Genomic DNA, 71,118 nt, shown 5'->3' with positions numbered 1-71,118 from the left:
GGGCAGTTTATACATAGTCTTTCCATTCATTTGGGGATTCGTACAGATGTTTTTGCATAGACTTTCGTAGTTAAAACTGGTCTTTTTTTGTGTTACTAGCTTGATTTTTATGATGTTATTGTTGAGTCGGATGCATTACTTTTGGTTAATTGGTACAAAAATAAGAAAATACGCCCTTGCAGGTATGTGAATATTTGGGAGGATAAACTTGACTTTAACAAATTTATAAGTTTTGATGTACAACATATATACAAAGAAGATTATAATGATGTGGCATATGGATTAGCTAATGTTGTAGTTTCATGTATTACTCTGTCTTTTTTCCTCTATATGTATTGATAAAATCGGGGTATACTTCCTCTTCCTAAAATAAAAGTACTTAATATAATTTTATTATAAAAACCAAAAATAATAAATATAAAATTAATTGAGTTTATAAGAGCATGCATATACTAGCTAAGTCAAGCCTTTTATATAAATTGTATCGTATAATAATCTATAATAATTTTATATTTACGAAAACTCATATAATAAACGAATCGAATTGAAACGGAATTTTGATAGAATCAAGCAATCTCGTGACCACGACAAACCCCTTTATTATCCTAATTGCCATAATTTCAGGATGAAGCAATACACGCATCCATGCCATTGCTTGCAATAACATATAATTTAGAGTGATGCTACAGGTAGTCACTCTTTTATGTGCTACACATTACAAGCCGACGCGGTTAGCGTTTTATTTTACTTTTACCTCCGAGGTTTGAAACCCAATACTCGGTGAAAAATCATTCTAGAGGCTATATTTGAATGAGTAATGCTATACACATAATATATTGTATAATATATTACACAATAATATTATAAAATGAAGATATTTTTGTAAAATTATGTTTATTTTATAAGATATTTTATAAAAATACTTCTCATTTAAAACATAGTTGTATAAAGTATTGTAAAAAATATTGTGTATAAATCATTTACCTATTTTGGATATTGAGATGAGCTGTATTGAGTAGTGAATAATAATATTTTGTAGATCTTATTGAGATGAGTTTAACTTTTTTAAATTAGGATGAGTTTAACTTTTTAAGATGAAATGTATAAAATAGATTGAGATGAGTTTAACTTTTTTTGAAAAGTTCAAAAAATAATAAGATCTCATCAATAATTGATTTGAGATGAATTGAGATGGGTTGAGTTTGATTAAACAACCAAACACAATCTTACATTTTCATATATCCATTTTTGTTCAATTCCCTCTCAAAAGATTTTCCAAATCCACATCTTTTCAGCTATTTGTTTCTGTTCCCTTAGCATTTGGTTAGGTTAGAAGCTGGCTACACAGTAAGCTCCAAATTAAACATTTATTTTTCCGTTTTCCCCTATTTTGCTTTGAAATCACCATCATTCTGCCTTGAGTCCTTCCCGAGTTTCCATCATTTTCAAGCTAGAGATTAGAGGTGTTCATCCGGGTTCCAACCCGGGTATACTCGGACCGAAAATCGAGTTTCAAACCTGGGCCGAAACCCGGACCGGATTGGTCCGGATCAGACTCGGGCCGGAACCCAGGTGAATCCGAATTTTTCAAAACCCGAATTCCGGATAACCCTGAATTTTTTTTTTTCAAAAGCTTTTTTATTATTAATTAGACTTCAAAAAACCAATATCTCTTTCAGTCTTACTTCTTAATACAAGATAAGCTTATAAATAATTAATTAACTTTTTAACTAAATGCATGTATAAATAAATAAAAAAAGCAATATTCATCATGTAAAATACATGCAACATACAAGATGCAATCAATTACATATTACATTGTTTGAACTAATTTGCTAAAATATTACAAAATATATACATTACTTTAATCAACTTTAATACACAACAAATTGTTTGCAAAAAAATCAGAAATTTTTCCAGCAATTAGCTCTTCTTCCAACAATCACAGCATAATGGTTTTGACAAGCTCTCTTGACTGAATCAGAAACTAGTATTTGATGTTGTTGCACGCCATATGGGAAATGAGCATTTGTTACAACCTGTACAAACTAGAAGCAATATAATAGGTGAACATAAATCTGACAAAAATAACTAAAGATGGTATAGTTTCCCATATCAATAATTTTTCATCAATAGTAAGATATTCTAAATCGCTGATGTTCCCTGAGCATAATGGACCAAAAACGTGTACTTTTACAAAAACATGAATTAGTAGACGAATGAGAACATACCCAAAAAGAAACTTAAATGGAATATAATTAAACAGAAAATAAAAACTTTTTGAGTTCAAAAACAGGGAGTGGGGATGCTTAAAATGTCAAAAAGAGAGACCTAGAATAGAAATTCTAAGGGAGGGAACATGAAGACGAGGACTACTACCTCTTCGTAACTCCTGTGCATAAGGAGCAGCGATCTTTACAAAGGAAAATTTTGGATCAAAGATGTATCCTATACCTGTAAGCAAAGACTTCTATAGTCGGGAAAGAGCAGAGACCTCAAGTTAGTTGTGAGATTTCTTTGCTTGAAAGAAGCATTATAAAGCATTATAAATTAGCCACAATTCTACCGAGGAAAAAACATATTTTTCTTTTGAAAGGCCCAGTTTCAGTGCCAGGAGAGAGGGGAAAACCAGAGCAAAAGCTGAATATGGTCAGTAAACAACGAAGAAACAGACCTAGTTTTGATTGAAGTGGAAAGCTCCAAATCCAGCTCAGGAAGTCCTAATTTTGTACTTCAAACTGTATTTAAGCTCAACTTCAGCGAATTTAATAACGTTTTTCCCCCGGAAACAAACAAGAACCAAAAGCTACACATAAGGACTACATATTAAAGAAACCGAACCGAATTAACTATTTGCACAAGGACAAAAAATATAAAATATGCATAACAAATATTTATAAGAAAGAAAAAGAATCCAAAAAAATATGGTTTAGTATTTGAACGCCACAGTCAACCGTTAACGTCCCTCAGGTTACGCATGAGTCCATGACAGCCTTGGATGACATCATTAATCGATGGAATGGGAACTTTTTTTTTTCCTAATCAAAGATCTATTTTGAAATAAATAGTAGGATATAAGTGGATCAATGTATAATAAGAAATCCCACTTAAACCACTATAATATTTAGAAAAAAGTTTTCATTTTTTTAAGAAAAAAGATGATACACCAATTTCTTGATAACTCTCACTTATGACGAAAAAATACCTTATATAAGAGTGAATTTGGTGGTTACATTCATAATTCTAAAACCAAACTCCTAAAAATTATGCGAAAACGATTAAAAACAATAAAATATTTAGAATAAGAATTTATGAAAAAAAATTAATTAATATCTTAAGTTGGAAATATTTACACAAACCTAATTAAAGAAAAAAAATGATGAATGAATTGTCGAACTCATATTTCTCCACATCGTATTGTAATATGTGAAGATACATTATATTAAGCACTAGGATAAGCACTATAACATATTAAGAGTTTGGCTTTGTTTTCTTTCAGATTATTCCATTCAAACATTCACATCAAAATAAATCCAAAATCAACGGAGAGAACAAAAATCCAGTTGCAGAAAGCAAGCCAAGACATGAAAAAATAGCAGATATAGCAAAATAACAGCGTATAACAGACCCAAATAAATAAATAAAACCTCATATTTAAAAACAAACCCAAAACAGATTCTAAACCTTCCCCACATGCTTACACATCTAAAACAATTGTCAAAAAACACAGATTTGGAAGTGTAAAGCATGGATTTTGGGAATATTTCCCAAAAAAGGAAATACGAACCTTCGGTTTGTCAAGAAGAACTAAAACAGAGACAATATTTCACGATCCAAATCGAAATAATAGCACCAACATAGAGAGTATGTGAAATGGAAAAAAACTAACATTGGTTGTAGAAGTCGACGACGAAGCGAAAAAGTAGAAGACGACGGCCACGAGCTAGGGTTTTAGCACGAGAGAGAAAGAGAGAGAGAAGAAGACTACGGAGCCACAAGTGAGAAACTCGAAGAAAAGAGAGAGAGAGATGGGACAGATGAAAGCTAAACCTAAGAAAGAAGATGAATTGCGAAGATGAACTCGAAGAGAAGGCTTGAAGAGAGAGGTGTATCGGTTGAAAGCTAAACCTAAGAAAGAGATGAACGGGCAACTGGTACTTGACGAAGCCTTTTGTTTTTAGGTATAAATGTGGGTTCCGGATTGGAAATCCGGACCGTATAGGTCCGGGTTTTATAATCCAGATTTCGGCCCGGATTTGGCCGGAACTCGGATCCGAAAAGCGGGTATCCTGGTTTCGGACCGGGCCGGAAAAAAATCCAGCCCGGATGAACAGTCTAACTAAAGATCTTCAAGCTATTGGGTAGAAAGACCCTCCTGTACATGATCGGGTGAAAAATAAATCATTTTTTCCTTTTCTGCTTTAGAATCCTTCCTTGGGGCATTTATCGTAAGCTCGTAGCTCTGACTCGTTTACTCACAACTCCAACACTATAGACAACTTCATCTCCAATCTCTGACGATCTCATATCCAACCTCCTCTCCTAAAAGGGTATTGCTTGAAGGAGGTGCATATGCCTCTATCAGATTGAGGAAATGATTAAAGTGAAAACGACATAGTACATTACAAGCTTGCCTAAGGTGGGGGAGGATGGACCACCTAGTAAAGTTTGTACTTTACATTAGTCGCTCAAGTCGTTGGCTTGAAATCTTTCAGGGTTTCAATTTTTGGAAAGATGATTGATGACGTTTTCTTATGTAAACAAATCTGTATTTTTTATGTGTACGTATAGCATTTTCCTATTATTTAAGAGAGAGATATATATATATATATATATATATATACTAGCAGTAGGTAACGTCCAAGGGATGTTTGCCTAATTTTTATTTTTATTTTTTTTTATCTAGTGATTGAGGAAATATTTTTTTAATGATGTTGTAAATTTTTTTTATTTTTTTAAAAATATTTATGATGATTAAAAAAATACATGAAAAAAAGAAAAGAAAAATAAAAAAATGAAATACACATTCAGGACATATTTTCGGACTATTTTTTAGTTAATTGTAGCAGTTCTCTTTAGTTAATTAAGAATATTATCATATTTAAATTATGTTAAAACTCTAATTACTTATATAGTTATACTTTTTTAAAAATATTTAACAAAATTTCATAAATTATTTAATGATGAAATATTAGTATTTTATAAATTAAATTTGATAATTTATTTATGATATGATATTTATATGTTAATTATCTATTTTAAATTAATTTAAATCAGTATTTAAATTTTTAACATTTGATCAAATTTGGAGAGTTATGATGAAGGGTTAGATTTAAATCTTAAAAAATTTCATTTTCGTCTCGCTTTCTCTTTCTCCCTCTCTCACGTTTTTTTTTTTTTACCTAGTGATTAAGGAATTGTTTTTTAAAGATGTTGTGAATTTTTTATTTTTTTAAAAATGTTTATGATGATTAAAAAAATACATGAAAAAAAAAATAAAAATAAAAAAGTGAAATACACATTCAGGACATATTTTCGGACTATTTCGGTAGCAGTTCTCTTGTAATAATTTTTGTGATATTTTGTGGTGATTTTGTAAAGATGATTGCTATGAAGATGTAGAGATGGACGAAGAAGGGAAGCGTAAAATAAGAATACTATTTATCATTGTTCATTACTATTCATCTTACTATTCATCAGACGATACACACTTTTAAATATAAGGAGATATATATACGCACACATATATAAAAGGTTAATTGGCATCCTAGTATAGTAAGGTCGGCAATGACAGAAGCGTCAAATCGGCCAGACGACAGTAATTAATTAGTTCATATTTTTTTATTTTATTTTCTATTTTTACTAGTTATTTGATTCAGTGATTGCGCTGATCACTAAAATGGACTTGGTTATTTTGAAATTAGTGGTACTTGTGTAAAATCCTATATGGCGTAAGATTTTCTAATTGATAAAAAAAAAGCACATTTGCCACATCTGTCAAATTGAAAAAAAAAATAAAGTGTAATTTCAAATATTAAAATAGTCTAATGTATAAGAATAAAATTATTATTTATTTATGTTTATCATTTATTATAAAATTTAAATTATATTAAAAATTCAAATTAATTATATAGTTTTTTTCTCTTAAAAATGTACAGTAAAATTTCATCATTTATTTAATGATGAAAAATTAGTATTTTATAAATTAAAGTTGATTTTTAGTGTATAATATAATAAACAGTAATAGGATATGCGAAAAAAACATGCGAAGAAAAAAAAATAGCTTCTTTATTGTTCATTTAAAACTCAAAAATTAATATTTTTTCTCCCTTTTTCTTTTTTCCTCTCTCTCATTTCCTACGCACGAATGCAGTATTACGTCGCACATTGGTATTGACACGGACAAACCCAAAGAAAACAAAAAAAACAAAAAAAACAAAAAAACTCTTTACCGTTCATTACTGTTCATCATACTGTTGATGAACAGTAATAGAATATGCGAAAAAACATGCGAAAAAAACAGCTACTTTACTGTTCATTACTGTTCATCAACAGTAATAAACAATACACATATAGACGCTTTTAAGTAATAGGCAAATACTAGCGGTGGTAAACGTGCAAAGCACGTTTGCCACATCTGCCAATTTGAAGAAAAAAATAAAATGTAACTTCGAATATTAAAATAATCTAATGTATAAGAATAAAATTATTATTTATTTATGTTCATAATTTATTATGAAAGTTAAATTATATTAAAAATTCAAATTAAATAGATAGTTTTTTTTTTTCTTAAAAATGTACAGTAAAATTTCATCATTTATTTAATGATGAAAAATTAGTATTTTATAAATTAAAGTTGATTTTTAGTATATGATATAAAATTATTCTCTTAAAAATGATCAGTAAAACTTTATCTTTTATTTAATGATGAAAAATTAGTATTTTATAAATTGAAGCTAATTTTTAGTGTATGATAGAATATTTATATTTTAATTATCTATTTTATGTTAGTTTAAATCAATATTTAAACTTCTACCGTTAGATTAAATCTGAAGATTAAAGATGAATGGTGAAATTTAAAATCCAAAAATTAATATTTTTCTCCACTTTTCCTTTCTTCCTCTCTCTCATTCCCATGCACGATTGTGGTATTACATCGCACATTGGCATTCACACGGACAAAAAAAAAAAAAAAAAAAACTAAACAAATATGCGAGAAAAAAAAAACTTTTTTCACTGTTCATTACTGTTGATGAACAGTAATAAGATATGCGGAAAAAAATCATACGAAGAAGAAGAAGGAAAAAAAAACTCTTTTGACTGATTATTACTGTTGATGAATAGTAATAAACAGTACATGTATAGACGCTTTTAATGAATAGGCAGATATTCGTCTTTAATGTCAGATATCAATAAGATTCAGGATAACGGGTCTCGAAACAAATGGTTCAGGCCCACATTGGGCGGCATACGGCCTTAAGTCCAACATAACAATGGGCCGAATTAAGGCCCAGAGCAAAGGGCTTCAGGCAATCACTGACTCATTGCTCACTGTATAGTAGCCGCTTTAGTTTCCCACGACCTTATCCCCTCCCTCCAAAACTTTCCAAACGACGCCCAACACACGTCTATATTATATCGAGCGCATCTTTCCCCCCCTTTTCCATGGTTTAGGGTTTGGGTCAGGGGTTAGGGTTGGGGTTTTGTATCTGTGATCCGTGTTCAAAGTTCAAGCCCTCTCCACTCCGAGGGTTTCTCAATCGGCTTTTAATCGCGAGCAAAAGTAAGAGAATCTGCAGCAATGGCGAGGTACAGGAGCCGTAGCAGAAGCTACAGCCCTCGCCGGCGGAGCAGAACCCCGCCACGCGGTCGCAAGCGATACGAAGATGAACCTCGCGATCGCTATCGAGAAGGCAGATCCTACAGAGACCGTCGCTCCCCGGCTCCTTCTGGTTTGCTGGTCCGCAATCTCCCCCTTGACGCAAGGTATTTTCCTTTCTTCTTCAGGTCTTTTTCTCAATAGAAAATTTTGTATTATTGTCCCTGTTTTGTGGTGTCCGATCATCGTGATATTATTTCTCTTCAAATTTCAACTCTAACTATTTTCTAAACTCTTAATGTAATCAGCGAATACTCCACTTTTAAAGAATGAAATGTTTGAGATTTTGAACTACGATGTGCAGGACAGAAGACCTGAGGATTCCATTCGAGCGATATGGTCCCGTGAAGGATGTTTATCTACCAAAGAACTACTATACCGGGTATGTTTTTCGTCTGCACTATATGTGTTGGCTGTTGGTTGCTTATTGTGTGTATTGCACTGGTTGATTTGATTGATTTAATCTGTTTGATCAAGAGTCACACTTTGAATGATTTGCTTTGTCAAGGTAAGTTTGTTGAAAACTTGATTGGGAGATTAATATACATATATTATAGTTCTCAGTTCATATATGCCGTCAAGTTAAGTTACTTGTAGCAAGTGCCTAGAGATGTATCTAGGTGCTGTCCTTATGTTTTGTTTCGTAATACAGCAACCCATTCATTGTTTTGTAGGTTTTATGCTTAAAATCAATCAACAATGGTTCCACTGCTCACTACTATATCTCTTTGTACGCAGATCATTTATGAGTTCTCAAGTAACATTAAAAATTATTTTCCAGAGTTGAAAGCATGTCTAATATTGAAATATTGGTTTGAAACTCTGAATAAAATACACTATAAGTCATGGCATATTCAAGAATATAAGGATATAGATGAGTTTGGTGCTACATATCTATTGTAATATTTGTGTGGTAATGTTTATGTGTGTGAATGTGTATAAGTGTGCATGTTGAAAACGGTATAATTCATTAAGCAAATATTTTCGTGAAAACGGAAAATTGTTTATTATTTGTTGACGTTGTGGTCCAAGTTCTTTATACAGTTAATTTGAGGGAGTGAATCATGTTTTTTTTTTTTTGTACATATAGGGAGCCACGAGGCTTTGGATTTGTGAAGTACCGTTATGCTGAAGATGCTGCAGAAGCAAAACAACAACTGAACCATACAATTATTGGTGGACGTGAAATAAGAATTGTGTTTGCTGAGGAGAACAGAAAAACACCTCAAGAAATGCGTGTAACTTCCCGTACAAGGTATAACAACATTTCAGTTATTTTCAATTTTCCAGTAAGGCCTTTTTGGTGTCTGGAATCATCTTTGAAATTGTGATAAACTGTTTACCTTATCAAGCGCCTGCTGACTCTGTTTTACATTCCTACCCTGTACACCTAAAAAAAGTGGTAGATATGGAGGAAGCAGAAGGAGAACTCCACCAAGGTCTCCTAGACGCCGATACCGCTGTTAGTTTGAACCTTCGCTTTTGCAATCAATTTATTTTTATGAAGTTGGAAAAGTATTATTTGTAGTTCTTTTGTGAAAAGAACTGTTTGTTGCTTTAAATTCCTGCTAAACTTATTTTTACTCCTCACAGCTTACTCAAGGTCACCTACACCAGCTAGGCATGACTCAAGGTTTGGATTTTATCTCTTAGAAGACTTTCCATTAAAAATTGGGGATTGTTGTTGTTTTTGTCATTCTTAATACTTTCATGCTATATGTCACCTCCTAAAAAAAAAAACTTCAATGCTATATGCACTGAAAAAGAAATTCAGTGCTACAATGCTTGGAGTACTATTATGGTTCTTTTAATCTTTTTGGTGCCATGGGGTATGCACAACTGCTTTGTTATAATCCTCTGCATATTCTGTTTGTTCATTTCATTTGTTGTGGTCAGGCAAAAGTTTTGAGTCGATGAATTATTATTGGATTCTCAGTATCCATACCTATAAAAAATAAAATTAGATTCTCAGTATACATTGTGCCTTTCTTTGTTATATATGGCAGCATAGACTGTTACTCCTATTGATATATATATATATATAATATTTTTACTTATCAAAAAAAATATATGGCAGCATAGATTCATGGCACAATGCGTATGTTTCTCCTATATGCCTAGAACTTATGTGACATTGCCCGATAAAACATGAACAAGTTGTTTGGAACATAGTGGGTAGATAGAATTTCAAAAAAATATTATTGTTGCCCATGCGATAATAGTCAACTCAACTTAACAAAGCCATACATCTGACCAACGGTGTTGCTTTCATTGTCCATTTGCTACAAACCTTGTCCTGTCTCTATGCTCTGGGTTTGCTATGTAAGGCAGAAAACTAATGGATGCTACCACTGCTTTGGTTATGTAATGCAGTACGTCAAATGCATTGAGTATACATGTAAATTTATATTTGTAATGTGAGCTTAAAATTTTAGTACACGTTTGGTTTAAAAAACTTGTGGAATATTTTATAGCTTCCAATTCAACCATCTCTTAAACACCAAAACTATTTTTTTTTTAAATTTTCTGTAAAAAAACTCTCATCTAACCAGGTGTGTCAATTTCTATGTCCCCCCAATCCCCAACCCAAAAAAAAAACAAAAAAAAAAAAAAACGAAACACAAAGGATTAATCTCAAAAAATTGCATCTCGCTAAAATTTTTCCAAACATATTCTCGATTGACCGCACCACTTTCACAATCAAATATGTCTCAAGAACTAAAATTTCCAACTAGCATTCCCAAATGTTAGTCCTATTTGGGCAGACTGGTTTCATTTGGTAAGAGAAAGGATCATACGGAAACACTTGCAGGATATCTGTTTTCATAGATGATTGATTTGATACATAATTTTATTTCAAAACCATCTTGAGAATCAGTATACAGGTTTAATTTTGAACTGCTATAATTAAGATCAATCATTGCTAGCAATAATGACACAAAACTAATGCTAATGCTAGTCTATTTGATGTTTGAAAGCTATTTCCTGATGCCTTCCATCTCTGGCAATTTGTTATCCTGTTATGTTTTATCTGTATTATTTTCTTTTGTTATTATTTCTTGGTGAATTGTATAGTTCTGTAATACTTCCTAAGGAGAAATTCTTTTTTATATCTTCACAACAATGATGGCATATGTACTGAAGTTGCAAAATGGTTAATATAAGGGATTTTGTCAAATGAGGATTGCAGTTCTTTCTTTCTTTTTTTCCCTTTTGGTGCGAGATTGTGAAAATCCTGCTGCTTTACTTTTGGGATCTTGGAAAAATTTTAATTCTTACCAAGAGAAGAAATCTCTGAAAGTTGAACCCTTGATGAATTCCTATGTTGTGACTTTTGCCATAAGGAGTTTGTTGTCTCTTGGACATAATGTAGCACGTGTTGCAATGAATAATATCTGCTGGTGCCCTTTTTATGCAGACATTAAAGTGAAAAGGGAGACTTCAAAGACTTCGGGATTAATAAAAGATTAACTAGAAAAGAGAGCTCAAAGTGATGGGAAACTTGCTTACATTTCTATCAAATTCCATCAATTGACTTATCTATAATCTCGCCTTCATCAGCTATTTTGTACACAACTTGCATGGGCTTACTTTCCTCCAAATTTTGGTTTGTGAGGCTTGCTATCGTTGAATGAACTTGACTAAGATAAATCGGTGCAAGAGATGATTCTATCACAATAATACTTTATATTTTCTTATTTAAGCTGCTCAAGTAATTTTCTTTTCATAAGAAATTTGTTGTGTTTGATATCTTGTTTTGCATATACCATCCAGTTAAGAAAGAAACATTGAGCCAATATTTGGCCAAAGAAAGAAATCATCTTCAAAGAAGGGAAGCAATTCAAAGTTTTTACTGGTAGAGATATGATGACATTGTCCAAGAAAAAGATAGTTTGAGGTTTTAGAAAGTTGGGGCCAAGAGAGCTATGAAGTTATCAGATGCTGTTCACCCAGTGCATCATTATAGAGCTTAACTGTCACTGTTTGGATCCAAGTGTCATATTTTTGTTCAGAAATCTTGGGAAGGTGCAGGTAAAGGTCATATTTTGATCATTAGATTTTGCTGAGGATACGAGTGAAAACCTTCTATCTAAAAGCAAAGCATCTAATTTTGATTCCGATGACTAACTCTGCTGAATTAATTTTGTTTATGGAGCTTTATGGTTTGTGAATTGGACTTCTATCTGTTTGTGAAAAATAGAGATGCTTCTAGTTGGTGTGATTTTTCAGTAAGATATATATTTATATATATCTGTTTTTTGTCCCATGTGCTGATTTATATGCTGTTTTTCTTCTTATTTTGTTTTATTTTTTAAATAACTTTTGTTCCTTGCCATTGATACAGGGACCGTGGGGCTAGGGATGATTATCGTTCACCAGTGCATTCTAGGTCAATTTCACGATCTCCTCCACGTGATGAGAGGGACTATAGAAGGTCCCTGAGTCCAAGGGAAAATGGTCGGAGTCCTCGTGCTGCAAGAGATTATGCACCGAGCAGGTCACTGAGTCCGAGGGGTAATGATCACAGTCCTTCAAGATTTCGGTCACGATCCTACAGGTAGAATGTTTTTCCGTATGTATTCATGATCGGCTTCTATATGAACTGGTATTGAAATACATTCTAGTGCCATCTAAAGCACATCCTACAATCATTATCATTATTATCTGTGGGGCTAGGGATGATTCAACGTATTGGATCTTTCAAGGTCCCATTGGCGCGAATGGTATGGGTTGGTGATGATGGGTGATTGAAGATTAGCCCCCTAGAGAGAGAACTTTCCTTTTATCAATTTTGCATTGGTTAATTGAGAAGAAAGGTGACCGTTCCTTTGATTCTTACCATGCAGTCCTCGCTGATGGCTGTTGCATGTTGCTGGTCATGTGGTGCTCCTCACAGGATCAGAGCGTATTTAGCGCCATTAATTTGGCTGGACAACGACTGTGCGTTCTTGTATTCTGTAAGAGCACAAGTATTGTGGATATTACTGTTACTGCACGGACGTGTGTTGTCGGATTGAGTCCGTTTTGTTTGTTAGTTAAGTGGGTGCTTGTAATTTTTGGAGGATCGTTTGTATGGTTGGTTTAGTTCTTTAGGATTTGTTCCGTGCTTTTGGGGTGTGCTAAAATGGCATTTGACCTGGTTACCTTTAGCAACTACGTGGGAGTAGATTATTTGTAGTACAATTTGCATACTCTGGTTTCTTGTTTAAAACAAGTTTTTTTTTTTTTTTTTTCTGCGTAAAATATTTTTGACTGCAATTAATTCCTTGTGGGCTGGTGCTTGCCACCTGTCCTATGAATGATAGATGTGTGTCCGTCATAGGGCATGCTAGTTGAAATAATGAGGTTACACATTTCCACTTAACTTTTTAAATAAATAAAAAATTCAAGATATATATAACAGTATTACGAAACAGGAAATTATGAGGGGTAGGGGTCTGAACAAACAGCATATAGCAAAAGAGATTTTAGAAGTATGGGGAAATTTCACGTTAAAAAGCTGGTTTGGTCTTTGATGGTATTTGGCGTGAATGAGTCGTCCTGTTAATAGGTGTTGAGAACTTGAGATGGTGGCTGGAAATCACGGAAGGTTTCCACTAATACATTCTCTGCATTGTCGGGGGCAAGAGATGAGGGTATGAACTATGGTTAACTATAGCAGAAGAGAAGGTTGATCCCGCTAAGGCGGTGAGATCTTAGGAGCTTAAAAAAAAAAAAAAAAAAATAGATGGTAGTGATAATCGGTTGGATTGTTTTGTTTAGACGGTTGCATAGAGGGTGTCACGTTACATTCACACTGAAATCTCACTATCACTGATTCACTGTGTAGCGAGACACACTACCTCGTGTCCTTGCGATTTGAGGTCTATTTATCAAGAAGCTTGTTTTTATGGATTATTTCTTGGGAAATGCTATGCATCTGCCCCACACCGGCACACATTTCACCTCACTTTTTTTTTTTTTTTACACTCAATAGGTTGAGTGTGTGCCGGTGTGAGGCAGATGCATATATTTTTCTTTATTTCTTAGTCTCTGATATGGTAATGATGTAGCAGCTCGTTTTCCACCCTTTTTTTTTTTTTTTTTTCAATTATTTGTTCTGAGAAATTATAATTTCCCGATGAAAAATAGCCCTTTGTTTTTAAAGACAACGTGCACTACCCTATAACTACTGGCTGTTGGGTACCAGAACCTTCTTATTATAATTCTCCAATAGTTTTGGTGACTTCCTGGTAGATTATCATCAGAAGTACTTCTAATGTCCTAGTACTTCTGGTGCACGCTCAAGTCTTGTAAGCCATTCGCTCACTCTCTCATCAAGGAAAATAATAATAATAATAATTATTATTATTATTTTAAATGCTTCCGGAACAGAAACAGAAGGGAAAAAAAGGTCTGTCATTACATTTTAGAAAATGGATGCTCATTCATCAATAATTATGCTTGAAAAGACGGCAACGTCGTCCAGACCTGGAAGCATTTCCTACGGAAAATTTGAACAGTGAACATGAAAAATGGGTGACAATCTCCACGCCGAAAAACATGCTTAATTAAAACTGTATGCAACAACAGTACTTGCTCAATGCAAACTTCCGATGTTATTGTGACCACGGGATTGGCTTGTCTCATTCCAAAGGACATGCTTTCTCAAATGCTTGCTGCTCTTTGCGACATAAATCAAACTCATTTGTGTTGTAATACATGCATCCAACATATGCATCCATCTCTTTTGTGCACCTCTGGTGAAGATCTTTCAGCCTGCAGGGCGGCCAAAAATCAGATCATTTGGAAATGATGTGCACAAATGATGAACCAAAAAGTCTAAAAAACTTTCATGCTAATGTTTTAACATATTTCTTCCCAGCAAATACTATAAATTATCAAGAACCATAAATAAATATCCAAATTCTCTTGAGGATTATGCAACCTGAACAAACTATGTAATTTTACCCATATGGATATCTAAAAACAAACAGGTAGTTACAGGCCTAACAAATTATAGCCGAATATATACTAGGCCGAAAGGAGGCTCAGTAGAAAGGTTGTCTCGTCCTTTATAATAAATAAGCATGAGGAAAAGGGGGAAAATTTTTTAACATGCTAGTCCAGCATACAAAAGAAGCTTGATGATGAATAGTTGGATAAATCATTTGTAGACATACCCTTCAAGGGCATAGAGGAAAAACCAGGGAAGTGTCTGACTCCCTAAATTATGTTACTTCAAGATTCAGAATTGAGCTTCATATGGTAAGATATGGTAAGATATGAAATTATTTGATGAACTACAAAAGTAATTCACCCTCGTAAGCCTACAGATTACTTTATTGTATGTCACCTTCATAATAGTAAATGATCAAGTACTATTCGTGTAGGATGTGTGTGACACACGATAGATCATCCTCCTGGCCCATTTGGATTAAAGGAATGCAAGCTTTTCAGTCAAAGGGGATTCTAACTTTCTTCTCCAATTTTTTTTTTCCATATTGTAAATTTATAATTTGGTGGGTGCACCGATGACATACACCATTCACCTGCTTGCGATGTCGGGGGAGGGGAAATTTTCATTTTGTAACCCCCAACTATGCATTTTTTTCAAATTAAATCACAAAAAACCAAAACCAATTGACAGCAAAAGGACCATTTTTTTTTTATAATTAACAAAAGGACCATTTTGTAACAGATCACTGAGGAAATACAATTAGTAGTAAGAATAACCTTGGCAACTGAGCATGGTGTCATTAAATTACAAAAGGAGCAAAGACAAAAAAGTTTTGCTGCTTACAAGCTTGGTGTATCAACATACTACTTGTTGTGGGACCAACTTCAGTGGGGTGTTGGATGTATCAAAAAACAAACTTGCCAATATATTTTCAAGACATAATGGATTAAAGAAGAACCCTAGAATCGTTGAAGCGGTTTTAAAACAGATTCAAATATCCAACAGCATAGATGAGATTTGATATTTTTTTTCAAATAAAAGGTACCTAAGGCAAAATAAGTTTAAGATTTTCTTCAAGAGTTATGTAACAATTTATTTAACCAATTAATGCTGATAATAACCCACCCGTGGGTAGCCCAAGTGGTAAGGGCGAACGTGTGTGCATGAGCCCCATGCCATAGGTTTGATTCTCCCTAGGATGAGGGATCAAACTACGATTTAAGTGGGATGCCATGGAGGTGGGTTGCTGTGCTAGTCTACCTGGGGGTTAGGTTCCATGGGTGAGAATGAGCCTTATAAGAATCAAGCGGTACAAACCTAAATGTCGAAATGCAGTAAATGGTATATATTTCTACTGCTTTAGCCGATTTATAACAAGAATCCTCGCATTGAAATGTTGCCTAGACCAAAGAACTTCAACAGAAAGAAACAAAACAATTACTAAAAGAAAATCCAAATTCAGAGTTCAACTTAGAATGATATTTCAGCAGAGAAAACCAAATCTCCACTTAATTGCCACGAATTCCGAAGAAAGTCTAATAGTTTAACAAAGCTGAAACTCTCAAATATTTCTGGTCTTTCTAGTTTCTATTTTCTTTGATAGGTAATCGAAAAAATATCATTTCTTCTTTAACATTTTACTTCATCCTACAGTCTCAAATTTAAAAAATGTCACTACTCAATACGTGGATTTCCTTTCTTCTTTAACATTTACCCAGCGACCAAACAGAACACAAATTGAGATAAAAAGGGACGCAAATCAAATCAAATAAAATGAAAAGAGTAAACAAAATCATAAGAGAGCATTACAGGCCAAGGACGCAGCGAGTGACTTGGTGGCCTTTGTCGAGGCATTTCTCGGGGTTAGGATCCTGCTTCTTGCACTTGAGGAAGGCCACGTTCTCCGCTTGGCATCTGAGCGATATGTGCTTGGATGACGATGTCAGAACTGCCGATGTCGGGATCGGATCTCCCGATGCGTCGATTGCGCTCGCCATATCCTATTCTGATTAATCTGTAGGCATACTAAAAATCAAAGCCTTGACAAACAGCTTACATTTCTGTTTGGCTACCGAGAAAAGAAAAGGAAAATCTAGGAATTTTTCGGAGTCTGAAACTGTCGTTTTACCTGTTAGTATGTCCTGGACGAGTTTTCTCTACCGAGAAACAACTCCGGGGAGGGAGGAAAAATGAGAGCTTTGGAATTAGAGGGCACTGTGTTGTGTGTCTGCGAGAGCCGAGAGAAGGCAGAATGTGCTAACGTGCACCCCGACGATAAGTTGCACAATGCACATGTGGTGAGATTTATGAACTTTTGAGGCCATTTTTGTCATATTGTCCTTTTATTATTATTATTATTTTTTAAAATGTACCACGAACTGTTACTGCAAAGTTAGGCCCGATGATTATCTCATATAATCTGTACGGATGATATAATTTTATCTATTCAAACCGTTAATTTTATATCTTTATTTTATCTGTAAATTTTTAAATTTATCTTATTACTTTCTTATATAAATAGTAAAAAGAATCTCACACGATAAAAAAAAAAACATTTGTAATTAAAATAAAATAATCAATAAGTCATTATTAAAATAATATATTTTCAAGAAAAAATTGATAATTTTGTGTGCATTGAATAGAAGTGCATTTTAGAGTTTTATTAGAAAATAAACAAATCTACAACATAATTCATATACTTATTTATTACAATAATTAAAATTATTAAAATTTATAATTAGAATAAAAAATGACGAATTTCTTATATATAGAAAAATAAATAGATAAAAATATCTTTAAAAAAGAGAAATTATAAATTTTGACCAACAGCTTCCCAATATATTTTGAAATTTAAATTATTTTTTAAAATAATAATATCTTTAAGACTAATATCTTTTAAAAAAGAAAATTTATTTTTTAGAATTATAGAGTAATTTCGGCTAACAACTTCCTAATATATTTTGAGATTTAAATTTCTTTACGATAGTTTTTTTTTAATTACACATAAATATTATTTTTTATTAATATATTCATAATTATTACTCAATCATTGGTAGCATCCATCCCTTTATCAAAGAGTGCTTCTACACCCACACATGAGGGATCCCGTCCAGTGTGTTTCTTTCTTTCTTTCTTTTTTTTTTTTTGCTTTTTTTCATGTATTTTTTTTATCATTTTTAAATATATTTTTTAAAAAATTCACAATATCAATAAAAAAAATACTTACTTAAATCATTACATAAAAAAAAAAAACAAAAAAACAAAAAACCAGTTGGGATCCCAGCTGGGAATACCTAGTTATGATTTTAGTATTTTCCTTTATCAAATCTTAGAAAATCAAAACTATCTTATCTCATATCATTATTCAAACATACAATTTTTTACAAACTATCTTATTTCATCTTAACTCAAAAAATCTCACTATTATTTAAAATATCTTATATCATATCGATTGAACTATGTATCCAAACCAGGCCTTAATTTTGAATTTTTGGTGCCAGAATATTAGTTGGTTCAGTTTAATTTTTTTTCTAACAATTAAACTTTATTCAAATTAATACGAATAAGTAGCAACTACACTAGGGCTTGAAGAGGAATGGAATACACGTAAAGTGCATAGGGCTGAACATATATATAAGGAGTTGATTTAACAGTTTTAATGTGAAGATGATTTGTAGAATTGTAAGAGAGTTCTATTGGGGAATGAATCCTAGTGGACGGTGGAGATGTGCATGGCTTAGAGTTTGAGTAGGCAGTCAGTTAAAGAGTTTTAACACAAAGATGACTTGTAGAGTTGTATCCCTGTTGGAATAGGATGCCGACAAGTTCGAGTTCGAGTTCGAGTTCGAGTTGAACTTGATCACGATCATTTAAGAAGAGAGCTTGAATTTAAAAACATGATCTAATAATTCATCTGTATGAATGTGAAAGAAATAGTTCTCATTAAATCAACGGTTTTTGTAAGTGTAGAAACTTTTATTAATTTGTTCTTAACAATCTTAAGATACAACATATAGAAATAGTTTTATTCATATTGTGTTAATAAATATTTACAAGAAATATGAAAATATGCATTTTATAGTTTGTTCAATTCATTACTATCATGCATTATAATTATTGTTTAAAATCTGATCAAAACATTAATTACAATTAAATTGCATATACGTCAATAATAGGGGTGTAGAACCGGGCCGAATTTTTTTTTCCGGTTTGGTCTGAAACCCGGAAACCTGGGTCAATCGGAGTGGTCATCCGCCCGGATTGAACCCGGGAGGGTAGAAAATTCTTATACCCGCCCGGATCCGATTTTTAAACTAGATATCCGTAACCAGATTCTTTTCCCTCTGCTTGATCCCAATATGGGCTAAGAAATGAATTTACCCAACAAATTTTTTTGAGATCGATGCTCTCTCTCTCTCTCTCTCTCTCTCTCTCTCTCTCTCTCTCTCTCTCTCTCTCTCTCTCTCTCTCTCTCTCTCTCTCTCTCTCTCTCCCCCGAAACCCTAGCATCCCTAAACGAAATCTATCGCCGCCAGTGACTAACAGGGACCGTGGCTCAATTCTTCCTCAAATGTTCTGCATAATTGTTGCCCTCACTCTGAGGCTTCGGTCTCTCACCATTGTCTCTACCGAAGGCTATAAAATAAGATCCACAAGGTTTCCCTCTCTCTTTCTCTCTCGATTTAGTTCGTTCCTGTTTGGTTACTGAGGAAACTTGGGACAAATGGGTTTCAAATATGGTTACTCACTCTCTCATAGTGCAGCTTCTCCCAAATATGAGTTTACATTTTTGTTTGAGTTCATATTCATGTAAGCATCGTCGCTTTTTAGATGTAGATGTGGATAAATTAGATCTGGGTTTACGTTTTTGTTTGAGTCCATATCCATGAGAGCATCTATCGCTTTTTAAATGTAAATATGGATAGATTAGATCTGGATTTTAATTTTTGTTTGAGTTCATAACCATTTGGTTTGTGAATCTTGGTTGCCATTCTAGATTTGAATGTTTTATGGGGTTTTTGAAATTTCATAGTATATATTTGGTTTGTGCGAAATATTTCTGGCTTGGTTTTGAAGTTCTCGTAGATCTCTTGCATATCAGACTCGTTCAGCTAGCCAGTAGTGAATGATTTGAATCTGTTCTTGATTGTTTGTTTTGTCCTTTCTATTTATCGATAATATTTTGGTTTGGATTTGTGTCTGGGTTCTATTTGTTTTTTTGGATCTATTGGGACTATGTTCATTAAACGTTTTTCCCTATTTGGTTTGGATCTAGGTCTGGAGAAATCTGATCAGAAACCCCAACGCATACTCCAGTTTAATAGGCCTCACTTGATCTCTAGCCTCATTAAGGTATCTGTCTTTTCTCAAGAAGTGAATTTCATGACCTGCTGAGATGATTATTTTGTGTGAAGTTCATGAGAAAACTGTCCACATGACTCAAACTATGAACTACATTTCTTCACACCATTATTTCTCTTTCTATTTCTCTTATATGAGCTTTAGAGAAGACAATGGTGGGGTGTGAAAGGTGAAGAGAAACATTGTGTTTTGCATCTTCCATGGCTTGCCATTTTGCTTATTATACTTTCTCACTATCCCTTTTTTTCTCTAATATATATGCATATCAATTAGGATATGATTTTTTTACTAATTTCTTGATTTCCAATTTTTTGTTTTCCACAATTGAGATGAAGATTGAAGAGGATAGGAGCTCGACCTCAAATGTTTTTCCATAGTTCTTTGTTGCTGCTTTTAAATTTTTTACTATTTGTTCCTTGTAAACAACAATATAAAGTATGTAATGTATTGTGAATGTTGATGTCTATTATTATTTATTTTTTTTTACAAAAAATTGAATATGCAATAAAAAAAAGTTAAAAAAAATGCCTAAAACAGAAAAATATGGTATTAAATCTGGATACGGGTCCAAATTTGGATGAAAAAGCCTTCTAAAAAGTGTTAAGTTTTTTTAAAAGAAAAGCATTTAAAAAGTGGTAAAAACATATTTTTTTTTTAAAAAAAAAAAACCCATAAAAAAAAAAGTCTAGATATCCGGTTTGAAACCGTATATCCGGGTTCAAATCCAGATATCCGCCCAGATTTCAATCTGATTTATCCGGGCGGATATCTGCCCGCTTTTAAAATGCTGAATCTAGATCAGGATCATCTTGGATCTCCGGATCCGGATCCGGATGCACAGCCCTAGTCAATAATAACATTTAAGTTATTTAAGAAAAGTTATTATTGTATGGCTAACCACAAAGAAAATTTTTTTAAATAAATCAAAAAAAAAAAATAATACTATTTTCTTCAAAGAATAGGATATTATAGAGGTAAAATGATGACAATGACAACATATAATAACATTATTAACAAACAAATAGAATAAATCCTTGTAATATGAGAATGATGAAAACATACTAGAAAGTAGAGGAGAAATAAAAAAGAAAAAGGTGGAAATGAAGGAAACTAACAATAAAAAAGAGTGAATCACCAATAGAAGCAATGGATATAATCGAAAGAACACATTAAAAAAAGGCCACATAATATTTTTATATTTACATTTATTAAATATCACTATATTAAAAACTATAAGAGATTTAATATTATGCAGATTTAAATTATTAAAGAACTATAATTTGTTACTTCCAAAATAAATATATAACGTGATAATTTTAAACTTACAAACTACAGTACTAAGTTTGAAATAATTTAATCATATAATTATAATATAGACTTTCATCATTTACAATCAAGAAAAAAATTTAAACAAACTATACTACATTAAAAATTATAAATCTACCTCAAATAGTGTTATTAATTTCAGGTTAGTTGCCTAAAAAAAAAAAAAAATTTCAGGTTAGTTATTAAACTATTAAATTTATCTGGAAATAAAAAAAATTACTTTTCGAAATTATATATCTTAATAAATTATTAAACAAAATTCATTATTAAAAGAAAAAATAATATATAACTAACTACAGATTTGTACTAAATTATAAAAATTCGGTTCAGTATTTACAGAACTCAAAATTAAACGAAATAAAATACTGCACAAGATTAAAATTTAATTTTTAAAGATTTTTTTATTAGAATTTTATGAATAGTTTATATCAATTTGAAAGAAAAAAAAAGAAAAAGACTGTAACTTAATTGTTAAGCCCAACTCATTTCTAGCGTTATCTATTTCTCACATCTAAAATTCAAAAAATTAAAAGTGAAGCCCAACCCACCCACCCCAATTTTACACGAAAAGCCCAGCCCATCCCCCACTCCCACCCCCAAATTTCCACGCGACACCGTTAACCACCAAACCCTAACTCCTCTCTCTACCCCGTTAGTGAACAACGCTGCCTCTTCTCTCTTCGTCGCCGAGGTTCCACCAAAAAAAGCCGCCACGCTCTTCCTCGGTCGGTGTATCTCCGTCTCAGAAACCCTCTGTTCCGCCTCTATCTCATTTTTTCTCTCGCCGTCACTCAGTCCCATTCTCTCCTCCCTTTTCTCTGTTCCATCAGCTTTCCACCAAGAGCAACCGTAAGCTTCCAGAAATCACAGAAAACAGCGTGTGATTTCAACAGAGACGACGAAAACGGCAGCCATTGGGTCTGGGTGTAAGGATCATTGAGAGCTCCCGACTCTCTGTTTCTGTAATCATGTGAGGAATTTCTTTATTTTCTTGTTTAGATTTAAACATATTACCGATGGTTTTTGAATTTGGTTTGCCCTCGTGTACATCGTTATGATTTTTTTACGCAACTTGTAGAAATTCCAACATCGGTATGATTGTGTTTAGCTTTCGTTTTGTACAAATCCGAGTGTTCATTTCTGTAATGGTCTGAGGAAATTTTTTTTCTATCTTTAGATCTACACGTATTAGACTTTGTTTTTGGATTTGGTTTCCTTTCGTGTATATGGGTATGATTTATTTAGTGAATTTGTAGAGATTTCAAGGGATTGTTATTGGATCTGCCTTGCTTTCGTCTATATGGGTATCATTATTTTTGCTGAACTTGCACAAATTCAAATAGAATCTGTTTACCCTGGATTAGTACTTATTTAATAGAGGTATATGTTCTGAAGCTCAACTCCTAGAAATGTTTTGGTCACGTGAAGTTTGAAACTGTTGTGTATGTAAAGTGAAAGGTCATGTGCATGCAATGCTTTACAGAGTTTATAGCATGGGTAGTTTTACCTGTAAGTAATCAAATTCATTTTCATTTCTTGTGTATAGTAACTAGTAAGGCATGGGAAACAAGAAGAAGACTGCTTCAATTTTCATACGACTTGTATCGACTGCCGGGACTGGGTTCTTCTATGTGAAGAGGAAACCTACTAAGTTCACCGAGAAGCTGGAATTCAGGAAATATGATCCTCGGGTTAATCGTCATGTTTTGTTCAAGGAAGCAAAAATGAAGTGAGAAATACATCTCTGTTTTTCTCATATACTCTTATTGGTCAAACTTCCGTTTCTTTTTTCTGCAGACAGTTATGAACTTGCGATAAATTAAGTATAATTTGTTGTTGATGAATGGTATGATGCTTTTATTACACTAGGATGCTTTCCATTTCACTTAGGATCCATTTCATACGCCAGATTAGATTTCACAGATCGAAGACATGGCACTCTGATGAATTTGCAATGATCATCATGGCTTAAGTGCTATGTAACTACATACACCATGGTATATGTAGGTGATGATTTTCACATGGGTGAAACTATGTTACTTTTATGTATTGGGACTATTTAGTGTTAGTTCAGATGAGATGAGATGAGATGTTTTGTTGAAAGTTGAATAAAATATTGTTAGAATATAATTTTTTAGTATTATTTTTATTTTTGAATTTGAAAAAGTTAAATTGTTTATTATATTTTTGTATGAGAATTTGAGAAAGTTATAATGATGAAATGAAATGAAATGATATGAGATGAGATGTTTTGTGTATCCAAACACACCTGTGTTACAATTATAATCTTTTAATAGAGTTTGTATTTGTATTGTTTTTGAATTTTTGATTGCAATCCAGATTCCAGCCTAGCGTTTATTCGAGTTGTTTCTAAGTTTTACTCAAGGATGACCCTGAGAAAAGAGATTTTCTTTGGTATATAACTATATAATGCAATGTTTTATAACTGGAAAAGGAAAAATGTTACCATAGAAAAAAAAATCATTGACACTTGTATGCATATTTGGAGTGCACACCCAACATTATCCTTATTTTTAATATCAAACCATTGAATCAATCAATAAAAAATAATTTGAGATATCGAATATTAATTTCCTCATGACGACTTGATAGATCACTGGCGAGGTTACGAGACATCGAACCTTATCTCACCGCAAATTTAAGAACAAAAATGGTTTGTTTCATTTAAGTCAGGTACCACACTTTTTTTTTTTTTTCCCATTTCTGAAGTTTACCCTTTGAAGTTTATATGAATGAGTTATTGGTCGTAAAGCTGTTGAATTTATTTTTAGTGCAAAAAATAATCAATAAATGTGATTAATATTGTCCCTTCCTCTATCTTGTAAAAATAAAAAATAAAAAAAATAGAAATGATATTTATAGTCATAGAGTGTGCGTAAATATTACATATTTTTTTTAAAATAAATAAATATAAAATTCACGTAAAAAAAAAAATTTATATTTTTATTAATTGATACCGATTTTTTTTTTTTTTTTTTAAAATGTCCGGCGCGTGGTCAATACATACCTATGTTTATGTTGTTTATTTGGCATTGAAACTTGAAAGTCACGTTTAATGCGGCCTGCCAACCACTACCTTCCATGATCCCCACATCAATTGATTTCCTATTTATTTGCTGATAACTTGTGTACCAGGCTCCAATTCAACAAGCTGCCTGCATGAATCTCATGTGTTTGCCTCATAATCAACTCATTTATTTTCTTTGAAAATAAGATCACACCCTTGGTCATGAGGAAGTTGTCGAGGAGGCCTATCCTTTTATATGTACATTTCTGACCATGATTAGTGATTAGAACAAATAAATAAATAAATAAATAAAATTTCGTATGCAGCACAAAATGAATGAATGATTCATAATTAGAGGTCCATAAGTCGATCGTCCGTACCCCATAACCATCCTCTTTCACCGCTAAACAATTGAAGATTCATCATCATTTGTCAAAAACTCTGACATTTCTTTTCATCATTCCCTATATTTTAAAATGAAAACACCATCCTGTTATGGTACAGAAGCTACTAAGCCACGAACCCACGCTCCATGGTCACCTCTAGTCTACTTAAAAAGAAAAATTCTGCTTATCATTTTCTATACCATATATTAATATTTAATTTATTATTATTTTTATTCTATAAATATGTTTATTTAAATAGAAGATCATATCTACATTATCAGAATTCCAGCATTGTTTACGTGCTTAGACCCACCCAATCAAATTCAAAAAACAAAAGGTGTATTTTTTTTTTTTTTTGGGCCCAATACTATGGTGTATTAGAACTTTGACACCTCACCTCCTCTCTCTCCTTTCCTGTCCTCCGAGTTAAAGCGCATTCATATCAATGAATAGATATGCCATATCCATCTATCTGTTCTATCCGTTTGTGATTTCTGATGACGTGGTCCAATGCAAATTGGCCCTCCCATACTTTGTCCCAAAACGTTGGTGCTTGCTTGTAAGAGTCTATAAATATGAAATCTGGGACTTTATAGGCCAGTTTGGTCTTGGTACAGCACCTTTACTTCCACTCACTGTCAGCCACACACACTCTCTCTCTCTCTATGTGTCTCTTGTTTATTCGACTCCACCAGCGCCAGTAACGCCACCACCACTGCCAGCACTTCTTAGTGGGGAAACACTAGCACAGACCAGTTCACGCACTCTTCTTTGTGTGAGAAAGTGAATTGTACCTTTTTGCTTTTCTGGGTTCCTGATCATGTTTTAACCTCTAGGAAGAGTCTTGAACTTCTTGGGGTCCTTTCTGTGTTCTTGTTCTTCTTCTAGTTGCAATGGCTCTCTGTGCATTCTCATTTCCTGCCCACGTCAACCAGGCAACATCTCCTGACGCTCAAAGATCACCTTCGTTCTCATCTCACTTTACTCGGGGAGCAAATCTGTTATGCCCATCTCAGGAAAAGCTCCATCATGTATGAATTATGTTTATATGTTGTTTGTCATTACGAAGCACACTCATTACGTATATGAAAGAATACCCATGTTGCTGAACTAAGTTGGGAAAAATGGGTGGTGTTCATTTTGTCGGGTATTTTTCCTTTTGTTATTCTATACTTCGGTGGAACTTTAGTTATGTTCTGTTGGTGAGGAAAGCTCCCCGGGATGATATCTCTCTTTTGTTTGATTTGAATTATGTTGTTTTCAACTTTTAAAAATATAAACTTGCTCAATGATAAGAGATAGTTCTTTATATTTTCCCTCATGACTAGGTACAGGTCAGGAAAAGGCCAGGAGGAATTTTTGCATCACTATCAGAGAGGGGGGAGTATCATTCACAGAGACCACCGACTCCACTCTTGGACACAATAAACTATCCGATTCACATGAAAAATCTATCAACTAAGGTATGTCTTAAACGTATGTCTACGTCAATTTCATTTCAAGAGGAGGTTCCCATGTCTGTATACGGTTTTTATCCAAAATTTTCATACGAAACCTCGATGCAGGAGTTGAAACAACTTGCTGATGAACTGCGGTCAGATGTCATCTTTAATGTTTCCAGAACTGGAGGTCACCTAGGCTCGAGCCTGGGTGTTGTCGAGCTCACTGTGGCTCTCCATTACGTCTTTAATGCTCCTCAAGATAAGATATTATGGGATGTTGGTCATCAGGTTCTAATCTTACCTCCTTGGGTTCTCCGTTGTTGTAGCTTTTGTTGCTGGCGACACCTTTCCAAACTGGCAAAAACATAAGAATATAATAGAATAATTTTTTGTGTAAACATAAGAATATAATAGAATAGTTTTGAGTCTACTTTTGAATAAACTTTGTGGTAAAGGTTTTTTTTTAATTTTTTTCTCTGATTGTTCCTTCTATGGATTTTCAGTCTTACCCACACAAGATCCTGACTGGGAGAAGAGATAAGATGCACACTATAAGGCAGACAAATGGGTTATCAGGATTCACAAAGCGCTCGGAGAGTGAATTCGATTGCTTTGGTACCGGCCACAGTTCTACCACCATCTCAGCAGGACTGGGTAATTCTCTGCTCTGCTCCAACTAAGTTAAAGAAAACATTAAATTGAATACGAAGAATACCAAAATCAGAACATCAACTGAGCTTAATTGTTCCAGCTTATGGCTCTGTTTATCATATTTTTGGACTGTGGTGTGATGTGGGGAAGTTCCGGAAAACTCTTTAATCGTGAGATATTGATTAATTTAGAAACCTTCGAATGAGCGGATTTATATCATGCAGATTCTTCATAGAAGATGCCAACTTCAGTCATAATATCGCTCTAACTTTTTCTTGAAAATACAATCTAATTAATTGTCAATGGCTTGCTAGTTTCCCAATCTTAGTTGAAATTCATCGAGCATAAAGTGCAAATTCTCTTCGTGGTTTTAACCTTCAGATGTCATTACGGTTACAGGAATGGCTGTAGGGAGGGATCTAAAGGGAAGAAATAATAATGTAGTTGCTGTTATTGGTGATGGCGCCATGACAGCGGGGCAAGCTTATGAAGCCATGAACAACGCCGGTTACCTTGATTCTGACATGATTGTTATTCTCAACGACAATAAACAGGTTTCTTTACCTACTGCTAGTCTAGATGGGCCCATACCACCTGTGGGAGCTTTGAGCAGTGCTCTCAGTAGGTTGCAATCTAACAGGCCTCTTAGAGAATTAAGAGAGGTTGCCAAGGTACGTAACAATAAACAAGAGCAATATGGGAACTTCAATTCAAAGATCAGATTTAAATTGAGATTCCTTCTTTCTGACTGAGGTTGTTGTAGGGAGTTACAAAACAAATTGGTGGTCCAATGCATGAACTGGCTGCTAAAGTAGATGAATATGCTCGTGGAATGATCAGTGGCTCTGGATCAACTCTGTTCGAAGAGCTTGGACTCTATTATATAGGTCCTGTTGATGGTCACAACATCGATGATCTAGTTGCTATTCTCAAAGAGGTCAAAAGTACTAAAACAACAGGTCCGGTTCTGATCCACGTTGTCACTGAGAAAGGCCGAGGATACCCGTATGCAGAAAAAGCAGCAGACAAGTATCATGGTAAATACAGAACGCCAATTCAAGTTTATGGTTTTTTATTTTATTTTTTATAGAAAACTATTAAAAGGGGGGTTGGGTGAGAATCTTGTTATGGGAATTATGGATTTTGATTTTACCCTAAGCATTTTCTTTTCACTGGGGGTTTTCTTAGCATTTGAGTGCACAAATTGGTGCTTTTAGTTCTTACTTGATATAAACAGTCTTTGAACCTACCGAGATATAAAGAGACTATTAAAACAATTTTATTATTCCAAATGCTATGAACAGCAAAATTATCATCCTTTAAAAGATGTTTAAAATTTTTGTCATGAACGCAGCGTGACAAAAGTTAGTTCTACTTGATTTATCTTGCTTGTTAATGAATATAATTATGTTCTCTTTTACAGGAGTGGCCAAATTTGATCCAGCAACTGGAAAGCAATTCAAGTCCAAGGCTCCTACACAGTCATACACAACATACTTTGCAGAAGCTTTGATTGCAGAAGCAGAAGTGGACAAAGATATTGTTGCAATCCATGCTGCAATGGGAGGTGGAACAGGCTTGAATCTCTTCCTTCGCCGTTTCCCAACAAGATGCTTTGATGTTGGGATAGCAGAACAGCATGCTGTTACCTTTGCCGCAGGTCTGGCCTGTGAGGGCATCAAACCATTCTGTACAATCTACTCATCTTTCATGCAGAGGGCTTATGACCAGGCAAGCCTGAAAACTTCTTTTAACTTTCTCCTCATCACTGTTCAGTTGAGAACTTGATGTGATAACATTCTATAATTCCAAACTTGATATTGCGGAAAGCTGTATTTGATGAAAGTCGTACTGGTACATACAGCTTAGGGGGAGATTCTTACATATTTTTTGAGATCCACCCTTCAACAAAAAAGCCAACAACTCGGTTTGTCATGTCAAAACTCTGATTAGATTTCTAAGAATTTATGCTGCGGGTTCATACACAGGTAGTACATGATGTGGATCTGCAGAAGTTGCCAGTGAGATTTGCAATGGACAGAGCTGGGCTGGTTGGAGCAGATGGTCCCACACATTGTGGGTCTTTTGACGTCACCTTTATGGCCTGCCTCCCCAATATGGTGGTCATGGCTCCTTCTGATGAGGCAGAGCTGTTTCACATGGTTGCCACTGCTGCTGCAATAGATGACCGGCCCAGTTGTTTCCGCTACCCAAGAGGGAATGGGATTGGTGTTCAGCTACCAACGGGGAATAAGGGCATTCCTATTGAGGTAAATTTCAACCAAGTCTTTACTGTATCAACAGTGAAGAAATATTTCAATGAACATCTAAACAAATTGGAAATGTTGGCACTTTTCTAACAGGTTGGAAAAGGCAGGATACTGCTAGAAGGGGAAAGAGTGGCACTCTTGGGCTATGGAACAGCAGTTCAAAGCTGTTTGGGTGCGGCATCTTTAGTGGAATCCCATGGCTTAAGTCTAACAGTTGCAGATGCACGCTTTTGCAAGCCATTGGATCGTGCCCTTATTCGCAGTCTAGCAAAATCACATGAGGTCTTGATTACGGTTGAAGAAGGATCAATTGGGGGATTTGGGTCTCATGTTGCTCAGTTCATGGCCCTTGATGGCCTTCTTGACGGCAAAACAAAGGTATGAATTTAAATATTATGTCATGATCGACATATATAGGATTGGAACACCAAGGTTATGAAATTTATTATATGAACTCACTAGTGGTGAACTCAACTTCTGGTAACTAACCGACTTTGTGCCCTCAATAATACCTTTGTAGTGGAGACCTCTGGTCCTGCCTGATCGGTACATTGACCATGGATCGCCTTCTCACCAACTGGCGGAAGCTGGTCTTACACCATCTCATATCGCAGCAACAGTGTTCAACATACTTGGGCAAACAAGAGAGGCACTGGAGATCATGTCATAAGAAATTTTACAAAGAGGTCTAGTTTCATTCCCAACAATGTACAAATTTATAAAGCTGCATTAATTCCCATCATTTTACTAAAATAGTAGTCATGTCCCCGTACAAATTTCAGCTAGCCAAGCCAGTGCAATAAATAACAGCACGAACTATTTAAAAAGAAACAACGATTTTCAGTTATACTCTAATTGCAGAAGTATCGATGATCGAGCGTGTAAAAAGAAAAGAAGAAAGCTATTGAAGCTGGCCTATAGCATGCAGCTTGGTCAATTGATCAAGTGATCAGGTGTGGACCGTTTGGCAATCCAGTTCTTAGCATTCAAGGTATAAATCAGGCCTATATTTCATTTATAGTCACAAAATAAAGGATCATTCTCAGCTGGTAACCTACAACTTGCGTCCAAATTTTGTAAGTGTGTCGAATAGGCCGCACTGCATCTCTAACAAGCTCATGTAGGCCGCCAGTGCGCCACCTTCAAATTATTAACTGCATGCAAGCACGCCGATGATCAAATGATCATATCAGCAGCCAGCCCATCTAAGAAAAGTGCAATGTGAATATATATAGGAAAAGAAAATACTATATATATACATGTATTTATATATAGCTCTTATGTGTTCGGCCTTCTTCAGTTCAAGAGGTTTATGAATTTGCTATACTACTAATAATTTTTTTTTTAAAAATATTTTTAAAAAGTAAAAAAAATTGATAATATTATTAAAAAATACTTCCTTAATCATGAAGTAAAAAATTATAATTTATAAAAAAATTATAAATTTATTTTATTTTTTTTTAAATATTTAAAAGTATTAAAAAAAATTTTATAAAAATAATTGTAAAAGAAGTACATTAAAAAATACATACTAAAATCAGCGGCTCTTAACAGTGACTCTAGCAGTACTCTTCGCCTTTTTTGTGTGTCATGTCTTCGCATGACTGCGACATTTCCATGGCTTTGCAATTCATGATGATCAAGTGCATGTCCACACTATATTTAAATCATAGAAAAAGAAAGAAACCTACTATATTGAAGAATAATGCAGTTTGTTGCCGACACCGAATCCGCGCATAATATATCATGTACGATCGTAATAATTCGTTCGTTCTTGGTGCCAGTTGATGGCAGCTTACACTGAAAATTAAGTTCAGTTCATTATTATAATTTTTTTAAATTTTTATATAAAATATAATAAATAATTAAATTTTTTAAAATCTTAAAATAATAATAATATTAAAAAATAATATTTTATTTAATTAATTTAAAATTACCTATCTCAGCAGATATAGTCGAAGCATCGCCGCCCAATATCGTTTCAAATGTAGTCATGTACGTACGCATCCAAACTGTTCCAAAGTCCAAAGTGGCCAACAAATTAAGAAAAAGACGTCATCTCTTGATAAAACCTAACATTTAAAGTCTAACGAGAACCGGTACAAATACAACGAACCAATCGTTGCGGCGCTCTTTTTTTTTTAATGGCTAAAAAATAATTATATAACAAATTTCTATAATGATTGACATAAAATCTTGAGTATTTAAATTCTTCAAATCCAACACATTAAAGTCAAATTATACTAATTAATATACATTAATATTAGGCACGTAGTAGACGTTGTGCAGTAGTACTACTTATACTAATTGTATATTAATTGCATGCCGGGTATTAGTTAATGTAGCCATTTTTTAGAAATCACTAATTAAGTTGGAACGTTTGGAATCAAATAATTAAGGGCACAAATACGAATGCATTCCTCTCCAAGTGATCAGAAGTTACTCGGAGCAGTAGAAATCCTCCATCGATCCGGCCGGCCACCGCCACCCACGGAAATTATATATAGGCATTGCATGCATTGCCGTTTTTTCATGACTCGATCGCCGCCGTCTTGTTGAAAGAAACCCTTCCGGTCCAAATTAATACATGCATGCAATCGGACAACAAGCCGTCCAAAATCATGCATTAATTTGTTTTTTGAAATTAGCCCAACTTTGTAGACCAACACAGTTCAAATGATCGTGTCCACTCAATCAATCGATCGACCATGCAATAATGCATCAAACATGCATGCACTAACGATAAGAACCCCACGCGCACATTCGCTGTCTCATGATTTACAATGGCATTCGGATAGTTGAGTACTAATCAAAACATGATCCTGATCCATTTCAATTATTTCTTGCATGTGGCGGCCTAGCTACATATATGTTGTCTTTAATTTCTATCAGTACGTAGATGATAGATCTCTTGGAGAATAATATATAATGGCGTTCCGCAGAAATAATTAGTATTTCTGGAAAAAAAAAATTTGAAAACAGAAAAAGGTCAAATCAAACCAACCACTAGGCCAGGGCTCCAAATTGTGTTATTCTTGATTAGTAAATGAATGAAATCATGTACATCCGAAATACGTACGTACTGGTACTACTGCATAAATAAGCACGTACCCGACGTCTGCCCGCATGCATGCAGTTTCAATATCTCATGTGAAACTCGATCGATCGAAGTACTCTACATAATGGTACATGCATTGGGGTTCTCATCGCTAAACATCATTAGCAGTTCGTTCTCTTTGCAATAATCAAACATTATTAATAGCGGATCATCCGGAGCAAGTACCTTTGGTTGTACGGATAATTCTGGTCCGTTTGATTGATTAGTAGTAGTACTGCTTGCAGGTGCCTTGTTAACTACGATCTCTGCTCTCTTCCCTGTCTTCTTTTTTAGTTTCTTCAACACTTTTTGAGGATCAAACTTGCCCGTTGCCACAACCTTGTGGTTGTTCATGTCTGTCGTAAACTTCTCCACCCCTTCAAACCATGCAAAACATTAATTAATCCAAGAAAAAAACTTAACATAAATAACTAACTGGTAATTGTTTATTAATTCGCTAAAAGAAAGAGATCAATGGAGAGACGAGAGAGCACGTACGTACCTTTACACTTGGAGATGGCTTTGGCAACGGTTCTTTCACACGCATTGCAGTGCATTGAAACTTTAAATTCCGCATGAACAACTTCCTAATATTTGAGAACATAAAAAGAGATCAAGGACGAAATTATATATGTACGTGATTCTTTGCCTCTAATATCTCAAAGAAAAAGAAAAGATATTCTTAATTAATGGTGTTAAAAGTAATATTTTAAAGAAATAATTACTTTGGTTGCTTCGATGTCCTTTTTCTTCTTCTTTGCCATCGAAACTAACTGTTCAAGGGAATAAGCAAATGATCAATGCAAGGAATTAATGTTGAAAATTAATTAGCCTTTTAAGTTACATGCACGATAAGGGTAATTTAGTAACTGATCAGCCATTGGTTGGGGGGCAGTTAAAACTTTAAAGAGAGAAATTTACGAACAAGCCGACTATAATGCTGGGTCGGAAAATAATTTTGCCCCCGAATTACTCACTAATTAAACTGAGTCGGGTAATTAAGGAATTCCATTTCCTGAATTGCCCATCACGTATCAACTGCCGAATCAGAGAAAATTAGACAAGCATCAAATACAAACTACAGCCAATATTTTAGGAGTCAAACTCTGTCGACGACCAGGGGTGCAAATCCGTCGGTCCGGCGATGGATTGAATATTTTCGATCCATCATTTTTTCGGGCCGGACACCCATAAGGACCGTACCGGACTGGACCAGTAGCTATCGGTCCGGTCCAGTCGGTCCATTCAGCCCGGCCTTTTTGTTTTTTTATTTTTTTAAATCAATTAATAAAAAATATTTATTTAAAATACTAAATTAAACTAAGTGACTTATTAATGTAGATTATGTAACAAACTCAATAAAAAAATATTTTATATGGTCAATGATAATAAATTAGATGAAAATATATTATTAATTTATATAATTACTATATAATTAACTAATTGATATTATATATTAGTTAACTCATAGAATATTAACAAGTGTTAATAATATATTTAAAATTTTATATTGTTAATAGTGATAGGTTAGATGAAGATATATATAAAATATTATTAATTTATAGAATATTAACAAATATTAATAACATATTTAAAATTTTATATTGTTAATTATACAATTATTATATAATCTACAAGAAAAAGTACCTATTGCGATGATTTTTATTCTATTGCAAATAAAATCGCTGCAATAAGTCATTTTTTGCAGTGAAATGAAATTCGTCGCAACATTTTAACCCCGACTTGTGATTTGAATGGAGTTAGACTCATTTACAGTGATTTTTAATTATATTATGGCGATTGTTTTCGCCGCAAAAATAAAAAAAAATCTTGCAACGGGCTAAAAATCGTCGCTACTTGGTCTAGGGCGGCAAAACGCACGAAATGTTTTATTCCGCAGAACTCATCTTCGTATCTCTCTCTCTCTTACTCGCTTCGAACCCTAGGGCCTTCACAGTAGACCCTCTCTCTCTCTCTCCACTGTAGATTTCTTGTGGGTTTGGTGCTACGAACGTTTGTGGGAGTTCTTGGAGGTCTGAGTTGCCGATCGGTGGTAAGACCCTTCTCCTTCTCTGCTTCTCACGAACACACCCACATTCACTTCAAGTTAATTTCCACTCCCATGAAATTTTTGTGAAATGAATTTCATTTGTGCAGTCCATGGGTTTTAGGGATTTTTCCTACTTTTTGAAGATTTTGGGTTGCTGCTGAGAATCTCTCACAGCGGTAAGCTCCCTCCCATTTCTCTTCTGCTCACGCAACACTCACTTCAGTTTTTCACTCACAAATTCACTCATCACAGATCGTAACTACTCTATATTTTTAGTGCATTTCTCTGTTTTTTTAACAATAAGGTTCATGTCTTCAGATGCTCTACATGCGTTTAACATCTATTTTATATTTCAAATTAGTAAAACTTATAAAGAAAATATAAAAGAAAGAGAAGTGGTCTTCAGCTTCTGTTTTGTGCATTCTACTACCTTTGTGACTGCACGCACTACAAACTGAGACTGTTATGTGGTTTTATTTTAGTGCAGTGGCATTTTAGTGCAGAAGACATTTGTGGTTCTTTTTTTTGTGCATATGAGTTGTGAGTCTTTCTAGTGCATCTGTGTTGTGGGTCTGTTTTGTGCATATGAGTTGTGGTTCTGGATTGGTGAAATTGGGTTTCTTTAGGGTTCAAAAGTTGGTGGGGTGGTTGGTTTAAAATTTGGGTTCTGCTGCTACATCTTTTTTCACATATTTTACCAGCTTTATTTTCCATTTTATGATCCACCAACATGCAATTTACTTTTTTTAAAAAAAATTCCAGAAGTTTTCTCCAAGTATTGATAGATTAACTACTTATATATATATATATATATATATATATATAATGACTATCTGCTATGGGATCTCCACACAAAAAGTTGTTCTGCTTTGTATTTTTTTTTAAATACATTTTGCGGATTATAAGTTATATCTAGCCAATCTTTTAGAATTGATAACTTATTATAAGTTATATCTAGCCAATCTTTTAGAATTGATAACTTATGTGTTAGTTTTTTGAAATCAGCATTACCTTCAAATAGAGGTGAGGACCTGCAGACAAAGTGCTTGCTCGAGCTCTATGGTCCAAAGGTAAACTAGATACACTAATCTATGACAATTGCTGAAATTATTTAGATCCCTATAGTTGTAAAATGAAGGTAAGGCAACATTTGGTTGTGCTTCCTTAAATGTTGCATCAAATTCTTTTGTGCTTACATGGATTTTTCAATTTGTGAATGCCTTGGGGGGTTTCTCAAATTTTCAGATTGTGATGTACGACCTCGCAATAAGTTTTGAAGATAGGTGTACATTGTTCAAGTGCATTTGGTTGAACCTTATGCTAATAATACAGAGGCTCTTGATTAAAAAGGCGTGCTTGTTGTGAACTTCATAATCTCCATGGCTTGTTAGAGTTGTAATTTGACAATGACTATTAGATAGAAACAAGAAAAAAGAAAAGTGAATATACCTTGTTATGTGTGATCAATTCTAGAAAATCCACATAATATGTCTAGAACTATTTCTAATTGGTGGTGGGAAATTTAAACTTAAAAACTATAAGGTTGCCATGATTAGGAAAAGAAAATGCCCACTCAGAATATAGTTCTTAGGCATTGACATAAGTAACTTTGAACCTTTCATTATTCACACTGCCATGCTAGATTTAAACCTTTTAGTAACTTTGACTCTTCACCCATAAATACAGACATAAAATCAGTAGTTACTTGAAAGCTGAACATGAATTATCTTGTGTTCTTGCTTACTTGCACATTTGGGTGAGATTGAAGCTTCTCATACATCAATCGAGCCTCATCGATCGTATCTTTGTTCAGAAAGGGTCCAATTTACATGTTCTTGATCATTATTGCAAGATGCTGCTATCTTCTTAACACCTACATAATGTTGGTTCTGGTTCTGTAGTGTTAATATGATGCTACAACTGAATTTTGCATAAAAATAAATAAGTTTTGCACATTCAATTCCATTATTTTTACAGATTGCTCAGATGATGTGATATATATTAGTTTGTTTAGTGTTATGATGTCACTGTTCTTAGAAGTTTATAAGATCTGCAGGGATGTCATGGAAGCCAGAGACTCAGAATATAAGGCTTGGGCCCATGTTCAAACTTTGAAATCCTCTCTTGATGAGTGCAACTTGGAATTACGAGTCAAGACTGCAAATGAGCTGAGGCCATATCCTAGCAAAGGCTTGCTGCAGCAGAAGCTGAGATTGCTGAGCTGAGGCAGAAATTAGAAGCTTCCAAAAGGTTTAACTTACTTTGACAGAACATGTTAAAAATTTTTATTTTAACCTAATGCTACTGTTGATCTGAGTTGATTTTTAATGTTTATTTTCAGTTCAAGTGGCTTAAGTGAATCTGCTTGTGTGTGCAGACATCTGCAATTGTACTAAGCTTAACAAGTTGTTGATTGGTATGTTAGTTTTTATGGGAAGCTCTACCTATTAGTTGGTTTTTCCCTTTCAACTTCATTTAGGGATGTATGGGATGGTGCACTGGTTGTGTATCGATATATTGTCAATTGGAAAGGCTTGGAATGTAGCTCTGTTGTGAAGAATGCCATGAGCTGATATTAGAACGTTTGAGGTTGTTGATTTTTTCGAGATCAAACTTAACCTTCAATTTCAAAGATCTCAAATATAGCCCTTTGATTGGATGATTATATCAAGCATAATTTTCATATACTTTTTGGGGACTAGATTTAGGAGTTTTCCCATTCTCTTGTTGAGTTTAGTTCTCCTGTATATTTCTAAGTTTACTAAGCCTGGTTGGTATTCTGTGTGAAGACTTGATAATTTTTTTTTTTTTTTTTTTTATCATTTAGCATCATTATGATCTATGGTGCTTTATATTAACCTGTAGGCTGATATTGAAGCATTAGGTGGTGATTGTTTAAACTTGATAATGGCGTAAAAGTTCTTATCAAGTGTATATTGTTTGCATCTTTGTTCAGGAATACCTTTAGACTAAGTGATGTTCTAAAATCCAAAAATGAAGAAAATTGGGCTTACTTATATGAAATTGAGGTTAGTTTTCTGCCTTTTTTTTTTTTTTTTTTCACTTATATAAAAAAAAAATTTCTGTTATCTAATGTGGTGTTCAATAAGGCTGTTATCAGTCATGAAATTATTGTTCTGATTTTTCTTCAGTCAATTGGATAGGCATATGATGATATCAAAACCAAAGTTCTTTGCTGGGAGCTGCCTCTCAAATACAAAGATCTTTCATTTTGCTTCCCTGGAAGCTTGGAGGTTGGGTGTATGCTTAATGGATCATATGTTGAATAATCATTGTGTGCACCCTGAGCCACATGGAGTTATTAAGCTAACTTTTATACCATTTGTCATGAGCTGAGGATGTGTTTAGCCATATTTGTGAAATCTCTCAAAAGAATCAGTTGCAATGGGAGCTTTTTATGCTAACTTCATATTGGGAAAATGACTTATAACTATATTTTCAGTTTTTTTAATATGATAACTAATGTATGCAGACTGGGCAAGAAACAAACTTTGTCCTAGTTTCATGCACAAGATTAGGAATAGAACCTACCAGAAGGGAGCAAGTTCTTAAAGCTAAGAGGGTTAGTTTATTCTTTTCTTTTGTTTCTTTTGCTACTTCAACATATTCCTTTAATTTTTATCTTTGTTCACATGATTACCTCAGGTTGGAGAAGAGTCATTGGTTTTTAGATTATTTGTAAGTCTGGTTTTGTCCTTCCCACTTGTGCAATTTTGTTTTTTGAGTAAGAACATATAATTTAGATGTGCATATTTTTTCTATTGTGCTTTTTTTTTTAAATTTCCTTAAACACCTTTTTTGGCGACTAAAATTCGTTGAAAATAATTTTTTTTGTTACATAAACATATTTGTGGCGAAACTGCCCGCTGGAAATAAATAATTGCGTTGATAATTAAAAATTGCTGCAAAAAATAATGACCTATTTGCGGCGCTATTTTAACCTTTTGAGACGAAGTATATTGCCGGAATTGACTTATTTCAGCGATTTTGATGGAAAATGGAAAGGTCATTTTTGTCAATTTTTTAGATAGTTGTAACGAAGAAAAATCGCTGGAAATAGTAATGTTTGCGAAGATTTTCTCTAATCACTGAAATTGTTAAAAAATGGCATTTTTATTTTGTCAAAAAGGTAGCGAATTAAAAATCGCCGCAAATGATCAAATATAGCGATTATTGAGAGTATTTGCGACAATTTTAAGCGTTAAAAAATGTCTGATTTCTTGTATTTATAAATAATATATATAAAATATATTTTTATTTTTATTTTTTATTCGGTCTGGTCAGATCCGATCTGAAAAAATCTTGGACTGTGGATTAGACCAAAACTTTTAGGTCCTCTAAAAAGTGGACAAAAATACTCTTTGCTGCGACTTTTTGCCGCCGCAAATAATTCTGCTGGATAAATACTAAAATACAAACTTAGAGTACTTGCGGCGATGATGAACCGCTACAAATAGTTTCAAGATAACAAGTACTTTTCCCCCATTATTTCTTTCTTCCCCAGCCCGGTCCTCTGTCTCTCTCACTCTCGACCAAGTTTGACAGAGGACCAGCTCCTTGATTAGGGTTCAGCGAGTGAACAGTTAAAATCCTATATGGATTTGGACGAGAACCAGCAACTCAAACAGGTATCGGGTCATCTTGATTTTGAGATTTTGTTTGCTTTTTCCTGAATATTTTAGAATTTTAGTGTTAAACATAATGGTCTTTTGATTTTGTGTTATGATTTTGAGGTTTTTGTTGGACTCGCTTTTAGTGCAGTAACTATATAGCCCAAAATTACTTTTAATTAAAAAAGAAAATGAAGACAGATTTTCAAGGGCTGGAGTTTTCATCGATAGAATTAAGCCTTGCTCTGCCATTCCTTATTTTTTGGATGTTGTTAGATAAAAGAAGGCGTGCCATCTACAATAGAATACTTTCGTATGCAACCTGTAAACCTTATTTCTGATTATTCAATAAGATTATACTTACGTTTTATTAAGAAGTAAAATAAATTGCTGGTTCTATTGATGTCATCTTCACCCAGCTGCATAACCTATAAAGTATTTCAAGACCCAGGCCTAGTAATAGCAGTAGTCATGCTTAACTCTTGATTGTGAGCAAGTCATACTTGTGTGGGTATTAAGTTGTTTTAAGACGTGCTTGGCTGTGCCTTTTTGAGAAATACTCCTTATTCGTTTAGAAGTATAGACAGAAATCATAGACCTGCATCAAGGTAATTGGCCTTTCAATTTATATTATAATTCTCTAGATTCTAACAAATATGCACTAAAATCTCATGATACTTCTAGCCTTTTACAGTTAGTCTTTAGATTTCTTTATTCTATTGATTTTTTTTGTATTTTATTTTATTTTATTTTTATGAATGAGATGCACTTGAATACGAGTTAGATAAAATATACTTTGGGTTCATTTAATTTGCTAACAATTAATGGTTCCATTGAAGAAAAGAGGGACACACATATATAATAATCAGTCTAGCATATGATGGGAGGATGGTTAAACAAACAAGAAGAGGGTTACTTAGACGAGCTACCAATTAAACACAGTTGGCTTTTGGCCCAAAAATTTTTCTTGCACTCCATTTTCAGTTTTTAAAATTTTCTCCAATCCTTCATGCACTCCATTTTCTGATCACATTTTCACCTTCACTACCACCATCTCAACTTCTGCCTTTTTTTAAGAAAAAATTAATTATACAAAGGAAAAGAAAGCAATACTACCAGAGCAAGTCATGGCTAAACAAAAGATATTTGAAACTTGATCGACAATTGCATAAAACTCAGCTTATTGTTAAAGTAATAAGTCAATATCCAACTAGATATAAGCACATCAAAGGTCAATGGTAAATGTTAAACTTTTGTATGTTTGGCTTCATTTACAATCGATTGGACAGCACCCAAGAGATTTTAACTCATCTTTCATGTTGGTTTCTACACAGTTTGTAATAGTTTACATTTTTCAGAACTTAATATGCCTGCGCACTGCTCAGGTTTGTTGAGTTACATCTTATGCTTTTCATAAATAAGCCATGCCATCGCAACTGAGGGAAGCGGGTGAGTTTTCTGTTACTCTCCAGCTATTATTTCACAGTTGGCACGTTATAGCCCTGTCGTAATATTTTTCACAGATGTAATGAGTAAATATTATATTATATAGGTCTGAGTAGGTGGGAAGTGGGGGAAGTTAGAGTTGCATTAATTAAGGAAAACTCATCTGCTAGTGGAAAGGTGATGCTCTGCTTTTGGAGACTAGCTTTTGCTTGTGCAATCAATCATGCTCTGCTCCACATATATAGGTGATGTGTGGGCATTGGTGATGATGCCCCTGCTCTGCATGAGGCTTGAAAACATATGTGCTGCTTTGATTGTGTATACTTATGTTTTGGTTTGCTGTTGACATGCTATACCCTTTTACTCTACATGTTCATAGTAGAATGGGTCATCGTTTTACCTATAACTTGCGTAAGTAATCTTTTGGTTGTGCATATATGCCTCTAACATAATATACATATATAAAGGAATTTTATTCAATTTCCTAATGCCCCCTCTAATATATATACGTATGTTGTGTGCAGCCTTATTATTGGATAATGTATGAGCATTCTATGAACCAAAAGATGCTGAGGCAGGAGCAATTGACAGGGGAATACCATAAGATTGCATGCAGATATAAACTTTTTAGAGAACCTTCTCCTATCAATTTCTTTGATCTATGCAATTAATATGTTATCTTAGTTTCTTATTTGTTGTAATTAATATTAATATGTGATCTTAAGTTGGTGAAATTGTTTCCCCAGCTGTTATGTTGTAACGACCAAATTCTTTGTCTAGAACAGATTTTTTCTATAAAGATGTAATTTGTTTAAACTTTTTGCTTGTGTAATTGTGTTTTTTGGTTGAAATATAATGAATGATTGTGTGTTTTTTGTGTATTCTGTTCTAGTATTATTATTTTTATTTCGTAAAAGACTATTTTCGACGATATTTTATTGTTAGTGTAAGGGGGTTCCCCCCTATCAGCCCGTATAGCAAGCCCACGAGGGATCATAGGGAAGTAAGCCAGAGAACCAGACCAAGCCCAACGACCCTCCATTAAAAGGAGTCAATAGGCATCTGTAAAGTATTTGACCCATAAGCAAAACCCACCTACGAATCAACCCACACATGGGGAAAGTGGACGGTAGGGGTAGATGAGACTCGCTGCCCTGACACCTCCCCAATGACACCCTACCCTCAGAAACCTGTGCATGCAAGTGTTCGGAAAATATGGAGAACCTTTGATCTCCTGACAGCAGACATGGATAGGCTTAACAGCGAGTGTCCGCAGGGTAAAGTGAGTTAGGGAGTCACGCCGCAATAATGGCGCCACCCCCCAGACTCTACACCGCATTAATGATACCATCCCAAAAGTCACGCCGCATTAAAAGATTATAGCTAACTAAATAGTTGAAGTGACATAGACTCATTGAAGCCAGGTGTGAGTTATCCCCACCCATAAACCTAGTATAAAAGCTTACACCTAGGTATGAAGAACTTTCTTGGATTCCTCTAAGCTCATGACGAACTACTAAGGAGAACTACTAACTTTAGTATCAGAGACTCCCCGGCCTCCACCAAGGCCTCTCACTCTCTGTATTTTCTTAAGTGTGCAAGTCAAACATGGAAGCGAGGCTCGCCGTGATGGAACAATTGGTAGGAAAGCTAACTAACGAGGTGGAAACCTTCCGAAAAGAAAATGAGACACTGAGAGTAGCCACCAACGAGCCAGAAAATGAAGCAAAACCAAATAACAACGAGCACGTAGGATCCAGAAATGCTTGAGGGTAGGGTGACGCGGAGGAAGAAAGAAAAAACATGCAGGATGAACTGCATAACCTTAAAAGGAAATAAGAAGAAATGGCGAGAAAGATGGGCACATCGTCATCAGTAGACTAGTTGCTCATCAGTATAGGCCTACCCTACAGCGAAGAGGTGATGGTTGTGCCTTTACCCCCAAAGTTCCGGGTTCCTCTCATGGACATGTACGATGGGGCTAGAGACCCCCTTGAACACCTGGAAACCTTCAGAGCCCACATGACTCTGCATGGTTTTCCTGGAGAAGTGGCCTGCAGAGCTTTCCTGTTGACCTTGAGGGGGTCGGCGAGAGTATGGATTGAGTCTTTGGCACCCAGGTGCATAGACTGCTTTGGGGAAATGGTCTGCCTGTTCCTCATGCAATTTATGGCTAGCCAGAGAAGAAGACGCCCTACGGCGTACTCCTCACCATCAAGCAAAGGGAAGAAGAAAGTCTGAAGACATACCTATCCAGGTTCAACAAAAAATGAATGACTACAGATGACCAGGACAAGAAGATAACTTTGGCAGCACTTTTAGGAGGAGTGGGCCTTTACCGACAATTCATGGATCAAACCGACAACTTTATTAAATCCGAGTACACACTTTGGGCCTTGACCGAGCCGATGAGGAAAGAATTGGACAAGTGGAAAAGAAAGGAAAAAAGCACCAACCAGAGGCAAGGCTCGCGAGAAGCCAGAGAAAGGACCACGCGACAAAAGGAGAGAAGAAGCCCCTGCGAAGCGCCTAGGGTTTCGACTTGATCGGCTGGTCCAACACTGATAACATTGAAGATTGTCTTTCCTTAAAGGTGGAAAGATAGCAGGATGGGTGGTCGAGGCCACGATACCCTCTTACCCGGAGACCAGAGCAGGAGGGGAGGAGGAGATTGCGAGAAAGAAGTGTGGAGAGAGTCAGAAGGCCAATGGGGAAGGGAGCCCGAGGCAAATTGTAGCTGCACAGGGATCCCAACACGATTGCCCCCGCGCACCACATCAATAAGGGCTGCTGTTGGGGAAAATCAAAACCATAGCGGGAGGATTCGCTGGTGAAGGCGCAACCTCATCCAATCGAAATATGCATGCCAAACGAGCAAGATACAGAGAAGTGTATTTGGCAGAGTGTTGCCCCACCAAGTATAGGAGAAACGAACCTGCCCCCATCATTTCCTCTGGAGAGGACGACGAGAAAGGGGTCCTCTATTTGCACGACGATGCCTTAGTAGTGACTATGTTGGTTGCCAACTTCACCACTAGGAGGATCCTTATTGGCAATGGTAGCTTTGCAGACGTTCTATTCTGGGAAGCCTCTATCCGGATGGGGATAGATGCCACCTAACTCCAACCAACCCCCATGCCATTGAAGGGTTCCTCCGGGGATACGGTCTAGCCGGTCTGAACCATCACACTATCCGTCTTGGTGGGCAGTGCCCCCTCGACGAACTTCGTTATGGTCGACTTCCTGGTGGTAAAGTCTCATTCATCATACAACGCCATAATCGGTAGACCCACCCTCAACAATCTAAAGGTGGTAACGTCGACCTGCCACTTGAAGATGAAATTCCCAACCTCTTAGGGGGCGGGATAAACTTAAGGAGAATAGGTCTTGGTTCGGGAGTGCTACGCGCAAGAGTTGAAGCCAAGCGATAGCAGGGTGCACATGATCCACACCCATAGGACGTTGGGCATCTGCAGAAGTTTTATCTCGAAAGAACCTTATGACTTGTAATTTATATTTACATGTTGATAGTGTAAATTCTATTAATGAAAATGTGGCTTTTCAGGGTTAAAATACGTCTCACCTATCTCGACGCCTTACTCCAGCGACATAATCTCTATCAATATAATCTCCATTAGCATAATCTCCATCAACGTATCTCCATCAACAAAATCTCTATCGACGACTACTTACCTCTCTGCGACGCACCGAAGGGATGCGTTACACCTAAGGCTGCTTTATTCCTCTCGTGGTGGAGAGTGGGCCAACCCTTGGCTGCCTGACACTTACCTTCCTCGTGAGCGTCAACAGGCGGGAGCGAGTCCAGTCCCAAACTGCCCGGTAACTTACCTCCCTGCGGGAGGTAAAGAGCGAGATGTGCCTTAAGGCTATCTCATCCCTCTCGCGACGGAGAGTAGGTCCAGCCACTTGGCCGCCCAGTGTTAGCCTGACCGAACACTTACATTCCTTGTGATGTCAACGGGTGGGAGCGAATCCAGTCCCAAGCTGCCCGACAACTTACCTCCCCATGAGGATCAATAGGTGGACAGGCGGCCCAACCTCCCTCACGTGGGAGAGTGGGTCCAACCTCTTGGCTGCCTGACAACTTACCCCACTCCTATCATGGTGAAGAGTGGACCAACCTCTCAACTATCTGGAAAATTACCTCCTCGGGGGGACCAAAGGGGTGGGCCTAGCCTAAGGCATCCCGACCGCTCCCTTAGTGGAGACCGGGTTTAGTCCTACGACTGCCCGACATCACGCCATATCCAACAAAGGAACGACAAACGAGTAACGCCTCAGACTCCTCGCCGTGCTCCTTCTCCACCAAATAGAACTCCAAGCGACTAACGCCTCACATCTCCAGCAAAATAGCCCAGGTTTGCAAATTCTATACTTGTAGATCGAGGATGAGTTAGATTAACTTATTTATTTTTTCCAACGGTACATTAGACGTCTCATATTCACCACATGGTAAAGTGTGGACTGGCTTCTCAGCCGTCCGGTAAACTACCTTCTTGGGGCGACCAAAGGGGCAGGCTTAGCCTAAGGCATCCAGGCTCCTCCTCGGGTGGAGATCGGGTTTAGTCCTTCGACTGCCTGACATTATGCCATCTCCAACGATGGAACGCCAATGCTATTAAACATCTCAACTACGTGGCAACTCATGCCCTCCAGGGAGACCAAAGATGAGGGCTTAGCCTAAGGCATCCAGGCCTCTCTCCCTGTAGAATATGGGCCCGTTCTCTCCACTACACAACGTAGGCTCCCGAGGGGTAGGTAGTCAGTCGGTAGGGTTGACACTGGAGGGGTTGTCTGAGAATGCGCTCAAGATCAGTTCCTTCCCTATCAAGGCCCCACGCTTCAACATTGTTGGGTCCCGAGAGAGTCCTTGCACTTTCAATGTCCTCAAATTACCTTAGGGACTCAGGAGCACGTGATATCTCATTCTCTCTAAACCCTCAAGATAGCTATGTTTCCACAGACTTGCCTTAACCCTTGCCTCAGTCTACCAGGCCAACAAGAAGATTAGAGGAGCCAAATGTCGTGTCTCCATAGACTTGCCTTACCATTGCCTTAGTCTATGAGGCTGGCGAGAAGATAAGGGAAGCCAAGTGCCGTGTCTCCACAAACTTGCCTTAACCTTTGCCTCTGTCTACGAGGTCGACAAGAAGATTAAGGGAGCCAAGTGTCGTGTCTCCACATACTTGACTTATCTATCGCATCAGGTATGCTAGGCTGAGAGGAGAAAAAACAGAGGAAAAAGATCATTAAGGGAGAAACAAACATCCAAGGTTAGGCAACAAAGGAAAAAGACAATTGTATTGATAATTAAACGTATACAAAGCGTGATCAAATGATTGCAAGATTGTCTAAAAATACTTGGTCAGAGGTCTTTACTAGGGCTGAGGAAAAATCTAAAAATTCGACTCCGCACTGATTCCGCTTCGACTTCGATGAGTTGAAGTCAGAGTCAGAATTTTTTTAACTAAAAAAGTTGGAGTCAGAGTCAGAGTCGGAGGTGGTGATGTACCGACTTCGACTCCGCACCGACTCTGACTCCGACTCTGATTGTTCTACTCTAACTCCGATATTGTACATATTTTATAAAAATATATTTATTTATTTTTATATATTAATCATATATATTTTGTATAACTATAACTTATATAGTTAATTAAATTCAATAATATACTAGTATGAGCAAATTATTATAAAATAATATGCTTATACTATAATATAAATAGACTAAATTCACTAATAATAGTTTAGTATATGTAAACATCATACTATTAACTATTACTACCATGTAACACTAATGTATAATAACCTGTAATACTAATTATATCATAACTAATGTATAATAATATTTAATACTAATGTATTGTGTATAAACACAAATATATAAATTTATAATAACGTGTAATACTAATATATAATAACTAAAGTATAATAACATGTGCTAGTAATGTATAATAATCAATGTATAACATGTAATACTAAAGTATAAACATTAACATCTAATAACATGTATAATAACAATAATTTGTACAATGATTTATTTTTTCGATTTTGGTTATGTTTTAATAAAATTGAAATTGAAAAATATTTTTAAAAAAAAAACTGAAATCTAGAAACCCAAATTCGATTAATAAGAGCCCAAGATTTTCAAATTGAAATTTCAAATGGGTTAAGAAGAAAAGCTCAAATTCGACTCTGCTCTGACAAGTCGGAGTTGGAGTTGGAGTCGGATCAAAGGCTATGCGAATCAGAGTTAGAGTTGGAGGTCGAATCCGACCTTCGAAAAAGTCAGAGTCCGAGGTAGGGCACTCTGACTCCGACATTGTCAATGCTCAGCCCTAGTCTTCACAAGGAAAGGAAATAATGTAATATAACTTTACAAATAGATAAACATGAACAAAAAACTAAGGTGCGGGAGCGTCAAGATCCAGCTCAGGAGCATTGGGGTCTAGCTCAGGCGCCCTAGGACCTGGATCAGGAACATCAAAATCGGGAGGTAAGGCATCAAGAATCATGTCTTTGCCCAATGTGCAGCCATGCTTGAGCGCGTAAGGGTTTGGAGGGAGGTCGCGAGGATCAAGGGCTCTTAAGTGTACCTCGAGGGCTCCTGAGTCTGCCTGAGGGTTCTCCAGAATGTGGTCCCGCATCCTTTTGAGGCCTTCAATGTATTTGTGCGACTAAGCCTAGTCACAAACGAACACAGCTGACCCGAGTTGCCCCTCTAAGCGGGGAACAACCTCCTAAACCTGAGATAGGTCGCTTCGCAGATCTTCAATGACCACCCTCTAGGCGGCTAACCTTTTCTCAGCTCCCTTAAACTCTTCAGATGTTTGGTCGACCCTCATTTTTCTTGGTCGGCAGCAGCCTGGGCAACCACCAAAGAATCTGCCCGCCCTTTCAAGGCTTCAGAAAGGGATTGGCAATCTTTGTCCAACTGCTCAAGCCGCTGAGCCTCAGAATCTGGACAACCCCTTAAGTCAGCATTCTCCCCCTACAACTGGCTCAGTGACTCCTCCTCAAGAGTTGCCACATTCGTAGTTAGTTTATCAAATGACCCCTAGGCTAAGATCCTTGCCGCCGACTCAGTCAAGACATCATTGCAAGCCAACTCAGCTAACTCCTGGCTCTTTTCGTGAGCAAGCTGGGCTTTCACTAGCTCCACCTCCAGACGGTTCTCCTCCCTCTCCCCCCAGGGGCATCGCAAGGCTTGTCGTGCCAACGAGCGAGGGGCCTTGTTCTCCCGTTCAACTACTTCCTGGCCATCCACAATGAAAGTGGCCAGTCGAGATGCACCCTGTTGCCAATAAAAGCAAACGTGGGAATATTCAGTATAGGATTCATAATTGATAAGATGGCAGAAAAGAATAAACCAGTGTGAGAGACCTTGGAGAAGAAATCCATCAAAGACTTGGTCACCCGTTTGAGAGACTCTGCTCGAGCTCCTCCTGCCTCTAATTGAGGAATGGCCTCCACTGGGCTCTCTTCGAGGGATGGCTGGGTATTCGTCTCCACATCTTCAACTACGCCCGCATCCCTCTCTGTAAGGCTGATGGAGGGCTAGGAGGAAAGGTGGCCCTAGGTGGTGGAATAAAGTTCCTCGCTAGGACTTTGAGGCTCCCCTCTCTCACTGGAGCTCTGCAGATTTCCCCCCTCAGTTCTCGCCTCCACGACCATCTCAATTTTAGTAGCAGGTGACCTTACGACAGTCACGAGAGAGAGAGAGAGAGAGCAGCAGTCGTCTTCTCAGGAGCTAGGTCAAGAACCACGACCAACTTTGGCTCCATTCCTTCCCCTCCAGAAGCTCTCCGATAGGTTCCTCGGCCGGGGCCATTGTGAGCTCGACGCCAGCGGTGGTAGAAGCAAGGCCCCCTTGTGATGGTTGGGCGAGAGGGGACTCGGGGGAAGACATCTTCTCCACTCCTGGGTTGGAGCCTCCTGTGCAATCCTCAGCAACACCCTCGAAGACTTGCCTTCGATGGCGGATTGTGCTGTGGATGGAAAGAAGGGGATCGTCTCCATGTTGAACTCAGAGGGAGGTTCTACCAGGGTTGATCAACGAGGAGCAGGTTCCAAGAGGGCCCCATAGAAGTGCATTAAGAGCATATTGGCCCCATGGGAAAACCTGCGTGGGCCCATAGGCACGGTGGGTTGTAGGGCACCATGACTGTGACGGGCTCCAAAATCAAAGTGGTTGTGGAAGGAGGAACGATCAGTGCCTGATAGTCACCAAATGATGCTTCCAAGTATAAAAGAAAATTTAAAAGCAAAGGGAGCTTCCAAGGTCATCTCCACAGGGATAACTTTGTCAACACAATAAATCAAGTAAAAACGGTTCAAATGACAAGTAGTAGAAAGATGAAAGCATATGGACAAAATTTCATTGTTGGATGTATTCAGGATTATTTATTGCAAAAATGGGATGGATTATGTGCACTGAATTTGTACAAAACGTAGGATGAGTTTGTAATGTGTCATTAGGAATGAGGGACTATAATTATTCTAAAAGAAAACATTAATTTCAAGTTAATCGTGAAAACATCGTTTGCAACCTTTAATTTCTGGAAAATGGGTTTATGAACAGAAACAATCAGCACAGAGAAAATAGTTTAAAAACTTTGGGAATCGAAGATATAAATACTAGGAAAGTAAACACAAGGGATACATGGTTAGGGTTTCCTTAACCATCTAGATGTTGGTCACGGGGTGCATCTGCTTGTCTCAAACCATTCACGATATTAACACTTAAACTCATAAAAACATGCATTCTCATATTATAGCACCAGTAAAAATAAACCCCTCACTACATTAATCATTATTTTCATTTTAAGACTCTAGGGTTGAGGGATCCTTGATTATTTCAAGGTTCTGTTGTGCCATGAGTCTACAACAAGTCAAAAACAAGAAATCCTTCAAACCCACAGTAAATCATGAATGATAATATAGAGAAATATTCTTGCTAAATATCGTAGCAACCAACAAACTCAAAAAGGGGGAGAAAACCCCAATCCCTGCAACCCTAGTTGCAGAAATTAGCCTAGAATCATCCTGTAAAAGATAATTCCAAAGCTCTATAAAAACCCAAACATAGCAACCTTTGTAATCGAAACAGAAACAAATAGAAGACAATACAAACAAAACAACAATGATGATCCCCTGCAACCTTGCACCTCGACCCCTTTTAGCCAAACTTCACCATTTCTCCCTCTCTTTCCTCTAGCCGTCACCTTCTCTTTTTCTCCATTATACCCTCTGGAAGAACACGACTCCTTGTAGAAAGAGGTAAAGGGTTTGTGCAAATAGGCTTGGCTGAGAGTTAAGCTTCGATGGACTTGGGTCTCAAAAGCTGTGTTGGGCTGGGGTTTTTGGGCCTTCAACACCTGCACATTCAAACTATCTATGAGCCCATGACAAAGAATAAGTGTTGAAATATAAGTCTTAAACTTTTACAGCCCATGACAAAAGGTCTATTTTATCAATATAATATTTAATCATATTTGTATGACCAATCAACCTCAACTGTCTTACTTTAAACATGTATTTTAAACAAAATGTCCTGACAATCACCCCCCAACTTGCCTTTTGCTAGTCTCTTAACAATGAAGGATAATTTTTTTCAAACCATCATGCTTTTGTTCCCTTCAATTAAGATCCACCAATCAGACAAGGTTTCAGTGATGCACAAGATAAGTCCACGAAGAAAATTTGTTTCAAAAAGAAGGGTTTTATGCATTGAATTCATACAATAACCAATTTGAGTGAGTATAAAAAAAATAAGAGTGTTGTTGTCTGCTGGGAGTGGTTAATGATTTCAACGTTGACCACCAGAAGTCATTAATTTTCTCATTCATAGCAGTTGTCTAAGTGGAATTTTTTTTTAATACTCACTTAACTTTCTTCCTAAGCCATTATGATATGGTTCATTAGAGTCTCAAATAGCTGCTCAGTATGATAAGGCTAATGACCAACAAAGTGTTTTCCCAAGTAGTCTAAGTGTTAGTGTAGGCAATACTCAGCATGACCCTTTGAGTGAAACACAAACTTTTCTTGGTGTAGAAGACATGCTAAAGTAAATAAACCCCTATCTTGACCCAAATTTTTATAAGTGATCAAACTCTCCATTTTCATCCAGTCTGATTAGGGCATCTAACAGAACAAAGGGAGCCAATGCTGCTAGTTATAAATCAATCATTGATAATGCTTCTAGTGGGTCATATGGTATGCAATATATATAGAGAAGGATAATGCATGTGGACTAATTGAATCCTCACCCCCCAACTTAAGATTAGCATTGTCCTCATTGATATAGAAATGTTGCCATTCTGAGGGTTAAGGAGTTCCACAGCCGCATGAGGAGATACATATTTTACCAAGTAAGGGCACTGCATCAGGATTTTAATTTCCCAGGGAAAGATGGAGTCTGGAATTATATAGCAGCACCTGCTGGTTTGGATGGAAGGATTTCCTCTGGATGTGGCTATCATGAAAATGCTTCATAAGCTCCTTAGACAACTTAGAGTTATCATATGCATCCCTTCTGAGTTCTTCCAGTTCAGCAATATGCAATCTTCTTGATAAACCATCTTGGTCAGTGTCACAATTGAATTGTTTAATGGCTCAGTAAGCTTGGTGTTCTATTTCCACAGGCAAGTGACATGTTTTGCCATATACCAATCTGTATGGAGACATTCCCAGAATTGTTCTGTAGGCAGTTCTATATGCCCAAAGTACATCAGATAACCTCACAGACCAATCTTTTTTATTGGGATTGACAGTTTTATCAAAAATGTGTTTTATCTCCCTATTGGCTAATTCTGCTTGACCATTGGTCTAAGGATGATAAGGTGTGGAAACCTTGTGATGGATCCCATATTTTTTCAACAAAACAATAAAAGATTTATTGCAAAAAAAAGTTCCATTATCATTAATTATAGCTTTAGGTATACCAAACCATGCAAAAATATTTTCTTTAAGAAACTTTAAAACAATCTGATGGTCACATGTTCTTGAAGGTATGGCTTCAACCCACTTGGAGACATAGTCAACAACAAGCAAAATGTAAAGGTATCCAAAAGATGAGGGAAATGGTCTCATAAAATCTATACCCCAATAGTCAAGAATTTCTAAAACTAGAATGGGTTGCATTGGCATCATATTTCTTTTGGTAATGCCCCCTAGTTTTTTATTGGGTTCACAAGACTTACAAAAATTGTGAGTGTCCTTGAACATGGTTGGCCAATAAAACCAACTTTGTAAGATTTATGCCACAGTTTTATGAGTTGAAAAATGTCCACCACAAGCCTCAGAATGGCAGAAAGTAAGAATGACAGAAAACTCATCATTAGGAACACATTTTCTAATTATTTGGTCAGAACAGTATTTGAAAAGATAGGGATCATCGTAAAAAAAAAAACTTAGCTTCATCTTTCATTCTTCTGATGTCTTGTGTTGTCCAATGGGCTGGGGTTTGTCCTGTCACCAGAAAGTTCACCAAGTTAGCATACCATGGTAATATTTGGACTAAAAATAATTGCTCATCAGGAAAAGATTCAGAAATTGAAGGAGTTTGAATTGTTGAGTTCAATGTGAGGCGAGACCAGTGGTCTGCCACAACATTTTCTACCCTGTTCTTGTCTTTTATTGTGATGTTGAACTCTTGTAATAAGAGGATCTACCTGTTGAGTCTTGGTTTTGCATTTTTCTTGGTCAACAGAAACTTAAGTGCAGCATGGTCAGTAAAGATATTGACAGGATAACCAAGCAAGTAGGCCCTAAATTTTTCTAGTGCAAATACTATAGCCATCAGCTCTTTTTTTTAGTAGAATAATTTTTTTGAGCACTGTTTGAGGTTTTGCTAGCATAGTAAATAACATAAGGCAATTTATTTTTTCTCTGGCCCAGTGTAGCCCCAACAACAAAATCACTGGCATCACACATTATTTCAAAGGGTAATGTCCAATCAGGAGGTTGGATTATGGGGGTAATAGTGAGAAAAGTTTTTAACTAGGTAAAGGCACTTTGACACTCCTCAGTCCATGTGAAATTAACATCATGCATCAATAAATGGTTTAAGGGTTTAGAGTTTACTGGAGAATTTCTAATGAATCTCCTATAGAAACCAACATGGCCTAAAAAAGATTTGATATGTTTTACATTTTTAGGTATAGGCAGGTTTGAAATTAGTTTTACCTTAGATTTGTCAACTTCAATACCCCTTGTTGACATAGTGTGTCCAACGACTATTCCCTGTTGTACCATGAAATGACACTTTTTCCAATTTAACAAAAGTTGTTTCTCCTAACACCTGGCCAAAACAATTTGTAGATTAGTTAAGTATGAGTCAAATGTTTTTCCAAATATTGAGAAATCATCCATGAAAACTTCAACTATATCATCAATAAAGTCACTAAAAATGCTCAACATACATCTCTAGAAAGTGGCAGGGCATTGCACAGGCCAAAACACATTCTTTTCAAGGCAAAAGTCCCAAAAGGACAAGTAAAAGTGGTTTTTTCTTGGTCCTTAGGGGCAATTTCGATTTGATAATACCTAGAATAGCCGTCTAAGAAACAGTAAAAAATCATGCCCAACCACTTTTTCTAAGTTCTGGTCTAGGAAAGGCAGAGGAAAATGGTCTTTTCTAGAGGTTGAATTCAGCTTCCTATAATCTATGCACATCCTCCAACTAGTTTTTGTTTTGGTAGTTATTAAATCCCCTTTGTCATTTTTCACTACAGTGACACCAGATTTCTTTGGTACCACTTGAATGGGGCTAATCCATTGGCTGTCTGCAATAGAGTAAATAATACATATATCTAGCAATTTCAAGACTTCCCTTTTTACCACTTCCTTTAGTGTAGGATTTAGTATTCCTTGCATTTCTCTAGAATGTTTAGCCCCTTCCTCTAGATAAATTAGATGAGAGCAAGTCAGGGGGTTTATACCTTTCATGTTAGCAATGGTCCATCCAATGGCAGACTTGTGCTACCCTAGTACCTCTAGCAACTTACCCTCTTGCTCAGTAGTGAGCTGGGATGAAATTATAATTGGGAAAGTATTTTCAGGACTCAGATACACATACTTTAGCTCCACTGGTAGTGTTTTTAAATCCAATATTGGAATTTCTTCACTTGAGGGCCTAGTTAACTTTGAAATGGGGGGCATGGGTTCAAATTAAGGCTTCCATTGGATATCACTTGGGCTCCCTACAACAAACACAACAGAGATGTCATTATCTTCACTTAATATAGAAAATTTTCAAAAGAATCATTTTCAAACAAAAATCTTCAGAAAGGACTTCTTCCAAAGCATTAACTTCTTGCATCTCCTCCAATTCTTGAGGTTGCCTGCACAAGTTAAAGATGTTTAATTCTAAAGTCATGTTGCCAAAACTCAGCTTTAAAACCCCACTCCTACAATTTATAATGGCATTAGAAGTGGCTAAAAAAGGTCTTCCCAAAATCACTAGTGCAGAAGAGACATTAATCTGGGCAGTCAGTTTCATATCTAGTACCACAAAGTCTACAGGATAGTAAAATCTGCCTACTTGTACTAATACATCTTCTACAACTCCCCTAGGAATTTTTATGGACCTATCATCCAATTGCAGAATTATAGAGGAAGGTTTTAGTTCACCCAATCCTAATTGCTCATGCACATTGAAGGGTAACAGATTTACCCCTTAACCTAAATCTAATAAAGCTTGGCCAATTTTTGAGTTTCCTATGGTGCAAGAAATGGTTGGTGAGCCAGGGTCTTTGTATTTAGGAGGTGTGTGGTTTTGAATAATGGCACTAACTTGTTCAGTGAGAAAAGCTTTTTTCTGAACATTCAGTTTTCTTTTGACAGTGCACAGATCTTTCAAAAATTTGGCATAAGCAGGGATTTGTTTGATGGCATCTAAAAGAGGGATGTTGATTCTGACTAGTTTGAAAATTTCCAGAATCTCAGAGTTTTGTTTTTCTTTATGCAAGGCAATCAATCTTTGAGGGAATGGAGCTGGAACAGTACAAGCAGGAGTTTTAGAGTTTTCAGCACTTACTTCACCATCCAATTGTGAATCATTATTCTTACTTGAGTCACTAGTGCTGACTTCAGGTTTATCCAAAATCTTACCACTCCTGAAGGTTGTGATGGCTTTAACAACCTTCACATTAGCTCCTTCTACCATGCCTTGGGGTTGCTGTCCATGAGGGTTATGTTGTGGTTGAGCTGGATATTTCCCTTTTTTTCTTGGCACTCAAAGAGGTGGTCACTTTGGTGAGTGTCCCTCTTATGTCATTTATGGCTTGAGAATTTTGGTTGCTAATGGTGGCTTGCCCTTGCATGAACTGTTGGAGGTTAACAATGAGCTGCTGTATAGATTCCTCCAAGTTCTTTTTCTAAATGAAATGGGGTTGGTTAGGATATTGGGTAGGTCCTTGGGGTGGTGTTGTATAAGGCATGTAAGAGGTTGTGGATGAAGAGGTTTGTTGGTCATTTCTCCAACAGAAGTTGGGATGGTTTTTCCAATCTGCATTGTATGTGTTAGATCAAGGCCCGGACAAATTTTTAGAGATCATGTTCACAGCACTAGATTGATCTAGTAATACCTCCTTAAAAGCAGGTATGGTGGGGCATGCATTGGTATTATGCCCCTATTGCTCACAGATTCCACACTTATCAAAAGTTTGGGGTACAACATGCATTTCATTGACCTTTTCTAGTTCAATAGACTATAAGTTTTTTGAAATTAAAGCTATCCTAGCATGCAAATCGTCAACTTTCTTAAAGTTGTATTTCCCACCCCTAGTTATGCTCCTCACATTCTCAGTCCTATCCCCTAAATCAAAGACATCCCATGACTGGGCATTCTCAGTTAAGTAGTCAAAGTATTCAAAAGCTTCTTCTCGTTCCTTGTTGAAGAACTCACCTTTACACATGGTCTCAACAAATTGTCTTATTTTGGGTTGCAACCCTTCATAGAAAAAACTGATAACTCTCCAATGTTCATAACCATGATGAGGACAAACATTCAATAAGTCTTTAAACCTTTCCCAACATTGATAAAAGGTTTCACTATCTTTTTGCCCAAAATTCATGATCTGCCTTCTTAGGGCATTTGTTCTATGCATGGGGAATTTTTTTTTAGGGAACTCAGTCTACATTTCCTGCCAAGTTCCTATGGATCGAGGCCTTAAAGAGTTCAGCCAAGTTTTAGCTTTATCCTTAAGAGAAAAGGGAAACAATTTTAATCTTATTACCTCCTCAGTACATGTCCTATCCATAAATGTTGAACATACCTCTTCAAACTCCTTAATATACAAATAAGGATTTTCAGACTCAATTCCATGGGAATGGAGGATCAAGGGAATCATCCCAGGTTTAAAATTAAAGTTAGTTGCATTTAAAGGTTGAATGATGCAAGAGGAGGACTAGTCCTAACAGGCTAAACTTCCTGATGCTCATTGTCCTCCTTGTTACTCAAACTATCAGATGATGACTCAAAAAAAATAGATGTAGTTTCAGTAGATGCAATTAATTCAGTCATAACTAATCTTGATGCTTGATCTCTAGCCCAAACAGACATGCATGCTTAAAGAACAAACATACCAGTTGGAAGAAAACAATAACTTGTACTCCCACAATTAATCAACAAAAGGAGGGGCTTGTTACCTCATATGTGAAGAGGTTCACAGATTCATTTATTTCTTTTTTCTTTTTTTACAAGGAAAAGATTATATGTCACCAGTTGTCCTCGGTAATGGCGCCAAAAACTTGATACTCACCAAATGATGCTTCCAAGTATACAAGCAAATTTAAAAGCAAAGGGAGCTTCCAAGGCCATCTCCACATGGACAACTTTGTGAACACAATCAATCAAACAAAAAGGGTTCAAATGAAAAGTAGTAGAAAGATGAAAGCATATGGACATAATCTCGTTGTTGGATGTATTCAGGATTATTTACAACAAAAATGGGATGGATTATGTACACTGAATTTGTACAAAATGTAGGATGAGTTTGTAATGTGTCATTAGGAATGAGGGACTATAATTATTCTAAAAGAAAAAATTAATTTCAAGTTAATCGTGAAAACTGCATTTGCAACCTTTAATTTCTGAAAAATGGGCTTATGAACAGAAACAATCAGTACAGAGAAAATAGTTTAAAAACTTTGGGAATCGAAGATATAAATACTAGGAAAGTAAACACTAGGGAAACATGGTTAGGGTTTCCTCAACCATCGAGATGTTGGTCATGGGGTGCATCTGCTTGTCTCAAACCATTCACGATATTACCACTTAAACTCATAAAAACATGCATTCTCATAATATAGCACCAGTAAAAATAAACCCCTCACTACATTAATCATTATTTTCATTTTAAGACTCTAGGGTTGAGGGATCATTTATTATTTCAAGGTCTTGTTGTGCCATGAGTCTACAACAGGTCAAAAACAAGAAATCATTCAAACCCACAGTAAATCATGAATGAAAATATAGAGAAATATTATTGCTAAACATCGCAACAACCAACAATACTAAAAAAGGGAGAGAAAACTCCAATCCCTGCAACCCTAGTTGCAGAAATTAGCCTAGAATCATCATGTAAAAGATAATTCCAAAGCTCTATGAAAACCCAAACAGAGCAATGTTTATAATCAAAACAAAAATAAATAGAAGACAATACAAACAAAACAACAATGATGATCCCCTGCAACCTAGCACCTCGACCCATTTTATCCCCACTTTCCTTCACCATTTCTCACACTCTCTCTCCTCTAACCGTCGCCTTCTCTTTTTCTCCATTCTACCCTCTGGAAGAACACGGCTCCTTCTTGCAGAAAGGGGTAAAGAGTTTGTAAGAATAGGCTTGGTTGAGAGTTAAGCTTCGGTGGATTTTAGTCTCAAAAGCTGACTTGGGCTTGGGTTTTTGGGCCTTCAACACCTGCACATTCAAACCATCTATTAGCCCATGACAAAAAGTAAGTAAGTGTTGAAATATAACTCTTAAACTTTTACACTCATGAGACATGGTCCATTTTATCAGAGTGTAATATTTAATCATATTTATATGACTAATCAACCTCAACTGTCTTACTTTAAATAGGTATTTTAAACAAAATGTCCTGACAATCAGTGCCTCTGGGATGGAAGGACTCTCCCCCTTGCCTCCTTGGTGGATTCGAGGAATGGATAGATGGGGCTGGCCATGGGGTAGGATCAAATGGAGGGGGCGTCATATCTTAATCAGCATCGAGGGCTGCCCCAAAGGAAATCTAGGAGGGGACACTGGGCTCTTGTCGGCCCTGGCAACTTCTGCACAGAGTTTCTTCCCCTTGTTTGCAGGAGGACATGGGGAATGATCCCGAGCTAGGGTGGCTTTAGGCTGCATGAGAATGGTGCGGTTGTAAAAACGATGTGACCAAGGGGATGTAAAAAGGCCCTTATATTTTCCTCCTCGAGGAGAGCCTCTGAGAGGACATCGAATGGGTGATAATGTACCCATTCTTTGACCAAAGCAATATGACGTAGCTTCTCAGGAGAAGCCTTCGACCGTATTGCTTTGTCGTCAGGAACCACCCCCCATATGGCCCAAACGGGGAACTCACGAAGATTCACTTGCCCGACTAGAAATTCCAACCCTCAACCAGACACGAAGAAAAATTTGGGGGTCAATCTTTGACCTTGATATAATGCGGTTCCAAAGAAATGAGGGAGTGCATCACCTTGAAACTGCAAATGTTCCCCTCACGTTTTATAAGGTTGTGGGCTAGGAGAAAATCGCAGCCAGTAAGGTCAACATGCTGCGAGTCTGATTTCAACAAAACTCGCCGCTAGAAGACACAACAACACATCAAGATCCTTCAAGCATTTGGATAGAGTTGAGAGGGGTCAATCCGAGATGATCTAGTAGGGGACAGATAGGGCGAGGGAAGGGTAACCTCAGCGCACAAGAGAACATGCTGGGGAAGAGGGCAATGTTCGAGACAACCATCATTGTTGACAGCCCCCTCTCGTGGTCCAGAAACCTCAAAAACCACATTCTCCATGATATGAAAGGTTTCCTAGTGACAACAAGAACTCAGAGGTGACGTCTGAACGCTAGTTGTGACCAATATAGAATTGCTTCGTAGTGCAAACCTCAGGCTAGTCCAGTTCCTTGGGAATCTTGGGTTGAACGGTCTTCTTGGGAGCCATTGAGATTGAAGTTGAGAAAAATGATAGAAAGGAAAAGGAGTCGAGTAAGGAGAATGAGAATGTTAGAGCACAAAGAGACAAGGACGTGGTAAAAGGGGAAAAAAGGAGGGCAAAACTATGTTTATATAAACGGGAAGTGATGGTTGGCCTTTCGTATTCATGTGTCAGACGGAGGACGCAAAAGGGTTTGAATCCAGTAAAACGTATGACACGACGCGACATGCGCTCCAAAGATGAAAGGGGGATTTAAATAGACCCTGTTGAAGGTTAGCATCCCAAAGTCGTGGGGACGCATGCACCCCACAAAGCTATCAAGATATGCATGAATCTCACAGCATGTACTGTACGATGCGACATGGAAAGAAAGAGCTGTCTAACACCATCAATGCTGAGGGAACTGGAAAGACGCAATCAAGTGCAAAATCCAATTGTTAGAAAACGTGCCAATAAATTCGGGAGGGGAACTGTCGCCTGACATTGGTAAAATAACAAAAAACCATATGGGCATAATTTAGAGCCCGAAACCCTACAAGTAGAAGAGCCGGGAGAGTAATAATCACCCATTTCTAGGGAAGAGGACCTTAATGGCAGTGACTGTGAGAAAATATATAGCATAAAGATGAAGGCGAGAAGGAATTCCCATCGGACTAGTCCGATAAGAATTGGCGGGGTAGCTGTAAGGGGGTTTTTCCCCTTATTGGCCTGTATAGTAAGCCCACGAGGGATCACAAGGGAAGTAAGTCAGAGAGCCCGGCCAAGCCTAGTCAAGCCCAAAGACCCTCCACTTAAAGGAATCAATGGGCCTCTGCAGAGTACTCGGCCCACGAGCAAAACCCACCCACGCCTAGTGAAAGTAGACAATAGGGGCTAATGAGACTCGCCGCCCTGACACCTCCCCAATGACACCCTAACCTCGAAAATCTGCGTAGGCTGGTGGGCGGGAAATATGTAGAACTCCTGATCTTCTGACATCAGGCATGAAGGGGCTTAACAGGGAGCGTTCGCAGGGTAAAGTGAGTCAGGGAGCCACACCGCATTAATGGCGCCACCTCCCGTACTCTACACCGCTCTAGAAGACCTGTCGCATTAAAAGACTTTGACTAAGTGAACAGTTGAAGTGACATGGACTTCTTGAAGCCAGGTGTGAGCTGTCCTCACCCAGAAACCTAGTATAAAAGCTGATCCCCAAGTACGAAGAACTTTCTTGGATTCCTCTAAGCTCACACATGAACTACTAATGAGATATAATAACTTTAGCATCGGAGACTCCCTGACCTCCACCAAGGCCCCCCATTCTCAGTATTTTCTTAAGTGTGCAGGTAAAAGACTCAAGACTCGAGTTGCTGGAATCTGGCCCAAAAGCATACAAAACACGACGTTAACAACATGAAATAGTTTTTTCGCCAACTTACTTATTTGCCACTCATTTTCATTGTCACAAAATAGACTCATTCTGCAATGAAATGTTTTGTTGAAAATAGTATTTGCTACAAAACTATTTTGTGAGAAATATTTTTTTTTCTCATGATTCACAACCAAATGATATTATATTTCCCACCATGAAATTATTTTTTTCCGCGACTTGTCTCATAAGAAAAAGTCATTAATTCCAATGAAACGTAGTTGTCATGGGTAATAATACTTTTTCCCACAAGCTACCCATGAGTTGTTTTGGTGAGAAATAGATTTTTCCCACAAATAATGGGGCTTTTTCCATGAGATACCTCCGTGAAAAATTGGCATATCTGTGTTAGTGTGTTTCAGTTAGGCTACAAAGATTACAAGCAAGTGGCGTAATAATGTTATGCCACGTAAGCAGTATGCGGTATAGAAATCTTAGAATAACAATAATCGTAAGAGAATATATAGCAAGGGAATTAGAGTAAATCTTACAAACTTTGTTCGAATAAAAACATCAGTGACTTACAAGCTCTTTATTATACAATGTTCCAAAGTAATCTTTATTAATTCTTTAACTTCTTCTAAAATTCAATAATTGATTCGAATCCATTGGTTACTAAAGTACTATAAGTGTTTGAGGTGAAAGAATCAAAAGGACGTGTAGAGAAATTAACCTAAAACATTACTAACTTTAAATGAAAATCAATAACTTAACGAAATATATAATTACCTTTTAATAAATTTAACTCATTGGTATATAATATTATTTAGTTTTAACTCAATAAATATAATAGGAGAGTGGATGGCATGATTTCATAAGAGCAAATTGGCTTCATACTTCACGTGCTCCATGTATCACACTACAAGAGATTGGGTTTTTTGAGACAAATACTTTTGTCTCAAAAAACCCAATTTTCACTCCAAATTGTTTTTGAAGATGAAAAAATTTCGTCTCTATTTTGTCTCGAAAAGCCTGTCTCAAAAGGTTTTTGGAGAAGTCTCAAAAAATTATTTTTAGGGACAAAATTGGGCGGAACCAGTCGAAAGTGTTCGAACGACATTTTTTTTTAGACATTTGAACAATATGCAATTTTGATTTGAACTAATAACCATATTTGATCCTGTTCAAACAGACAGAGTGTTCGAATAGATTTTATGCATTCAAACAAATAAAATTTTCAAATTACTTGTGTTCGAATATGCATTCTGTCCATTCAAACAGACATTTTATTTTTGAAAATTATGTCCATTCGATTGAGATTTTGCATATTAATGTTTTTTGAAGAAATATTTTATTGTTCGAATGGCCGTACAAGCTGTATTTCTCAGTTGTCGTTCAAATGAGTTAGTTTTTGTTTGACTGTATCTGTTTTTATTCGAATAGATTTATAAATGATAATTGACCGTTCGAACGGTATAAATCATACATAACATAATTTAATTAAAAATATCATACTAATATTACACAAATTGTAATTCAAACATTACAACTATTCAAATGTTTTGGAACATCATAATAGAAATACAATTAAAGAAAATAATAAATTTTAAGATTGTGGTAGTGTCATAGAATTTTGGGACATCATTGACTGAACTATTGAAACACAGTTTTTTGTACCTCCGTCTCCAGTCTCTTCTGCATGTTCTTTTCTAATCTTGCCTCTAAATCCGCTGCTTGATCTAATCAGGTTAGCAACTCTTTTTTTTTTTTTTTTTTTTACCTTAATGTTCTATCTCAAGTGTTACTTCCTCCAATTTCTTAGTCTTGTCGTCATTTGATCTGCCTCGAGAAGAGGATGATGATGTTGAGGATGACTTCACGCAATGTCCTAAGCCTCTCAAATACCCAGAACGTGATCCAAGAACATGAGAAATGATCTGAGCATCATTGACAGATGATTCATCAGATAGATCGGCAGCAGTTTCCTTACGAGATATTATCTTGTCCTATAAAAAAAATTAAAGTTATTATAAGTAACAAAAATATTAATAGAAAATGCAATTAAATAAATTTAAATTTACATAAACTTATATATTAACAAAAATATATATACTTGAAGCGTTCGAACAGGTCAAGGTACGTTCGAATAATTTATTACCCTGTTTGAACAACATTCTTGTATGTTCTTATTTAATGCATACGACATTTGTTCGAACCCTACATTTTTTGTTCGAACGAGACTGTTCCATACAAATACCCAGTTTGAATATAGAACGGCACAAACGCATCTGAGAAAAGTTTCAAGTTCGAACCCACAAGCTTTGATCTTCTAATCGTCGCCATCGCCACCACCAACTCCGTCGTTGAAAGCCCTATCTTCTAAGAGGTATGCCCTCAATCATCTTCTGCGTTGTTACTGTATCTATGGAGGATGTTTGAGATCTGTTAAAGGGGTCAGATTTGGAATCAATCCGACCCCATTTTGGTGTTTTCTGGTAGAAATAATCAGTAGAAATGATTGGGCTTCACTCCTTAATCATTTCTACTAATTTAAATGAAGGATTTGAAGGGTTTTTATATGTTTCACGTTCAACACTGAGTTGACTCAGCCATGGCTATTTGGCAAGTTTTTGCTCGAACGGATTCAAGGCCGTTCAAATGCTTAATTGCCAAACAGCAATTTCAGTGTTCGAATATGATATTGTTTGTTCGAACACGTATGATTTACATTAAGAATAGTTCAAACATATATTATTTATGTTCGAACTTAGATGTCCTTTTGGCCAAATAGTAAAGATTTAGTGATGTTGGGCCAAAATAGAACATATTATCTTTCAGTTCGAATGGGATGCTTACCCGTTCGAATTGATGTGTGTTTAGTTCGAATTTAGTGGTTAGCTTTCAGATTGTAATTATGGTTAGATCGAACAACATTATTTCTGTTCAAACGGGTTGATTAATATTCGTTGTTTAATACAATGTTATTAATATTTTATTTATATTCGTTGTGATTTTATGATCAACAGTGAACTAATGGCAACTAGTGGAAGAAAGAAGCCAACCAATCTAGTAGAGAACCTAGTGCTCAGCCATGGAGACCGATATTGGTTGAGTGGGAGATTATTCTAGATGACTTCCACGATATTGTTTGGGATGAATAGAGCATATACTCCATCATCACCAATCAGGGATGGGCATCGATCTGTCAGCAAAGGGGTGTTGCCCATCCAGAGATGGTCGGTGAGTTCTACCGTACCATGGGGGAGATGGAGGCTGATGTGGATACCTTCACCTTTACCGTTCGGGGAGTAAGTATTACTATCTCACCCTCTATTATTTTTGATTTCATTGGTGTCTCGTGCGTGATGGGCGCATACACTGCACCGGCTGCATCGACTGCACCACTTGTGCCGGGTGCAGGGATAGATAGTGAGGGTGATAGTGAGGACAATGCTCCAGCAGATGATGGTCTCACAGATGATTAGGTTCATTAGATGATGCTGGACGCTTCAGCTCCTCCATATGATGATAGCAAGGTCATCAGACAGGTAGACTGTACAACATTTTTTAGAATGCTAAATTTAATTATTTCCATTAACATCGATTCGAGGAAACGTAAGATAGATTTCAGCATCGAGCGAGCTAGATTTATGTTATGAATAGCTTGAGGAGAGCCGATTGATTTGCCATTATATTTCTTCCACCGAATTCGATCTAAGTCACGCTATTCTAGTGGGGACAGTCTACCATTTGCACTGATGATTTCTAACCTCCTAGTTCGATTGGGGGTTAATGTGCAACTGACTGAGAGGAGGCAGCCACAGATTGGGCCTCTTAACAAGATGACATTCAGCAGGAGTGAGGGTCACTTGCGAAAGACTCGAGCTAATATTCTAGCAACACAAGATAGTGGCACAACGAGTGATCCATCTTCTACTCCTGCTGGTGTTCAGACATAGCCTGTTGGGACTACTTTGGATGAGGTACGATTTTTGCTCGAGGAGCATTGCCGACTTTTGATCAAGGAGATCGTTGAGCTCATCATGGGGAAGCTTTACGAGATGGAGGGACGCATATCTACCTTACAGGAGTATTTTGGCTACATACTAGATAAATAGTTTTTAGGGGTGAAAACCAAAGGTGTCAGTGCAGACCAAAACCGCACTGACTTGCTGAAATTGGGAACATCTCGAATGAAACCGACCGTGAAAGGGAGGAAAATCATCGGCGTCGGTCTCGGTTTTCTTCCGATCGGTTCGCCGGCGTCGTTGGTGGCAATGAGGGAGAGAAAAACATAGTGATTCACAACAAAAAACTAGAAAATCTTATAACAAATATCATTGATCTTACAAAAAATATCATTGATTCACAATAAAATCAACAAAATACAAAACAATAGGCGAATCTAAGAGAGAAAGAGAGAGACGGAGAGAGAACGATGCTGTTTGCAGGAACTGGGAACGGTGGAGAGGGATGGCTGGAGGCTGGACTTGGAGGGTTCGAAGATGCGCCGCTGCCATCGAAAAGAGGAGAGAGAGAGGGAGAGAGAGAGAGAGAGAGAGAGAGAGAGAGAGAGAGAGAGAGAGAGAGAGAGAGAGAGAGAGAGAGAGAGAGAGGGATGAAGAATGAGAGAAGACGTGGGGGTGGGGATTAAGCCTAAGTCGGACTTAGGTTTAATCCTTTTTCTACATAGTTTCTATGAAACGATGCTGTTTCACTTAAGTGAAAGGACATCGTTTTACTTAAATATATATACATATAATTATATCGGTCGGTTCACCGGTTTGAACCTGACCGGACCGATGTCGGTTTCTTCAAATTCTAACCGCATCCCGGCCGGTTCTTCATCGGTTTCGGCCGGTTCCAATCGGTGTCAGCCATTTATATCGGTTCCTGTTCACCCCTAATAGTTTTAATTTTTATTTGACTTTTTTATATTGCATCGAACGTACATTATATTTTTAGGATGTAATTAGTTTATGATTTTTATTTTTGGTGTTTCCTAACTTGTTTATTGTCAAAAATATTTTTTTTCTTATTTTACTAAAGCAATATTTATTTAACTAAAAATCTTATTCAACATAAAAGAACTCATTCAAATATTTTTAAATTAATTACATAAAATTAATTTATGAATATGAAATATTTTAATTCACCATAAATAATACTATATAATATATCTATATTTTTTATATTTTGAAAATGCTAGCTAATAAATTAAAAAGATATTTATTTTTAACGTATTTTGGATGCCTTTCAATAAATTATTATAATTAAACAAACCCGTTCGAACTATTTTGAACTTTCCCTGGCAAAATTATATGTACTTTCCTTCCAAGATTATTGTTCGAACATATACTAAACCATTCGAATAGGCGGTAACTTGCTGTTCGAATATATTTCTAATTTTGAGACGATATATTTTGTCACATAAAATATAGTTTGAAGGGATATTTATTCGTTCCAATGCTTTGAGAATTTTATCCATATTTTGAGATGAAATTTAAATTTCTTCCCAGATAAGTACTTTTAGAGATGTAATTAAATTTGTCCCTAATAAATTTCGTCTAAGTAAAAATTGTTGCAGTGTCAAATGCGCGCTTGAGGTAGAACTTGCTAGAATGCTCGTACGTAATTATGGTTGTTTGAAATTTCCATATAAAAGCAAGAAGCTTTGGTGCATACAAAATAGTACCAAGGGTACTGGATGAGACAATTGATATATAACGAAGAAACACTGCAAATTTTCCCTGTTTTGTTTGGGAGATAAAAGCTTATCCAAATCTCAGACAAAAAAAAAAAAGATAGATACCACTGATCATCAGATTACGTACTGTAAAAAACTCATCTCAACGTACGGACTTCACTAGAGATCTTGGGATTAGTCTGCAACAACTTAGATTTTTTGTTTTTTTTTTTGTTCTTTCCACAGAAAATAGATCATGCATGATAGGTGTCCTTAATTACATGTGCTTGAAAAAGAAATTAAAAAGAAAATAAAGAAACTTATATACGGTGGTGATCAACAATGGCATGGTACGTACTAGCTGGCTGCTAGGAGGAGGAGGAGGAGGAGGAGGAGGATAATCATGGGTATCCCTCTGCCATGCAAGTCTCCCAGAAGAGCCTATCCTCCATTTCATCCATGTTATTAAATTCACCAATCTTTTCTTCCTCCTCTTTTGAGAAATTACATTCTAATGCTACCTCTGACATCGACGTGATCTTGCAGCAGCTATCCGCACTCTTCTCGCGGTGATCATCCCCATCATTTCCAAAGTTGGAACAGCCATCAGAATCTTGATGATCATCACTATCAACAACTTTAGAAAAACCAATTTTATTATAATCACTTGCACTGTCACAGCTGCACGACTCAGCGTCCTGCAGATCATCATCTGCATCATCATCACCAGCAGTGGCAACCTCTGCTGCATGTGTTTTAAGATCAGGAACAGCTTCGGTCTCATGAGAATCTGCAGTATCCTCGAGCAAAAGAGAGTTATAAGACACGTCCACACCTTTTTTCCAGTCCATTTTCTCGGATCCCCTAGTGCAGGAAAGAGAAATTAAAGCGTTGCCTGATATTTTTTTGATATTTAGGTGAAGTTTGATCTTTGGTTGGTGTTAAAATATATGGTTGTAAACTAAAATATTGTTGCTGTTTATGAATGTGACAGTGACTATTCCCCCCATTCATCTCACCTTAATTTCTAGTCAAAAGAGGTGGTTGGTTCTTGCTTGACATCCCAATTTGATAGTGGGTTTCATGTCATCTATCCACTTCCTTTTATATATACTTGTCAATTTATCTTCTAAATTTTCATTTTTCTCTTCCTTTATGATCAAACAATCATGAAGATCGTACGTGCCATGCACTTACTTCTTTTTTTCACTTACGGTCATATATATATATATATATATATTAATAAACACACGCGGAAATAGAAATATATATAGAAGCAAAATAAGACATTAATGGATGAAGAGGCCGTAATAATTAAGCTTCTCCCAGCCAGCTTGACGGAGAGGCAAACGAAGTAAAGTTCTATTTCAAATTTTCACTATTTCTCGATCACTTATACTAGACATGTTGGGGTTTGCCGACGAATCGTACACATCGCATCAAAAGTACGTACTACCATATATGCGTTGCTTTTTTACTTTTAATCAAGAAAAGATCATCATCTCTAGTACCAATCCTGATCTGATCTAGATCTCTCTCTCTCTCTCTCTCTCTCTCTCTCTCTCTCTCTTTAATAATGAAAATCTCTACCTGTTGTCTCTTAATTTATGTAGTACGTACTCTCTCAAGTATATATGAACCTCAGCGATGGTTAGATGTTGGAAATGTCCCTCATGACACAAAAGGTTGAAGAGTAGTACTAGATATCCTATATATTATATGTCAGTCGAGAAGACCACATGCAAATTAAAGGTTACCAGCTTTTAGAACCAAATTAAACCCAGTTTTTTTGGTGATCATTTTGTTCTATTCCAAACGAAATTATAATTTTATGTATGAAAAATAGATGACGAAGATCAATATCTCAAACCTGCAGGCCGTGACTATCAGACCAGACGATCGAATATCGATACTTGTTTCATCCTGATGATCTGTGGCATTCAGTATGCTAATTAAATTTACTCTCAGTGATCTCAGACCAATTATTTCGATGGATTTCCAGTATTACATGGATCGGTTTTATACTTATATAAAATTAGATTCCCAGAATTTAAACATCATATTTTTTTTCAAGAAATGAAGGTCTATCAAGCTTTGAGCTTAATTATTACCAGTGAAATAGCTTAATTATTAATTCCAAGGCACTCGTGGAAAAGATTCTACTATGAGATGAATATATATATATATATATATATATATATATATATATATGATTAAGCATTCTAAGATGATCATTCTTGACCTACTTTTTCCCAAAAACCATGGCAGAAAGGTTCAAAAACCAGTACAAGGAAGGATTATTAATTTTTATATAAACTGCATTTGTATATATATGCGATGATATATCGATCTTCACTACATGAGACGTTCCTCATCTCGTTCCCTAGAAAAAAGCATTCTATCTCAAGCCTCAGGGGCAGGGATGATCAGTAGCCGACGAGCCGTAGGTTTATTTCTTTCAATATTCATTTTTGAAGGAAAAAGTAATTAATGTGGATGATTGTGGGGATGGGTTTTGGATGTAAAGAGGATTGCTGCTAGTGCTAGCAAGCTAGGGCCAAAAGGGTTATTTCTCTCTATCGCCTTGGACCTTGTGAAGGGAAGACTCGAAGAGCTCAGTCGACCTTTGATCAGAAGCTTCAAAGGATGCCCCTTCAGGGGTATATTTTGATCATATATTTCCACCCAAAAACAAGCGGGTAATTACGATGGGTTCTAGACTTCTAGCTAGGGTAAATCATGACTGACTTCATGGAAGGGGCATATATATATATATACATATATATATATATAAACTCTATGTAAACAGTAATTTTTGCGTATTTCTTATACATTTTACTGATATGATTAGCTGTATATTAGCTGCATCACTTTTTTTAATATAAAATAACTATTTAATCTATAACATTAGTGAAGTGTGCGATCAGTACGCAAAGTGACTGTATGCATATTGTAGCAGAATTGATTGGCAGAAACCTCACTTGACTCGCATGAAGACTAGTCACACACTGTAGTATGTTTTGATCCCAAATCATGATCAAAATTCACACATATATGCATTGCTCTCTAAAACAACAAATGCATTGCTCTCCGAAAGAAATCTTACATACCAATATACATCAAATTAGAGATAAACCAAATGGAAAAGTAAACTGCAACAACATTAAGCTAGCTAGCTTGGAATCTTTTTGTACTTGTACGTACGTATGTGTGATCATCACTTCTCTAATGATTGAATTAAAGCTAATTCTCTGATTACCTTAGCATCGGGAAAACTCCCCAAGGCCTCTTCTCTGACTCTAGAACGTACATGGTCATGTTCTAATATTACTTGGTTGATGTCACAAATTGGGTTCGTGGAAAAAGAATGATTTGCCTATTGCAGTGACATGCCGATGGATCACACGAAAACTTTGCAAACCCCATATTACACAGCTTGTAACATGTGAGAACCCATTTCGACGAAAAACACGGTGGGAAGCTGATTCTCTCCCTTTCCTCCGATTTCTGTGGTGAAATTTCTTTTCTCCTCAGACCAAATCTACCAAATTTTTTCTCTGCCTCTCTTATTTTCTCTCATTTCATGAAATCCTTTCGTGATCAATGCTTGTGGGTTGGGTCAATTAGGGCTTGGGGGAGATAATCTCGCTGAGAGGAAAGGGTCAATTAGGGCTTCTGGCGTACACAAGTTGGAGGGACTCCCATGGCTTGCGTCCACCACGTTCAAAGCTGAAGACTCGGTGGAGCTACAACGTCACCGACCTCGTGGATTTTCTGGTGGCTGGTTGGACCTTAAGCTCCACCGAAGACAGCACATGGCGTGGCGTCACTGGGGGTGCATATTGATGGATTGTCTGTATATTATGAAATGGGGGTCAATGTCACAAATTGGACATAATGTGTAAATGTGTAACTAAAACACACTGGAAAGAATGATGGCCACGTTTGCACGACTGGATAACTTATGGTATGAAATGTATGCATACACTTGATATGGATGACATAGTTGTTGGGGAGTAATCCAGGCAATTAACATAGTTTATAACTGCAGCCATTCTTAGGAGCTATGGCTTGGTGAGTATCTTCCATTGGAAAGAGCAATGCAAAACACTCAGAATTTGGAATATGATGCAAATAAGGAAATGGAAACCGTTCTCCCAAAAATTGATGATGCATTAACGTTCCATGTTGATGGGGTTAGTTTTTAACTTACTCAGATGTTAAGAAAACACACATTAAATATGAGGTTTTATGATTAGGTTAGAACTAAATAAAAATTGGTCACACAAATCGTTCTTGTATAGTAAAATGAAATAAATTAAATTTCCATACACCTAATTAACCATGTACTTTATTCATGGTATTTTCACAAATCTATACAAATTTGTGATATAAATTATGCTATAAGGAAAAAGATTATAATACCATATTAAAGTCGATAAAAGCTGAAATTTCCATCTTTATAAGTTAAAGTATAACTATTTTCCTTGCTACATGTTGCAGTGCATGTCAAATAATCCGGTTCTTACATTATAAAGCACAAGTGAAAAGAGAGCTTAAATTAAAGGGTAGGATTGTAAGTGCAAGTTGGGCTCTGAAATGGCGCTGGAAAGGGTCACTTCCACATGTGACAACAGATGGGTAGGTGGATTGCTGGACAGTTGGCCTGTTGTTGAGTGATTAGTGACATTGCTAGAGGAAAATCAGAAGCGCAAGGATGTTACTTTGGTGAACCAAACATCTACTTCTTCGCTGCTTCTCTGTTGTCTCCAAATTGGTAAGGAAGTTCCAGTTAATCATCCCTTGAGCAAGTTTGGATTTTTTTCCCTGAAGGTGCATCTCTTCTTCTCCCTACTTCTCTTCTTGACCTCTGTTCATGTAACCAAGAGGTGACCAGGTACATGTTCTCCCAGCCCATAGTCCTTTTCCTCCTTCAAATGGTTTTACATTTTCTACACAGCTTTTAGCATGGTATTTACACACTCGAGTATAAACCTTTCCTTTTCAACCGTTTTTTATTATTTGAGGTTGGTATTACTTAGAACCTTGGGAGTTATTTTATGCTCGTATAAGTCTGCCAATAGATTTTTACATGGCATTAATTTATGGGTTTGCATATCAAAGGTTATAGAACAATGTTTTCTGGCACTAAAAGCATTTCTAAAAAATCTACATCTTTCCTCACGTACTTAGTATAAAAGCACCACAAATCTATATGATTGTATGAGTTGTAAGTCATGATTTAATATTGCATGCTGCTTAATACATTTTCCCTCTACATGTTGTCCTAGATGATGAGATTTTAGTAGAGGTTCTTAGTTTTTTTTAAAGCTATTTAACACATAGATGACTGATACATTATCATTGTTATAAAACAAAACCAG

The 71,118-nt window shown here is 36.3% G+C and overlaps 5 protein-coding genes, 2 long non-coding RNA genes and 1 other non-coding gene across 13 annotated transcripts; 6 read left to right on the top strand and 2 right to left on the bottom strand.

Annotated features, from left to right (window-relative positions):
- Nucleotides 1-7,594: 7,594 nt before the first annotated feature.
- LOC108995011 (serine/arginine-rich SC35-like splicing factor SCL28) lies at nt 7,595-13,071 on the top strand. The gene is made up of 7 exons (XM_018970471.2): nt 7,595-7,986; nt 8,184-8,261; nt 8,970-9,134; nt 9,280-9,341; nt 9,473-9,512; nt 12,225-12,437; nt 12,727-13,071. Exons 1-7 carry the CDS (start codon nt 7,802-7,804, stop codon nt 12,734-12,736), a joined length of 753 nt encoding a protein of 250 aa, XP_018826016.1. The 5' UTR covers nt 7,595-7,801; the 3' UTR covers nt 12,737-13,071.
- A 1,138-nt stretch (nt 13,072-14,209) lies between these two features.
- On the bottom strand, nt 14,210-17,127 carry LOC108995013 (NADH dehydrogenase [ubiquinone] 1 alpha subcomplex subunit 8-B-like). The gene is made up of 3 exons (XM_018970473.2): nt 16,948-17,127; nt 16,629-16,833; nt 14,210-14,638 (listed from the first exon to the last, which is right to left on the bottom strand). Exons 2-3 carry the CDS (start codon nt 16,814-16,816, stop codon nt 14,506-14,508), a joined length of 321 nt encoding a protein of 106 aa, XP_018826018.1. The 5' UTR covers nt 16,817-16,833; nt 16,948-17,127; the 3' UTR covers nt 14,210-14,505.
- A 4,995-nt stretch (nt 17,128-22,122) lies between these two features.
- Nucleotides 22,123-23,395, top strand: LOC118348971 (50S ribosomal protein L33-like). 2 transcript variants are annotated; one of them, XM_035691616.1, is made up of 2 exons: nt 22,123-22,476; nt 23,060-23,395. In XM_035691616.1, exon 2 carries the CDS (start codon nt 23,066-23,068, stop codon nt 23,237-23,239), a length of 174 nt encoding a protein of 57 aa, XP_035547509.1. In that variant the 5' UTR covers nt 22,123-22,476; nt 23,060-23,065; the 3' UTR covers nt 23,240-23,395. The 2 variants fall into 2 exon arrangements, with proteins under 2 accessions (XP_035547509.1, XP_035547508.1); XM_035691615.1 differs by having other exon boundaries at nt 22,124-22,476; nt 23,053-23,395.
- Nucleotides 23,396-25,522: 2,127 nt separating this feature from the next.
- Nucleotides 25,523-30,575, top strand: LOC108995010 (probable 1-deoxy-D-xylulose-5-phosphate synthase, chloroplastic). Of its 3 annotated transcripts, XM_018970469.2 has the most exons (11): nt 25,523-25,951; nt 26,249-26,383; nt 26,486-26,650; nt 26,866-27,016; nt 27,413-27,684; nt 27,777-28,050; nt 28,437-28,744; nt 29,002-29,283; nt 29,377-29,661; nt 29,804-29,969; nt 30,145-30,575. In XM_018970469.2, exons 1-10 carry the CDS (start codon nt 25,814-25,816, stop codon nt 29,951-29,953), a joined length of 2,160 nt encoding a protein of 719 aa, XP_018826014.1. In that variant the 5' UTR covers nt 25,523-25,813; the 3' UTR covers nt 29,954-29,969; nt 30,145-30,575. The 3 variants fall into 3 exon arrangements, with proteins under 3 accessions (XP_018826014.1, XP_018826015.1, XP_018826012.1); XM_018970470.2 differs by lacking the exon at nt 30,145-30,575 and having other exon boundaries at nt 26,255-26,383; nt 29,804-30,036; XM_018970467.2 differs by lacking the exon at nt 30,145-30,575 and having other exon boundaries at nt 29,804-30,036.
- A 1,883-nt stretch (nt 30,576-32,458) lies between these two features.
- Nucleotides 32,459-33,144, bottom strand: LOC108995012 (heavy metal-associated isoprenylated plant protein 19). The gene is made up of 3 exons (XM_018970472.1): nt 33,106-33,144; nt 32,883-32,967; nt 32,459-32,757 (listed from the first exon to the last, which is right to left on the bottom strand). Exons 1-3 carry the CDS (start codon nt 33,142-33,144, stop codon nt 32,459-32,461), a joined length of 423 nt encoding a protein of 140 aa, XP_018826017.1.
- Nucleotides 33,145-34,287: 1,143 nt separating this feature from the next.
- On the top strand, nt 34,288-38,004 carry LOC108995016. 2 transcript variants are annotated; one of them, XR_001996796.2, is made up of 7 exons: nt 34,288-34,433; nt 34,538-34,606; nt 35,436-35,500; nt 36,487-36,680; nt 36,772-36,846; nt 37,387-37,459; nt 37,595-38,004. It is a non-coding gene; the product is annotated as an uncharacterized LOC108995016 (long non-coding RNA). The 2 variants fall into 2 exon arrangements; XR_001996795.2 differs by having other exon boundaries at nt 37,583-38,004.
- An 813-nt stretch (nt 38,005-38,817) lies between these two features.
- On the top strand, nt 38,818-41,388 carry LOC108995014. Of its 2 annotated transcripts, XR_001996794.2 has the most exons (4): nt 38,818-39,079; nt 40,447-40,510; nt 40,614-40,684; nt 41,032-41,388. It is a non-coding gene; the product is annotated as an uncharacterized LOC108995014 (long non-coding RNA). The 2 variants fall into 2 exon arrangements; XR_001996793.2 differs by lacking the exon at nt 40,614-40,684 and having other exon boundaries at nt 38,862-39,079; nt 41,032-41,339.
- Nucleotides 41,389-55,517: 14,129 nt separating this feature from the next.
- LOC118349145 lies at nt 55,518-55,623 on the top strand. Its single transcript, XR_004802135.1, has one exon. It is a non-coding gene; the product is annotated as a small nucleolar RNA R71 (small nucleolar RNA).
- Nucleotides 55,624-71,118: the final 15,495 nt, after the last annotated feature.

This window comes from Juglans regia, chromosome 7 (assembly GCF_001411555.2).
Source record: "Juglans regia cultivar Chandler chromosome 7, Walnut 2.0, whole genome shotgun sequence".
In the NCBI taxonomy this organism is placed as follows: Eukaryota; Viridiplantae; Streptophyta; class Magnoliopsida; order Fagales; family Juglandaceae; genus Juglans; species Juglans regia.
Note: the sequence above shows the minus strand (reverse complement) of the source record. Positions and strands in the feature narration are given on the sequence as shown.

Bases quoted from the DNA above. Each gene is read 5' to 3' on its own strand.
- LOC108995011 (XM_018970471.2), top strand. From the start codon at position 7,802: ATGGCGAGGTACAGGAGCCGTAGCAGAAGCTACAGCCCTCGCCGGCGG. The intron at 7,987-8,183 runs GTATTTTCCTTT...TACGATGTGCAG, and splicing joins AATCTCCCCCTTGACGCAAG to GACAGAAGACCTGAGGATTC. The intron at 9,342-9,472 runs GTTAGTTTGAAC...TACTCCTCACAG, and splicing joins TCCTAGACGCCGATACCGCT to CTTACTCAAGGTCACCTACA.
- LOC108995013 (XM_018970473.2), bottom strand. From the start codon at position 16,816: ATGGCGAGCGCAATCGACGCATCGGGAGATCCGATCCCGACATCGGCA. The intron at 14,639-16,628 runs GTAATGCTCTCT...GCCGCCCTGCAG, and splicing joins ACTCGCTGCGTCCTTGGCCT to GCTGAAAGATCTTCACCAGA.
- LOC118348971 (XM_035691616.1), top strand. From the start codon at position 23,066: ATGGGAAACAAGAAGAAGACTGCTTCAATTTTCATACGACTTGTATCG.
- LOC108995010 (XM_018970469.2), top strand. From the start codon at position 25,814: ATGGCTCTCTGTGCATTCTCATTTCCTGCCCACGTCAACCAGGCAACA. The intron at 25,952-26,248 runs GTATGAATTATG...CCTCATGACTAG, and splicing joins CTCAGGAAAAGCTCCATCAT to GTACAGGTCAGGAAAAGGCC. The intron at 29,284-29,376 runs GTAAATTTCAAC...CTTTTCTAACAG, and splicing joins ATAAGGGCATTCCTATTGAG to GTTGGAAAAGGCAGGATACT.
- LOC108995012 (XM_018970472.1), bottom strand. From the start codon at position 33,144: ATGGCAAAGAAGAAGAAAAAGGACATCGAAGCAACCAAA. The intron at 32,968-33,105 runs GTAATTATTTCT...CTCAAATATTAG, and splicing joins AGGACATCGAAGCAACCAAA to GAAGTTGTTCATGCGGAATT. The intron at 32,758-32,882 runs GTACGTACGTGC...CATGGTTTGAAG, and splicing joins AGCCATCTCCAAGTGTAAAG to GGGTGGAGAAGTTTACGACA.